At 41.5% G+C, this 72089-nt stretch overlaps 1 pseudogene; it reads left to right on the forward strand.

Annotated features, from left to right (window-relative positions):
* Positions 1-4066: 4066 nt before the first annotated feature.
* Positions 4067-37075, forward strand: LOC148030314 (uncharacterized; annotated as a pseudogene).
* Positions 37076-72089: the final 35014 nt, after the last annotated feature.

The following is a 72089-nucleotide window of genomic DNA, read 5'->3' on the forward strand; positions in this document are numbered from 1 at the left end:
CCAACTGCTAAGGAGTGAATCCTTCTTTCCGAATGCATCCAGCACTCGATTCGGAATCAATAGCAACTTGGCAAGATTCCCAAGGGTTTGTTTGTTAACCCTTATATCCTTGGGTTAGGGCCATACCCTATTAACCCAACTTAACCAATACCTGAAGTTCTATTAGCAGTAAATATGTTATTTCAATTTGCTTATTGGTCTTTTGCTTCCAAGCAATTATCTAATTCCCTTATCTTGGTCACTTTTTCAAAGAAATGTGCTATGTTAGGATGACTACTCATCCTCTTGCAAGGAAAAATTGCACAAGAATCTGCCAATCTCATTCCGAGTAATTTGGCCATTCCCTTGTGATCAATTCACAAGATCATGCGACTCTGCAACTTGTTGCATGAGTGTCGCATCTAATCCATGGGACTATTTTACCCATCAACGGCGTCTTCTGATCAAGGTATCATGATTAGATAGGAAACATGGTTAGGGTGTCTTCATAACAATCCGTTCTTGATTGCACTAGGCTAACATTGTCGGTCCTAAGGTTCCAAATTCAAATCGATTTTCATCCTTTTAGCGAGTGATCCTTAGGGTAGACACCCTAGATCATTTCTCACAAGTATGTTCTATTGTCCCTACATTCCATGAATGTGGACAAGTCTTTAGGTTTATAAGAGTTTCAACTTGACAATAAGCATGACTAGGTCACGTCCTCAATGTGCTAAACCCTAGTTAGCACTTTGGGATATGTTGCATCGATTTAACCCTTCCTAAGCAATTCCTTAGCAGTTTTAGGTGTTTAGGTTTAAACCAATTTATTTGTCTATTCTTGAAAATATTTACGATACCAATTTCATAACCACATGATTCATTGCGTACGTATGAGTAGATTTACAATCCCTAACTTTTTTGGTTAAGATCAAAGCATAAGTTAAGTTAAGGCATAATTCCTATTGATCCTTTTGTAACATGAAATCAAGATTTATGCTGCTAAACTTTAGGGTTTTATGTGAACCATGCAGCTTTTTCTAACTTCTTTTCTAAATGAGATATTCGTATGCTGAATGAGCATTACACAACCTCTCGTAACTATTTATGTAGTTGATTGAGATTTAAGCCAATTGACTAGGGTTTAATCTACTTCATGCAGCTCAAGAACCATTTCCATGCCTTGCAAATTCCTACAGATTATTAGCAACCTTCTTTTAATGAATCATTTCGAAGGAAGGATGCCTAATAATGCGACATGCAATTTATTCTTTCCATGCATGATCCAAGTGTACTACCATAATTTCGACTTGTAAATATGGCATTAGTTGATCTAAATTTGTTACTTTGCAATGCATAAAAACCACTTGCTATAGAGATCTTATGCTCCTTTTTTTACATTCGTTTATTTGAAAAAAATACAAATGATCGATTCTTTGATTGTAAGCTATTTCCTTTAATTTATCCAAAGTATTTCAATCGAAAAAATGCATCCTAATTTTCGTAAATGATCCATGCACAATTGTAATATTACAACGTAAATCAAAATTTAGGAAGAAAACCTGGACTTGTGGTGAAATATCCACATGGATGTTAGGAGATGATCCTCCTGCGGTTGCACCTTGTGCCTTCTTAGGAGCCATCAAGATTTCGACCTTCTTGCTTGGGCCACAAACTTATGTTCTTTGCCCGTCTCCTTTGCACATGAAACTTCCTTTGTGATTCGGCTTCCTTGACTGATTGCAATGGCTTTCGGAATCGGGATTTAGAAGGCTTTATAGGCTTCCCCCAAGAAAATGGTTTTAAAAAGGCTTGTGTGGGAATGGTTTTTTTTTTTTGAAGAAAAGAACTCGGGCTATGGTGAGATTTAAAAGGGGATGCAAGGGAAAAAAGAAGTGCTTAAAGTAATAAAACCCGCTTGATAAGGCCTATGAAAGCCCAAGGAAGGTAGTTTCAAATGGGCTTTGTGAAATACTAAAAGGGGGAAAAAGGGTTTAATTATCGGGATAAGTGGAACTTTAAGTGGACTTGGTTGGGAATTTCAAGAAGAAGGGACTAAGGTGGAAATCTCAAGGAGAAAGGGGACTTGGGTGGAAACCTCACGGAAAGGGGGCTAGGTGGAAATTGCAAGGGAATGGATGCTCAAATCCGAGCGGGGGGGGGGGGGGGGGGGGGGCGGCTTGGGCGGGGACGGGGGCGGGGGGCTTGTGGAAGCCCACAAGAAGGGGGACTTCCTAAGGGGGGATTTAGAAGCTTCCCAAGAAGCTTCTAAAGCTTTTAGGGTCGTGGAAAGCCCCACGTGGACAAAGACTGGAGGCAGCAGATGGCAGTCTATTGGCGGGTAGGGCCAAAATGATGGCGGCTGCGGTTCCTCAGTGGCAATCTTTCCTCCCTCACGATGCACTTAGAGCTTCAGGCGGCGGCTCACCTCTCTCCCTCTCACGGCCTGGCGGCATCGATTCTCCTCCCTTTCTCCTTCTCAGTTGCAACGTTACGCTCTCTCTTCCAGCTCCCTCTCTCCCTTCCCATGGCCATGGTTTTTATAGCAAGAGGGAGAGGTACCTCCCTCCCTCCACACGGCCTAAGTGCATGGGCATTAACCCCCCCATGGCTCCAGCTAGATGCTTAGTCATAGCGCCTCCGCTCCCTCTCCTCCAACACGACCGTCGGCTGGGGGAAGAAGGGGATAATTACAAAAAAATTTGCCATAAATCCAAAATTTATCCTCATGACCTCCTCCCAAGAGGAGGTTCATACGAGGGTAAGCGGGTTACTTTAAACCTTTGGTCATGTTTCTGCCAATGAAGATTAGGATACGTTGAGTAAAAGATCGCACCGTCCGTATCTTTAATGCCGAATCATCATTGCATGAGACTCATGCATGTACGTAATATTTTTCAGTAGAAATATTACACTCACTTCTTCCTGCTTGCTCAAGCTGTTGTCAATAAAGATAGGTTGCGGGGCATCTCCCCTTCCTTTTCTTTTACTTTGGCTGGTCCTTCTATAGGCTCACTCGCTTACCCTTGTCTTCTGGGGCCCCTAGCAAGCTCACTATCCTATCGCCTCTCTTAAACTTCATAAATCATTTTGATAGGTCTTGTGGCTTTTTCCATTCTCTAGCTTCCAACTCCCTAGGTTGTCTCTTCCTTCCCTCCTTCAACATTTTGCACTGCCTTAGGTTGACGGTAAGTCTCCCTTGGTGTATTTTGTAATAGGAGGCAAAGGTGTCTTAGGGTCGTTATTTGAGCTCACTTGCGATATAGAATAGAGCTCACTTGCGATATAGAATAGAGCTCTCTATTGTTACTAGAAGAGGGAGTCTCTCTTGGTGGTTGTGGCTCTGACCAGGGGATGACTTTTTTACTTGTCTTTCACGCTTGGACACTACATTTACTACAGAGCTAGAGGGCTACCAAATCATGACCAACCCTAATCAAAGAGGTGCCATCAAAACCTCAGAGTACAACCCAACTTATGTATCTCCAACCTCCTATAGGGTGTTGACCACCATTTGCAAATCGACTAGTCGAGGAGGGCACATCATGACCCACCCCTATTTGGATCACATGTTGATGAAGGAGGAGTTACACATTGCTAACCAAATAAACTCCATTGACTTGCTAATGGATGTCCTCACTTACTTCACCTACATAAGCATCCGACCCGTCAATGTAGACCATTATGCTCACATGGAATACAACCCAAACTTCTATGCTTGGCTCATGCGAAAGTAAAACACCGTGAGCATATGCTAAATTGCCTTAACCCTTCAACCTCTAATCCTAGGAAGGATTCTTCTCCTTTCCAAGGGAGGAGGGGATAAGGTGTGGAACATAAAAACAAACCCTAACCCTTAATCAACATGTCCAAAAGTAGAAAAGTATGGATAAAAACCAACTTATGATTGAGGAAAAGTGTCATAAACTTTTTGAGGAATGCATGGACTATTTAAAGGAAAAATTCATTTCTCTATTTAAGCATTTTAGTTTTCCATAAGTATTTTTCCATTTCCTACGTATCTTTTCATAGAAAATTTATCTAAAGAATAGTACTGGCAGCCGTGGCTTCATGGCAGGCACCTACAATGGCAGGACATGAGAAACCCAACAAGTTGCCATTCTCAGAGAATGAGCAAGTAAAGTATGGCCTCTCAATGGAAAGGAGGGCCTACAACCAATTCAAGTTCAGGCATGCCCTGAATTTGGAAGATGTAGTTATGGAAGAGCAGACCATAAAGCAAATTATGAATCAATGAAATTTGTAAAGTACGTGGAGAAAGTTGGGCAAGCCCATGACTATGAATAGTGCACAGAGTTCCTCCATACTTTCAACAGGAACCATGGCACTATGATTGTGCAGTAAGGAGAGACAACTCACTAAGTAGAAATTGAGCTAATCCCAGAGCTAGTGGAGAGAGCATTGGGCATGTCCCCAACAAAGTTGAAAGAAGGCCGAAAAGGGACATGTATAACATGTTGGGAATGAACAAAGTGCTAGTCCACACTAATGATGGCATCAACTTAGCTTATATCCTCGACCTAGAAGTCTAACTAGAAGCCAAAATGGTGCATGCCTTATTTTCCAGCCAAAGGTACAACACGTTGATGAGTAGGATCAATGTGGTAATGCTTGAAAACATTGCAGCCAAATCTTTTGATGTAGTGAACTTGAATGGCTTCATGCGGAAGACAATCGAGACTTCAACAAAGGCATTGGCTACAGGTGGAAGACCCGTAAGTGAGGAGCCCCCAACCTCCAAGGCAAGAAAGAAGCCTTCATCTAAGACCTCAACCATTGTATTTGGTGGGGTCTTGATGGCCATCATTAGGGAGGCATTGAGGGAGGTGCAAGAGGTGAAAAAGGAGTTGATGAGATATCAAATAGGTCACCTCCCTACCAAAAGTAGGAAAAATCTAGTGAGAGAACCGTGATTGACAAAGAAGGAGAGAAGGAAACACCATCTAGCCACGAAGGGGCCAAGGTCCAAGAAGAAAACCCCCCATAGGAAGGTGGAAGAAGAGATAAGGAAGAAAGAAAAAGTGGACTACCTCAAGGCCCAAAGGGAATCCAAGAGGGTGGATAAAGAGGGAAAGAGGAAGACATATGAAGAGGTTGAGGAGCTTAGAAGGAGAGAAGAAGAGAACATAGTCAGGGCCATCCGCATGTCAATGGAGCAACCCTCCAAAGAGAGGAGGATTTGGTTGCCACCCATGAGCTCGTTGTCGTGCTGCTGCGCATCCGAGCCGTAAACACCTCCATTTTTGTTGTGCATTTGTGTTATCTTTTCACGTGTGATTCATTCTGTGTGATTGATGCATTAAGATAATCCGTCCTTTCAGTACCCGCATCCAATGTACATATTCCACTTGTGTGTTTGTGTTTATGTGTGTTTCAATTTGTATGCATGTTGTATGTGTGATAGAAAAATATGAAAAACTGACGCCAAAGGACATTATCAAGCTGATAATTTCAATGATGATCTCCGAGAAAAGTGTAGGAAATCGTGGAATCAAAGGAGGCGGAGTAGAAGTTAACATTAATAAAGATTGATTCTTCCCTCCTGAATATGCTAGAATTTTCCATGCCAATGAAGTCAAGATTGCAAAGAAGGGAGGGGATACGGAGAATGCGGACATGAGGCGAATGGAGGAGATGAACCAGAGAGCTTTGTGACATCGAAGGTCATTGAAGCATTGAATCAGATCGTGCTATCGTGCTATTTTTCTGATGCTTGTGGTTCATGTCATCCATGGCTGAACTTATGGACCTTGCTTCGATTGGATCACAACAGAAATCCTTTGCTACATCTGATTTCAAAGGTTGGTTATAAATTGGTGCATTTGATACTATGGATTCATGGGAGAAATCATTGAGGTAGTAAAAGTGAAGGCTTTCTGTTTTGAAAGTTGGAGGGAAAGATAGAAAGCTTTGTACTTTCAGAATAGCCTTACGAATGCTATGTTGAGATTGGAGAGGGAAAAATCTAGGAAAAAGGGGGATATTTTTGAAAGGGCTATCAATGGCGGGCTCGCAGAAAAGTCTAAGAAGAAGGATGACGATGATCATGAGGGCGCGGCTATGACGGAGATGACTTCGATGACCAGGAAGATATAATGAAGATTGATGTCAGAGCTTTAAAACCAAAGACAGGTGAAAAGATGAAGTTGATGAAGAGGGAGGGCTCCATCGAATGACAGAAGAAGATCGTAGCCACAATAAAAGATCTGTTGAAATTAAACCTCGCACATTGCGGTTAAATTCGCTGAGATCCTGACCAAGATCAACTGATGGTCTGGCAAGGAGCTCGAGAAGGAGTCGAAGTTCCTGAAGAACGGCGATGCTAGGTTTGTGAAGATGATCCCCACCAAGCCCATGATTGTGGAGACCTTCTCTGAGTACCCGCCCCTCAAGCGCTTTGCTGTGCGTGACAGGAGGCAGAATCGATGAGGAACGAGGAGGCATAATCGATGAAAAACGAGGAGACGATGCCATAAGGTGACGACAAAGCTGCAGAAGACGAAGCCGAGAGGAAGAAGGCCAAATGCTTTGACTCGAAGCTGCGGAGGATGTGCAAAGAAAATAGACGAGTCAACATTGGATGTTGATAAGTTCGATGAAGCATGTTGAGGTGGACGACTCGAGGAGGGAACTCTCTGTCAGTGGAGTCAACATCATACCCGATCCATGCTCATCGCTTCGATCTATTCGAACATATATTCCAACACCGACAGACAGTAATCGCCAAAGAGGTAGAAATCCACGAAGGCTAATTACACGTGATTAAAAAATTTGGATTGTGAGCTCGATTGAGCCATAGACGATGATGGCTGGTTGAAGACTGGCTGAGACAGTTTCAAGGCAATTTGCTGACGATAAACAAAGATGCAGCACAAAGAGGCAGACTAGGGACAGCCTCAAGTATATGATGAACTTTGGCACAGAGAAGAACCTGCTTCTGTCAGCTCAGTTTCTACACAAGGAGCTGCCCGTCTGACTCGCCCACCGTGTCATTGAGCTTGAGAACCTGCCGCATGGCCTTTCCATCAAAGCTCCCATCCTCCAGGATGCTATACTTTTCAGTAGAGGTGAAGACTGCACTGTGAGAACATGGGATACAAGAACAACTGAACTTGCTCTGTAAATATCTGGTGTTCATTCCAATCGAATCTGGGGGTTGAGTGTATTGGATTCAAGTCATACAGAAGAAGTGTTTCCATTCTCTGCTGTCCACTGCTATTGTCTTCTCCTGTGGCAATCTCTTGCTAAAATTTGAATGTTGAGAATAGCCTTGAACTGGTGTTGAATGTTGGGTAGACTTATAGGTTGATTGCTCAATGATTAGATCGAGAAAAGGCTTAGAATTGCTGCCCAGCAAAACTCTTTCCAGCAGAACTCTTCAAGACTCTTCAAGCCTATGTGCCAATGGCATAACTGTCTTCAATCATTTGAATGCAAAACTAGTTATGAGATACTACAGATTTTTCTGAATATGGACCTCATGTAATTTACTTGACAAGGAATATAGTGAATTTTGGCATCAAAAATTCAATTTCTTCTTGTTAGCCTCTTTCCTTGTTGCAACTTGAACTCCGTGTTCAGCAGCCCTTACACGAAATCTACGACATTTCTGGTGAACCTGATGTGAAAGTGCTGCGTTAATTTTCAGCAAGATGGGAGACTCGCAAGAAGAGATGACAAATGACAATGTCATGAAGAACCTGTTTCAGTCATTTACAACCTATATGCTGCAGCAAGCTCACGTGGAACGTGAAAGTGATGCCATGGATGCCTTGAAAGCTGTCCAACAGGAGATGAAGCAGTTCAATGGCCAACAAGTGTCAACTTACCTGCATTTATATGAAGAAAAGATGAAGTTTTTTGGGGTTTCTCAAGATATTTGGAGCCGCTACTTCTTGCGGATTGTGTTGCGTGCTCTTGAAGTCTGAATTTCAGAAATTCAAGGAACACATGCTGGTTGGGCAGAGTTTAAGAAGGCATTAAAAGATGAATATTTCCTGGAGGATACAGGTCTTATGAACCGTAGGAATTTCTTAGCATGGGTTTCTATGCCTAATAAGGGACTTTCAATTACCGCCCTTCTGCGAGAGTTTGAGAGCCGCTATGATCAGTTGGATGGAACTGAGCAGCAAGCTTTGGAGATGCAAAAAGTGGAATTATTTTTACAAGCTGCTGATGCTGATTTACAGGAAAAGTTGGATGATCTTTTGGAAGATCAAGCTACCGATTCAGGTTTAAAGACCGAGTGGAGACATGTCATTGATGCTGTGAATGCTCTTGTTAAGAAGCAGCGCAGGAGAGTACGATTACATCGTAATACAGGATCAGCTTCTGAAAAATCCTTGGAGACCTCTTCTTCTACCCCTGCTGCAAGTTCTATGCCTAAGCCTACTCCTCCTATTGTGAATCCACTAGTTCCTACTGCTCGAGTGCCCTTATCTGTAGATGATGTTATTAAAGGCTTGGCAGATTTGACGATTGAAGTAGTCAAAGATGAAGTTGGAAAGTTAAAGGAGCAACTTATGTCAGTACCTGCTGTAGCACCTGCTCCAGCGACTGCTTTTCCAGCTGGCCAAAGAAAAGGGAGACGATGTATTTGGTGCAATAGTACAAAGCACCAACACTGCAGAGATTGTGATGCTTTTCAGGAAGCACGTAAGAAGAATGTAGTGTTCTGGGGACAAGATGGGAAGATATGGCTGACAGAGACTGGTGCTCCTCTTGACACGAACTTTGGTAAGGGAGGCATGAAGAAGCTCCTTGATGATATGGCTGCGCAATCAGCTTATGTGAGTGTTAGAGGAGATGCTTCAGCTTATGGAGTCTAGCTTGAGCAGAAATTAGATGGAGACTCTGCTTTATGGTCCTCTGCCTTGGAGATAGCGAGAAGAGGAAAGTTCAGGCATCCACTATGACTTGTGTGGGCTCCAGCATCCGAGGAGAAATGGGATGGGATTCTCCTGTTGACAGGTATTCTATTTTTGCTTATATGGCGAAAACACAGGGTTTAGATGCCATGGTTGAGGAAAAGAGAAGAAGAGATGAGGAGGGTCTCAGCACCTCCAAAAAGACTAGAGGGGGTGACTTTGTTTCACCACCTGTTATAGCTCCACCTATGACAAGTTCTCCAGCTCAATCAGGTCCTGAACAACCTATGGGAGACAAGCAGATGAAAGAGAAGAGGCAACCAAGAAAGGAGCGAGGATTCAAGCTCTTGTTAGACCTTGATATGCAGACGGATATGAGTAAGATTTTTCATGAAAGAATTTTGAATAGTGAAGTCACTTTTACTGTTGGAGAAGCTCTTGGGACTGCTAGAAGAGAAATATAGGATCAGATGCACGATCTTTTGCGGAGGAAACGACATGCGATGGAAGGACCTGCTTTACAGGGATTATGGCATGGAGTTCTTGGGGAAGAGCATGATGATGCAGTGATGGTTGAGAATGCTTCTGTCAATCCGCAATTGGAGAAAATAGTTCAGCCTATGCAGTATTAAGATGATGATACCCCTATCCTCATTCCTCGCAGCCATTTTTCACGTAGTCATTGGGCTAGAGCAACCACTGAGACGGTGGTAAGGATTGGAGAGAAACAGATTCCTTTGGTCGCTTTAGTCGATCGTGGTTTTGAGATTAATCTTATTGCTCGAGGTGTTTATGAGAGTGGCAAGTGGCCTATGGATGCAGAGCATGGTTGGCGCATAAGAGCCACCAATAATACTTCTGGTGATATGTATGCTGCTTGTCCGAGCATTAGAATTTCTATTGGTAATGTTGAAGAGGATTATCATTGCTTTGTTCAGGATTCTTGCTCTTATCCGATTATTCTTGGACAGCCTTTCATTACAGAAGCAAGAATGGAGATGAAAGTGATGGACGACGACTCAGCCTATGCACGGATACGTAGTAAGGATGGTATGCGAGCTGTTCAGTTTATGAATGTTGGGGTAAATCATCCGAGAAATAGGGACTCCTTGTGTGAGGCACCACTACCTGCGAAGGAGTTGGATTTTCATTAGGTACCGCTGTCTTGCGAGATGCCAGTGGTACAAAGTGGAGAAAAGAGGATATCTCGCCTCCTGGCAGCCACTCTTTCTCCACTAATTTTGTTGGTTTTTCTTCAGATAGTTCAGTGAGTTATCAGAAAATTTCAGATTTGTCTAGAGCTGCCAGGCAGTACATTGGTCGTAAGGAGAAAGAGTTGAAGATTGCAGGTATTTTGCAAGCAGAAGAGCATGTAGATGGGCTGTATGAAGGGATGTCTTATGCGGATACATTGTCTGAAATGGGTACAATGCTGAAAACTGATGTATGTAAGGGTTCAAAGATCATACCTGTGTAAACCTTGGATATGTTTCAGGAAATTTTTGATTTTATGCTGAAAACAGAGTTAGAGGGTGAGAAAACTCAGCAAACTAAATCTATGGCTGATCTTGATCAGCTTACAGAGTTGTAGAGGGTTGAAACCTTTCAGCCAACAGAGTTAAATGCTGGAAAAATTCAGCATATGGAGTATGAGGCTGCACCCATGCAGTCCATAGAGCCGAGGGCTAAATCCTTTCAGCCAACAGAGTTTAATGCTAAAAAATTTCAGCATACAGAGTTTCAGGCTGCACCCATGTAGTCCATAGAGCAAAGGGTTGAAAACTTTCAGCCAACAGAGTTGAGAGTTGCTGAAAATTTGCAGAAATTGCAGCAAAGAAAAGAGTGCTTGACTAATGCCAAGGTTGACACGAAGTATAAAACAGTTGATAAGAAGGTTAAGCCGGTTGCAGGGCCGCTTCCTCCTGATAGTGATGAGCAGATAGAAAAAGCTATGAAACAACCTATGTTGAGAGATCCTGCAAATATTGGACATAAATTTACAGCTGAAACTCTTGTAGAATTGAAGATTAGAAATGATGATTTCTTGCTTCCAGTGGAGAAAGAATGTTTTAGAGAGATGCTTGGACATCATGGTAAGGCATTTGCTTTCTTTCCTCATGAAATTGGCTGCATTAGTCCCGAATTGGTTGCGCCTATGGTCATCTTCACTGTCCCTCATGTGCCATGGAATATACGTCCTATACCTGTGCCTAAAGCACACTTGCCAAAGCTGATAGAGTTGCTGAATGAGAAGATTAAGATGGGGATTTTGGAACCCTCTTCTGCGCCCTATTCTAATAGGTGGTTTACTATACCAAAGAAGAATGGTACTTTGAGATTTATTCAGGATATGCAGCCCGTGAACAAAGTGACAATCAAGAATGTGGGAACAGGTCCAATTGTGGATGAGTTTGCTGAGGCTTTTGCAGGACGAGCCATCTATTCTCTAGGTGACTTGTATTCTAGTTATGATCAGTTTCAGCTTACCTTGGAAAGCAGGGATATTACTACTATGCGGACACCTATTGGTCTTGTGAGGATGTGTACCTTGCCTCAAGGTGCCACCAACTCAGTTGCTCATATGATGAATGCTATGCATAGAGTTCTACGAGACTATATTCCGCAATATACCATGCCTTTCCTAGATGATGTGCCTATTAAGGGTTGTGTAGAAGAAGAAAAGAATAAGAGTCTTGATTTGTGAGGATGTAGACAGTTTGTGGCTGAACACTTGGTTGCTTGTGAGCAAATATTGACACGATTAGAGGAGGTGAACTTGACTCTTTCAGGGCTGAAATCTGTCTTTGGTGTTAATGAAGTCATCATAGTTGGGCATATGGTTGGTTATTATGGCAGGAAGCCTTCACCTACAAAGGTGGATGCCATAAGCAGGATTGCAGAGTATTGCTCGACTACTTCAGAGGTGCACAGATTTGTGGGAGCTTGTGTATTTTATATGATTTGGATTCCTCATTTTGCTCACATAGCAGATGTTCTCTATCAGCTGCTTCGAAAGGGGCAGAAATTTCATTGGGATGAGAAGCATTCGAAAGCCATGCGTAAACTCAAGAAGCTGTTGCAGTCAGCTCCTGCTCTTCGCAAGGCGGATTATTAGTGTGGACGGCCAATCATGTTGACAGTTGATACTAGCCCTATTGGCATAGGCTAGGCAGTGGGACAGGATGATGCTGATGGAAATAGATATGCAATCCGCTTTGGAGCTAAAGTTCTTAATGAGCGACAGAGGAGATATCCACAAATTAAAAGAGAGTTGTGGGGAGTAGTCACTGCACTGAAGTGTGATAAAGGGTATTTTATTGGTGCTTCAGTTGTTGTGGAAACATATTGTTTGCCTTTGCTTGGCATGATTACTAGCTGCGATGCTTTGGTGGATTGCCTACATCAAATCATTGAATCCAGAATTTTGACATATAGCAGGAAAAGATAATCCAGTTTTGCTGACATGCTGTCTAGAGCGAGATATGAGGATGAGGAGTCAATGCTTGCAGAAGATGATGAGACAGAGTTTGCAGCTTCAGTCCTTGTTCATGATTGTCATGTATCTACTGTTGAAGCCTTTATTGAAGAACTCTATGTTGACGAGTGGCTGCAAATTGGACAGTATCTAAGTTCATTGACTCGAAGAGCTGATTGGACAGATGATGAATTCAAGAAAATCAGAAGAAAGGCTTATGGGTATTTTTTGAAAGATGGTTTTCTTTGGAAGCATCCAAAGAAGAGAGATGGCTTACCTTTGAGAGTAGTTTGTGAGGTAGCGATGCAAATACAGATTATGCAAGAGTTTCATGAGAGTTCTTGGGCTGGTCATAGAGGTGTGTGGGCTACCTATGAGAAAATCAAAGAAAGATACTGGTTGAAAGGGATGTAGAAAGTTGTTTCCCACTTTGTGGGGACTTGCAGGGATTGTCAGCTTTACTGTTTAGTGTGGCATCGTGATGAGTTGCATCCGACCTATCCACTATGTATTCATTATAAATGGGTGGTTGACTTGGTTACTTTGCTAGTGGGACTTTGGCAGATGAGATATCTTGTCTTGGCTAGGGAGGATCTTACAAACTATGTTGAAGGCAAATCTTTGCAGACGAAGACCACCACTACAGTATGTAAATTCTTATTGGAAGAAATATTTTGCGGGTATGGATGTATAGGCAAGATTAGAGCTGATCGTGGAGAGCTAGATGTAGACGAAGCTAGAGAATTTTTCTCATGGCTTGGGATTAAGTTGGCTCTTACTGCTGCCTATAATCCAGAGGGAAATGGCAAGAGCGAAATAGGACATCCGCCGATAGTTAAGGCATTGGCAAAAGCTTGTAGAGGTCAGATTGGAGATTTGGCCGAGATTATTGCCTTTTGCATTGTGGAAAGACCACTCTACACATAGCATGACTACTGGATATATGCCTGCAGAGTTGATGTATAGGCAAAAACCTGTCATGCCTATAGAAATCCGTGCTCTCATGTGGAGTGCTCTTCCATGGCAAGAGAATTTATCAAGGGAGGAGCTACTAGCTCTTCGGATTCATCAACTAGAGAGAAGGACAGAAGATGTGCAGCTAGCAGTTGATCTTTTGAAGGCAGCCCGACTCAGAAACAGGAACAGGTTTGATTTGAGGCATCGCTTGAGGCCTAGAACCATAAAAGAAGGAGATTGGGTTCTAGTCTATGACAGTAGTCTAGAGAATCAGCATAGTAGCATGAGAAAAATGGTTCAAAGATGGTTTGGACCGTATGAGGTGAAACAGGGTTTTGACAATGCTACCTATGAGTTGGCTGAATTGGATGGGACGATATTGAGGGTGCCCATTGCTGGAAAACGAGTCAAGATTTTCAAGAGAAGAGAAGATGAAGAGTATTCACTTGAAGCATTGGCAGAAGAAGAGCAGGTAGAAGAAAGTCTAGCAGAAGAAGCAGAGAATATGGATGATGAAGCTGATGGAGAAACATGTCTACTAGAAACTGATGAAGGACTGGACCTATTTGTGGACTTGGATGATCCTGGATAGTTGGCTCATCCGAAGGATGCGCAGGTTTAGAGGGGGTCGATGTCGTGCTGCTGCGCATCCGAGTCGTAAACACCTCCATTTTTGTTGTGCATTTGTGTTATCTTTTTGCGTGTGATTCATTGTGTGTGATTGATGCATTAAGATAATCCGTCCTTTCAGTACCCGCATCCAATGTACATATTCCACTTGTGTGTTTGTGTTTATGTGTGTTTCAGTTTGTATGCATGTTGTATGTGTGACAGAAAAATATGAAGATTTGATGCCAAAGGACATTATCAAGCTGATAATTTCAATGATGATCTCCAAGAAAAGTGCAGGAAATGGTGGAATCAAAGGAGGCGGAGTAGAAGTTAACATTAATAAAGATTGATTCTTCCCTCCTGAATATGCTAGAATTTGCCATGCCAATTAAGTCAAGACTGCAAAGAAAGGAGGGGATACGGAGAATGCGGACATGAGGCGAATGGAGGAGATGAACCAGAGAGCTTTGTGACATCGAAGGTCATTGAAGCATTGAATCAGATCGTGCTATCGTGCTATTTTTCTGATGCTTGTGGTTCATGTCATCCATGGCTGAACTTATGGACCTTGCTTCGATTGGATCACAACAGAAATCCTTTGCTACATCTGATTTCAAAGGTTGGTTAAAAATTGGTGTATTTGATACCATGGATTCATGGGAGAAATCATTGAGGTAGTAAAAGAGAAGGCTTTCTGTTTTGAAAGTTGGAGGGAAAGATAGAAAGCTTTGTACTTTCAGAATAGCCTTACGAATGCTATGTTGAGATTGGAGAGGGAAAAAGCTAGGAAAAAGGGGGATATTTTTGAAAGGGCTATCAATGGCGGGCTAGCAGAAAAGTCTGAGAAGAATGATGACGACGATCATGAGGGCGCGGCTATGATGGAGATGACTTCGATGAGCAGGAAGATATAATGAAGATTGATGTCAGAGCTCTAAAACCAAAGACAGGTGAAAAGACGAAGTTGATGAAAAGGGAGGGCTCCATCGAATGACAAAAGAAGATCGTAGCCACAATAAAAGATCTGTTAAAAGTAAACCTCGCACATTGCGGTCAAATTCGCTGAGATCCTGACCAAGATCGACCGACAGTCTGGCAAGGAGCTCGAGAAGGAGTCGAAGTTCCTGAAGAACGGCGATGCTGGGTTTGTGAAGATGATCCCCACCAAGCCCATGACTGTGGAGACCTTCTCTGAGTACCCGCCCCTCGGGTGCTTTGCTATGCATGATAGGAGGCAGAATCTATGAGGAACGAGGAGGCATAATCGATGAAAAATGAGGAGACGATGCTATAAGGTGACGACAAAGCTACAGAAGACGAAGCCGAGAGGAAGAAGGCCAAATGCTTTGACTCAAAGCTGCGGAGGATGTGCAAAGGAAATAGACGAGTCAACATTGGATGTTGATAAGTTCGATGAAGCCTGTTGAGGTGGATGACTAGAGGAGGGAACTCTCTGTCGGTGGAGTTGACAACATACCCGATCCACGCTCATCACTTCGGTCTATTCGAACATATATTCCAACATCGACAGAAAGTAATCGCCAAAGAGGTAGAAATCCACGAAGGCTAATTACACGTGATAAAAAAATTTGGATTGTGAGCTCGATTGAGCCATAGACGATGATGGCTGGTTGAAGACTGGCTGAGACGGTTTCAAGGCAATTTGCAGACGATAAACAGAGATGCAGCACGAAGAGGCAGACCAGGGACAGCCTCAAGTGTATGATGAACTTTGGCACAGAGAAGAACCTGCTTCTGTCAGCTCAGTTTCTACACAAGGAGCTGCCCGTCTGACTCGCCCACCGTGTCATTGAGCTTGAGAACCTGCCACATGGCCTTTCCATCAAAGCTCCCGTCCTCCAGGATGCTATACTTTTCAGTAGAGGTGAAGACTGCACTGTGAGAACATGGGATACAAGAACAACTGAACTTGATCTGTAAATATCTGGTGTTCATTCCAATCGAATCAGGGGGCTGAGTGTATTGGGTTCAAGTCATACAGAAGAAGTGTTTCCATTCTCTGCTGTCCACTGCTATTGTCTTCTCCTGTGGCAATCTCTTGCTGAAATTTGAATGCTGAGAACAGCCTTGAACTGGTGTTGAATGTTGGGTAGACTTATAGGTTGATTGCTCAATGATTAGATCGAGAAAAGGCTCAGAATTGCTACCCAGCAAAACTCTTTCTAGCAGAACTCTTCAAGACTCTTCAAGCCTATGTGCCAATGGCATAACTGTCTTCAATCATCTGAATGCAAAACTGGTTATGAGATACTACAGATTTTTCTGAATATGGACCTCATGTAATTTACTTGACAAGGAATATAGTGAATTTTGGCATCAAAAATTCGATTTCTTCTTGTTAGCCTCTTTCCTTGTTGCAACTTGAACTCCGTGTTCAGTAGCCCTTACACAAAATCTACGACACCGTATACAGAGAAGAAGGCTTGGGGACACGTTCCAAAGTGTCACAAATTATGGCACCGCTAGTAATAGAAGGCAAGGGTAAGGGTTTGATTGACCTTGCTCTACCTGTCCTAGTGCCTACCACCATAGTCTCTGCACCCACCAAGGCACTTCAACTATAGTAGATGCCACTAATCTTATGGCCTAGATGTAGTTTTAGTCAATAAAGAGATGGCTCAAGATGCAAGTGGAGGAACCCTCATGACACGAAAAAAAGAGACCAAAAACTGTGGATGTGAAGTTAAGACAAGATCCTAACAAACAGAAGGTAGAAGCATCCACAATGACTATCCCTACAGCACTACCATCGTCTACGAATTATGATGATTATGTCAAAGAACTCCTTTCCCATTTGGAAAGAGCAAAGGAGGAAACGAAGATGGATTTTGCTGAGTTAGAAGCAGAGAAAGACGCAGTAGGTGCCTTCTAGCTCAAGAATTAGTAGGAGCAAGAGGAAAGAGAAATAAGTGAGCTAAAGGTGGAGCTCATAACTAAGGAGGAGCAAGAGGAAAGTTGGCAAAAGAGGCTTGAAGATGAGAATTAGGAGTTGGTGGGACTTCAAAGAGAGTACAAGCTCCTAATTGTGCAACAAGAAGAGCTACAAGGACAGATAAAAAGGGTCGAGAATGCCAAGGAGGATTTCAAAGCTAGAGAAGAAGAGAGGGTCCAAAGATATGAGAACATGGAAACTTTGGAGAAGAGGGTGGTTATAGAACTATAAGAGCTGAAGAGACTAGAAAGTGAAATTAAGGAACAATAGCAAAGGATAAGAGCCTTAGCTCAAAGTCATAATGAAAGCTTGAAAGAGATGAACAGAAGAGTAGATGAATGGGTGGGCAGGAGTGAAGGAAGGGTAAGAGACTTAGCTAGTTGACTAGCCCTTGCAGCATGTGATAAGGTGTTAGCAAAAAGTAGGGCACAGGCCACGCAAATAAGCTTGGAATCCCAACAATGCACCTTCCTCAATACTCTCTTAGGTGCCATGACATATGATTTTTTATGTCGAGAAGTGCTTAAAAATAGCCAAAATTTACGAATATTGGGGGAAAAATAGACTTCGTCGAGGGCGGTGGTGGCAATTAGTACAATTTTAAGCAACAAGTCCCTAAAGTGCAAATGCTAATTTTCATGGGAAATCAAACGGTGGCAGATGGCCAAGCTAGAGTTTTCCTAGATGCAAAACGACGTCAAGAATCCAACGCAAGTGTCAAATCTCAATTCCGAGGTCGTTTGATCCCCCATTTAATCCTCGCAAGGTTCAAGGGTTTGAAGCAGCTACTAGATTTGAAAGCCGAGGACAGCATGACAAGGCCCAACTTTGTAGATTTTGATGCCACAGAACCACCCGTCCAGACGGATCTTGAATCTGATGTCGTTTGCCCCTCCAAAAGCGAAAAAACCATTTTCCAGAAGTGTGAAAGCAAAAGGCATGAACTAGATAAGTTGATTAAGAGTTCAAAAGCTCTTAACAAAGAGCTTAATGCTCACGAAATGAAACGTTGGTGGGGAGGGGGCGTCAGTTTTTTGCACCCCATTTTTTCCCCCATTCTTCATCATTTTCTGATCGGTGAAGGCAGGAGGAATCCTCCTCGCCCAAAGATGCTTCTATCCTTCGCCCTCCATTGCCACAAATGGATCAAGGGATGATGCACTAAGCAAAGAGATAAAAAACCACTCTTTCTCTCTCCTCTCTCTCTCTCCTGCATAGAGGCAATTCATGTGCAAGAAATCAAGAAGAAGAGGGGTTGAAGAATGCTTGTCCGGCTGTGATCGGATTGCTTCAAGACAAAGAGAAGGCTGAGGAAAGAGGTTCAACACTGAAGAATGGTTGCTGGTCGGTCTGTGGGCTGCCCTGAATAATTATTAAAAAACCCACAACACGCAAGACATGCGATATGCTCCAAGTTTACAAAGAAATTTGATTGTTTTTGTTGTTTCATGGTCCAAATGTTTTTCATATGCAATGAATTTTGGTTTGAATCTTGTTTACATAATGTTTGAGGGCTGTAACTACAAAAATGTAGAATCCATAATGATTTAGAGCCGTTACTAATTCTTTAAAACCCATAAAATGTCATTTTTAATGGAAATTAGTGGCTTTTTTCAATTTTGAGTTGGGAGAAAGTAGTGGAAATGGGATAAACTCAAAGAAAATGTTAAGTTTCAGTCAAACAATAATCCAATACAAATATATTAGAAAATACCTATTTTTCATGAATAATAAATAGCAAAAAATAAAGAAAAATGAGATTTTCGCACTCAAAAAATGTGGAAAATTAAGATTTATGTGTGTAAATGTTTGGCAAGGTTAAAGCATGAGTTCCATCCTTAGTTTGACCTTGTCCTTTATGTTATAGTATGTATTTATTGGTTTTTTCATACAAAAATGATACAAAACAACCATTTACACCTATGCACCGCAGCAACACCTAAACGGTGAGGGGGGGATGAAGTTTGTGCGACGATCTAATTGCTGAAAAGATAAAAATTCTTATTTCCCTCTTTGTGCATAGCATTTAGGGATCGTTCCATAATTAAATTAGGCGACTAGTAGCACGAAAATTCTGGTGCTAGTCTCTAAAGCAATGCAACCGTAACACTTAGTTAAAATTCATAAAAGGGTTGTTTTTGGCACCTCACATGGCTGGATTTTTTAATCATAAAATGGTTGTACACAATTGTCATACACCTTGCATCAAGCATGCCACGTGGTATCTCCTGGAATGAATTGCAATTGATTGATAAACTTTGACAAACGCCAAGAGGATAGGAAACCCAAGCTGTGGGTTAGACGGGTGCTTCCGTTGGGGAAAGTTTTGTGAGGCAAATCAAAATCTCCTGGAACACTGAATTATGAAAGAGTGGATTCTGTGCGAATGTTATATGTGTTAGGAATGCATCTTGGGTCAAATCCCCAAGGTTTAGGAGAGGCGCAGTGGAGTTGTGGCAATTAGCCGAGAGGTGCTTCCCTATGTTTGTATTACGAGGCATTATGCCTATATGTTATGGGATCTCCCTCTGAGGAGAAGGGAAGGTGAACATTAGACTACATATTGGATACAAGCACAAAATCGCCATGAGCATTTAGTGCAAAGTGAGTTTTAGATGCTCATGGCCCATGAGGCCGTGTGGTGGGATTGTCTGTCATATGCATGAGGTCCAGCTAGTGCCATAGCCAGTGCTGGCCCATTTTAGGTCCCATCAGTGGTGCATCTACCGAGAGCTGCTTATAAGTGGTGGTTTCTGAATCTTGGTCTTATAAGGGACGTCTTAGCTTTATTATATAGTTGATAACCACCTTGAAGCAATGGATGCTAAAATAGGTGAATTGAAGTTTTCGCCATGTACATGATGATGAAACCAAGGAATCCCCGTAACCCTAAAGATACCTTGTCCATTCTAAATGGTTTAGTGGGATCTTTGGCTAGAAATGTGATCGATTACTATACCCTTTCCCCTGAAAGTGACACCATGCTGGAGTTGGGGTCACTATGGGGAAATACCCATGGAGTAATCATGAGAGATAGTCCATGGGAGCTACAGGAAAGATTAGGGAGCAAAAGTGATGTTAGGATGGCAGAGTCGTTTATGATCCTCAAAAGCGATAAGTTTTTGAAGGAAAAGACCGTGATGCCACTAGTCAAAGTAATATATGCCTATGAGCAGGAGATACCTCCAATGCTAGGTCCTGATGCAATTGGATTCCAAAGCGCAATATTGCAGATCTATAAAGCATTGGATGATATCTACTATGTGGAAAACCCTTATCAGAAAGGAAGGTTCTATTAGGACCTACCTCCGATTCTAGGGAAACAGTAGCAAATGAGGATAGAATTACTAAAACACCAATATGAAGCGATGGAGTAGACTCCTTAGTGCATAGCACAGGACTCCCTAGACCACTCTGTGAGTTGGCAGAAAGGGATAGCAAGGATGATATTAACCTTCCTACACCAGTAAAGGTGGAAATGAAAGAGGTTGGAGACCCCAAGATACTAGAGTTAGGTCATGAATATGAGGATTTTAATGCCCTAGTGCTGATCTCGAAGGAAAGGACTAAATGCCCTCCTCCTTATAAGGATCTCCCAGTGTTTCATGGGCTAGTTAATGACATGGAGTACCTGCAAATGGAGTACGTGCATATCGAGTACCTATATGTGGAGTACCTGCATGTGGAGTCTGGGAAGTAGTGCTAGGCAAAGATGCCAGAGGCGTCCCAAACATGACACTGAACACCTCGTCCGCTGTGGGAGAGCGGCCAAGATATCTGGTCATCTCTCCCATCAAGTCTTCCCTACTAGGAAAACCTCTAAAAAATGCATTGACCCCCCGCCAAAGGAGGCCAATGTATCATTCATGCGATCCACATCTGGGTCATTGCTAGATGAACCAAGATACGACATCTGCATAAAAAACACAGGAAAAAGACAAATTTATTTGCATACAGAAAATCATATATTACCTACATTTTCAAATAGCTTTCTTTAGACATTGAGCATAACACTTAAGTGCTAATGCTTCTCTTAAACAAGAAAACTGATAAACACAAACATGGGATTGGTCACATTCATCATTGCAAAAATATATTGTTTACTATCAGAACTGGGAGACCTGGCGCGTGTATCCCCGCGTCTACATTGCAGGTTAGACGCGCTCTCAGACACGCTCCAGAGTGAACCTTATGTCCAACGCGTCTATGTACGCATCTAACATGCAGCACAAACGCGCTGCCAGAGGCACATCCCAGGTCAATGTGCGTGTATAATCGCGTGTAGAGTGCAGGTCAACCTTCTGTGCATCGCGTGTACACTGCAAAGCATACACGCCAGCACGCGCGCTCTAAGACGCGCCCTCAAACGCTTTGAGAGGAAAAAAATTTCGTGTCTATGTCTGTGTCTACACTGAGATGTAGACGCGCTATCAGACGTATCCGGTCGGCCGATTTTAAACCGACGACCGCCGCCATTGATGATTTACAAAATGCAATACATAATGGAATCACAAATCCTAAATAAACAGACACAGTAGAGAGAGGAAGAGAGAAACAAAGAGAGAGAGAGAGAGAGAGAGAGAGAGAGAGAGAGAGAGAGAGAGAGAGAGAGAGAGAGAGAGAGTCACCTTGGGCGTTTGGTGTGGTGGGTGGTGGCACTTCTTCCTTCTCCTTCTTCATCTCCTTGGTAAGTTACCCTCCCTTGATGCTTGTTTGCTTGCTTGTTGCTTCTTCTTGTTCTCCTCTTTCTTGTTCTCTCTTTCTTCCTCTCCTTGGCTTTCCTTTTTCCCTTCTTGTGTGTTTGAAATGAAAGAAGAGGTGAGTCATGAGGAGGTGAGGCATGAAGAGACTAGGTGAGGCATGAAGAGACTGCATGTTAGCTAAACTCAAGCTTCAGAACCGCAAAAAACGCATGAAAGGAAAGGCGCAGTTTGAAAAGAAATGATTCAAGTATGGTTTGAATTTTGATGTGTGCATCTATTTTCGCATGTATATGTGCATCTATTGTTCGGATAGATGCGAATATAGACGCGTAGTTAAACGCAGATATAGACGTGCATTTGGGATTTATCATAATTTTTTGTTTTTAAGATAAGTTTTGATAGTGAATTCTTATCATAAGTTTTAATGTATTTATGATGATTTTTGTGTATTTAAAATTAAGATCTTATATAAACATATGAATGACAAATATTTTGATGTTGTCATGAATTAGGTTTAATCTTGTCGACGTTGTCATTACCTAGTGCGGTGCAAGCTGGTGAGTCAATGAGCACATCCTCAAGTGAGGATGAAACATTTGCGTCTTCATAATCGAGATGCATGTCTACGACAAAAAATTAAATGCATGTGTGATCGTTGTCGAGGGTGTATTTTTCGAGCACGTTGAATTGCAATGTCACACCTCAGCTTGTATGGAGAATGGGACCGAGAAAAATCATCGGTATTCATTGTTTTTTTTACCACTAAGATTGCATGTCTATGTTACGGGAATTATATATCAACATACATGAAACTCCCTTTTGTGGTTAAGCAGGATGCGGTACCACATCCTCAGATGCTCCCTCCCGGGCGTCGAGAGGTTGCAAAACATCGACGCGAGGAGGCAGAGTCTTCAAGAAGAGTAGAGACTGACGACCATGATAGTAGCCCTCATGAAATGCCCCATCAAGTCGTAGAGGATGAGATTTTGGACAACATGGTACATTATTCAATGCACTTTGGTGTGAGGGTAAACATTTTTCGAACTCAACGTATAGATGAAAAGAGAAATACCAAAGATTGTGGTGTCCTTGCTCACTTTGAGGCTGCCAATGGTACCATGGAAGGTTATTGTGGCTTCATCTAAGATATTCTGAAGCTTGACTTAAGACGATTCTTTATATATGTACTGGATGTGAAGTGGTTTAAAGAAGTGGTAACAAATGGTGAGCATTGCACAATCAGACGTCATCCAAGTGGTTTTGTAATCATTGACTCTACAAAATTTCACCAAAACAAGAATGACACATTAGTACTACCTCAACAATGCGAGCATGTATATATGCAAAGGCTAATTTTTTTATATGTATACATGTGATACATATACAAAATATAATAAGTACTTAAATTTTTTGCTTTTTTTTTCAAATATAGGTTGTGTATCATCCAATGGTAAACAATAACCGATGGTGGCATGTCATCCCTATATCTAATCGTTCAAAACCAATATATTGTAATATTACCGACATGGAGATAACAGATGACAATCCAACAATTAGTGATGATGTGCATGATGACACCATAATGGATGATATGCATGATATAGTACAAGATGAACCTCGCGAAGATGTTCAAGGAAACGCAGAAGAAGACAATAATGTGATTGTCGATGATATTGATGAAGTTATTGAGCAATATAGCAACACATCTGATAGTGGGATAGACTTATTTGTTTCGTTACCTCTTGGTAACATAGACCTAGAAGTAGATAGTTTAGCAAGGGCTGATCTCATTGAAGATGAGATAGATCATTCACTGTAACATACTTAATTTGCTTATTGATTCAATGTGTATTCCTAATTCTATGCTTTTTATCATGTGCACACGTGCATACTCAAGAATCAATAGTTAATTTTAAAGCTAAATTGAATTTTCCATAATAAAAAGAAAGTATCTTTTATCATCTTCAAGTACGTAGAGAAATTACGAGATACATATTGCAATGCTTGCTACTAATTGTAAGGTTTTTGTCGCTTGCCGCTAATTACTTATATCAGGCTTGTCAACTGGAGAAACTGCCATTCATTAGAGAGCAATGAAAAAGTAATTATTAACTCTATTTTTTTAATTCAATGATTCAATGTGTATTCTTAATTCTATGCTTTTTATCATGCGCACATGTGCATGCTCAAGAATCAATTTCAGGTGGTTAAATAATTATTAACTTTGGTTTTTTAATTATGTGAATTGCTAATTTTAGGTGGTTAAATAATTGTGCGTCTGCTGGCGCGTCTATATTAGCGTCTATTTGCGTGGATATATAGATGCAAAATTCGCGTCTATTTACACGCACGTTTACACGCACTTATAGACGCTCTGATAGACGCGCTCGACTTTGCGCGTCTAACATGCGCGTCTATGCCTCGTTTCTGTTGTAGTGGAGAGAGATTGGAGCTGGTTTATCAAAATCAGAAAAGAGGAAAATCAGACAACAGGCTTTGAAGTTTTCTTTGATCACAGGAACACTATATCGACAAGGTGTTGATGATATCTACCGCCGATGTGTGATGCCTGCCGATGTTCCTTTCATCTTGGAAGAGTGCCATGAGTCTGCACATGGAGGGTACTTCACTGGACAGTTGACGGTACAAAATCCTTTAAGAGCTGGATATTGGTGGCCATCCATCTTCCAAGATTCCTTTGAGTATGTTAAGAGATGTGATACATGTCAAAGACATGACAACAGAGAGAATAGAAAATGCCGCTTACGCCTATCATGGCTATCCTTCGATTTGAGAAGTAGGGCATTGACTTTGTGGGTTCTATCACCCCGTCGTCTACTTCCCAGAAAAGGTACATTATAGTAGCAACTGATTATTTTACAAAATGGTCAGAAGTGCGTGCGACGAGGCAGGACAATGCAAAAGAGACTGCAAGTTTTCTTTTAGAGTAGATTATCTGCCATTTCGGTCCACCGAAGGAACTAGTGTCGGACCGTGGAATCCATTTTTTGAATAAAGTGATCAAAAGCTTGACTGGCAAATCAAGCACAATAAAATGATCCCCTATAATCCGCAAGCAAATGGGCAAGTTGAAAGTACTAATAAGCAGCTTGTGGCTATCTTGTCTAAAATAGTCTCAGAGAAGAAATGAGACTCGGACAGGAAGTTGTATGTGGCAGTATGGGCGTACAATACAATGTTCAAGTGAGCTACTAGCCATACTCCATTTAAATTAGTTTATGGAGAAGAGCGTGTGTTACCCCTTGAAATCGAGTTGCCAACCATACGGTTTGCAATTAACCACTCTTTGGGAGATGAGGATTCACTCTTTGAATGTTTCACGACCATAGCCCACCTGGATGAGTTGAAATTGCAGAGCTTATTACACCACGAGGTAGTTAAACGCCGGATGAAGCAGTTGCATGACCTTAAAGCAAAGAAGTATACCTTTAAAAAAGGGCAATTAGTTTTGTACTATGATGTGCGTAGGGAGCTATTTCCAGGGAACACTACAAGGGTACACACATATAGCGACGCTAATTAGCGATGTTTTTTTTTCAGTATTGCTATTTACGTCGCTAATCCTCAAAATATTTTAAGTCAAAAAATGTGTCGGTATTAGCGTCGCTATTTAGCGATGCAAATATCGACGTAAATAACGACGGTAATAGTGATGACTTACTCTAGTAACATTTTGCGAAAACCCGAATGTTCTTTCAAACGTGCGCGCGAAGGCGGAGAGAAAGAGAAAGCGAGGTGAACAAGAGAGGAAGGTGAGAAAGGGAAGTGATCAAGGAAGAAAGCCGTGAGTCGCACGCGAGGAGAGGAGCGTCCCCCGCACGAAGAGGTCATGGAAGAAGAAGAGAGCATGACGGTATGCCCTATTTTGGTTTCTTTACAATCTTTGTTTTGCTTTACAATGTAGGTTAGAAAGTGTTGGTTTCTCTTTGATCTTTGTGTTGCTTTGTGTTGCTTTGCAATGTAGGTTAGGAAGTGTTAAAAGAGAGAGAAATAGAAGCGAGTGTTTTCAAATTTCTTCTTGTGTTGGTTTTTATTCTTTGTAATGTAAGCTAGAAAGTGTTGGTTTTTCTTCAATCTTTGTGTTGCTTTAATTTGCAATATAGGTTAGGAAGTGCTGAAAGAGAGAAATGGAAGAGAGTGTTTTTATATTTTTTTCTTGTGTTGGTTCTCTTCAATCTTTGCAATGTATATAGGGTAGGAAGTGTTGAAAGAAAGAGAAATGGAAAGGAGTGTGAAGGGGGATGCTTGTTTTACTTGATTAAAATTTTAGAGAGAGAGTGAGAGAGATAGAGATGTAGAGAAAGAGAAATGAGATGCTTGTGTGTGAGCATAGTTTAGAGCCGACCTCAAAGATAGATAAGTTTAGAGCCGAACTCAAAGAGATAGGTACGAAAATTAAAAAAAAAGACCTGAAATATATATAGTGGAGTGGTCCCAATATACAATATAGAATCGTTATTAAATTATCATTCCATTACATCGCAGTCAAGATTTCTAGCACTCATGACCAACATGGTGGTGATCATGAGGCTTGGCTCAATCAACGTGTCCCCTGTCCATGCACGCAGTGCAAATTGGCCATTCGTCGGAAACCTCGTTTGTCCATAGAGCATGTGCAACGGTATGGAGAGTTTCGAGTTGAGATAATCGACCAAGCAGTCTTGAATTACAAGATTGTGGTAAGTTCTCTCTCATTACTATATGTCATGTAATTTATTTAAGTATAACAGTTTGGGGTTATCTTAGAAGTTAGCTCCTTAATGTCCTTTACAGGGTCAGGGCCATGTTGATACATTGCAGTTCGTAGATCTCTTGCATCCAGTAAGACGGGCTCGTCCGTGCTCTATACAAATGCCGTTTGAGATAACTAACTGTCTCATAGAAGGTGATAACTCTCAACCCCCTTCTATGGGTGAGAATACTGGAGACATGGACGATCCTCTTGCTTTTTTGGAGCCCGAGTTAGAGGACATGATCGAATCATTGCTTTTGATGGACTCGGAATCCCAAGATCCTTTAATTGTGGAGGCTTCGATTCCATTGTATGATGGGAGTCCGGTATCCCGTTTGAAGACACTTCTTGCATTGTTGAGCATACAAACAAATTATGGATGGAGCGATGCGAGTGTGACAGAGCTATTTAGGTATATTATGATGTGTATGATTCTTTATTGAAAGCCATTAAAATGTGCTATGTAGTACTCTAATAACTTGCTTCATTGCAATTTGTAGAACGTTGAAATCTTACATTTTGCCTATCCAAAACATGATGCTTGAGTCTCGTGATGATGCAAGACAAGTGCTGCGAAAGCTAGGCATGGATTATAATTGCATTCATGCTTGCCCAAATGATTAAGTTCTCATCCGAGGAGATTTTGAATTGTTGGCCACATGTGTCAAGATTATGGGAGAGAAGGAAGGAGTCTCACTTGTAGCTTTCTTGCTTGCACAATGGGGGAATACACAAAAGGGTGGAGGCTGAAAACAGTTTTCCTCTTCTTAGTTGTGTAAGCCAAAAGAACTCTCATACAAAGAAATAGAAGAACCCTATATATGGGTCTCAAACCAAACTCAACTAACTAAGGTGGCATACTAACTGAGCCACGAACTAGAGTAGATAAGGATAGCTATCATGTAGCTATTATTCATGGGCGGTGTACCAACCGCGTCTGCAAGTGACAAATCGGTGACATAAATACACAACGGTCACCCTGCCGTATCACGAGTGGAGCTCGATATCTCAACACTCCCCCTCGAGCTCAATCCCAATTCCTGCACACCAAGCAGGTCTCTGAACTTGCGCAGCTTCTCTGCGCCCAATGCCTTCGTAAATATGTCAGCTAACTGATCCTCTGTGCTTACATAAACTAGATCAATAAGACCTAGTAAAACCCTCTCCCGCACATAGTGATAATGCACCTCAATGTGCTTTGTTCTAGCATGATAGACTGGGTTATTTGCCAAGTGTATACTACTCATGTTGTCACAATAAATGACAACTGGCCCATCTGTAGACTGATGCATATCATAAAGTAGCTTATGCAACCAAGCTACCTCACATGCAGCCATTGCTGCACCCCTGTACTCAGTCTCTGTGCTTGACAAGGCAACTGTAGGCTGTTTCTTGCTGCTCCAAGTGACTACAGCATTCCCAAAAGAGAACACATATCCACTGGTAGATCGTCTATCAGAAATACTACCAGCCCAATCAGCATTAGTCTATCCATGCAGCTGTATCTGAACCCCAGTCTCATAAAATAGTCCATACTGCAATGTGGACTTCACATACCTAAGTATGCGTCTAACCGCATCCAAATGTGGTTTCCTTGGAGCCTGCATAAACTGACTTACCAATCCAATAGCATAGCTCAAATCTGGCCTGGTAATAGTCATATAAATCAAGCTTCCTACTATGCATCTGTACATAGTAGGGTCTTCTAGAAGCTCACTTGCATCTGCGCTCAGCTTCACATTCTGCTCCAAAGGAACTGAAATAGGCTTACAGCCTGTCATCCCATATTTGGACAGTATGTCAAATCCATACTGCCTCTGCAAGAGCTGTATCCCATTGGTGATCTAATCACCTCAATGCCCAAGAAATAACGCAGCTCTCCCAAATCCTTCATCTCAAACTTCTGCTTCAATAGCATTTTCACATGAAGGATATCTTCATCACTGTCACCTGTCATAATCAAATCATCAACATAAATGACAAGTAGCATAATACCTTTCTCTGTTTTTCTCACATAAAGTGAGAAATCTGCCTTGGAAATTTGAAAACCAATAGTGACAAGATATTGTCCTATCTTGTCAGACCATGCTCTAGGTGCTTGCTTCAAGCCATACAAGGCTTTCTTCAACCTGCAAACAAACTCAGGATGAACAGCATGCACATAACCTGGTGGCTGCTCCATATAGACCTCTTCTTGCAAATCACCATGCAAGAAGGCATTCTTTACATCCATCTGATGTAAAGACCATCCCTTTGATGCAGCCATAGCAATGACTGCTCTTACGGTTGCCATCCTTGCAACCGGACTGAATGTTTCTTCATAGTCAATGCCATATGTTTGTGTATACCCCTTGACTACTAATCTTGCCTTGTATCTGTTCACAGAACCATCTACATTATGCTTCACCTTATAAACCCACTTACAGCCAATTGCATTCTTACCTTTAGGCAAAGGTACCAATTCCCATGTAGCATTTGCTTCCAAGGCATCCATTTCTTCATCCATGGCTTTCTCCCATTTTTCTTTTCCCATGGCTTGCTCAAAAGAAGTGGGTTCTGGTTCCTGTATCACCTTGACCATATATGCATAGTGAATGGCTGTAAATCCATCATATTTCAGCCTATCCACAGGATACCTAACTCTGGTAGATCTACACAAAGTGGGTTCACTCCCTGGTGCTCTCAAAACATCCCTGGTCTTCCTTACTCTAGGTGTAACAATAGAAGGAATACCCAACTCATCATCAATGCTCTGTTCTGAGCCACTGGATTCACCATCCACATAAGAGTGATCTACATTCACATCAAACATGGGCTGATCAACCTTCTCTTTTCCTTTTCGTGATACCTGCATACCACTATCTGCATTGCTTTGAGAAGATTCTCCTGATCTCAATTTGCCTGTCCATGGCGAAGAATGTGAACCACTGCTAGAGGACGCTCCAGGTCCACTAATATTTTGTGACTGCTGCTGTGAATTCTGTGCAGCATTACCATTTTGTGCATCTACATCATCAATCACATTTACTGGTTTATACCAGCTACTCATCTCATCAAAAACAACATCTCTGCTCACTGTAAACTTACGAGTAGAAGGGTTATAGCATCTATACCCTTTTTGCTGCAGAGAGTAACCAATAAAGATGCACTTCTCAGCTTTTGGATCCAACTTGGATCTCAACTCATCTGGCACATGTACATAGGCAATGCAACCAAAAATTTTCAAATGAGAAATATCTGGTTTCCTACCAGTATACCTCTCCTCTGGAGTCATCCCATGTATTGCTGCAGTGGGAGTCCTGTTCATTATATAGACATCTGTAGCAACTGCTTCAGCCCAATAAAAATCTGGCAAATCTTTTTCATTGAGCATGGCACGAGATACCTCTCCAATATGCCTGTTTTTCCTTTCTGCAATTCCATTTTGTTGTGGGGTATGACTGCATGAATATTGCTGCTTTATGCCATGCTCCTGCAAGAACCTTGCAAACTCATTTGAGAGGTACTCTCCCCCTCCATCTCACCTTAGGCATTTTATTTGCAGCCCTGTTTCTTTTTCAACCATAGCTTTAAGAGTTTTGAAGTGCCCAAAAACTTCACTTTTCTTTTTCATAAAATACACCCAAACTTTTCTGCTATAGTCATCAATAAAAGTGACAAAATAATGACAGCCTCCAAGAGATGCAGCTTTAGTAGTCCACACATCAGAGTGGATTAATTCCAATGGCTTCTTGCTCTCTTGAACATGTCTAGGAAATGGTTTCCTTGCCTATTTTCCAAAGTGACAGGCTTCACATACCTTATGCATTTCTGCAACCTTGAATCTAGGTAATCCTGCAACAATATTTTGGGCCTGCATTGATTTAAGTCGCTGTGCATTAACATGACCAATGTGTTTATGCCAGATATCAATATCTGCAACTACATCGGTCCCATGTGCAAACATTGCTGCACTCAATTCAGACATGTCTGCATCCAATGTAAACATTCTGCCCTTCTTCTTTCCTTTTGCTATCAAGTGACCTTTATTTTTCATATCCTCAACAAAGCATCCATGAGGATTAAATCTGACCTGCAAGCCCTGTTCAACCATTTGACCAACAGAAACCAGATTCTTGGTGATATTCGAGACATGAAATACGTCGGACAGGTATTTCTTTTTCCCATCCTGCATAGACAAAGGAATTTTTCCAATCTGCACAATCGGATATACAGTATCATCACCAGTCTCCACAAATCCTGGTTTTTCCATTTTCCTTGTATCCTCCATCCATTTTGCATGACCTATCATGTGGTTTGATGCACCTAAGTCAACATACCACACATCGTTGCTTTCTTCTGCACTTGTCACAGAATTGTTCATGTGCTGCACCATAAACAAATGCTCATTTCTGTCATCACCCTGTCTACTAGAACATGCATAATTTCCTTGTTGCAGTTTTCCATTCATGATGTTATTCTGCTTTTTATAGCAGTCTTTAGCCATATGACCCATTTTACCACAATAGTAGCATTCAACATTACTGTTTGCATTTTGGCCTCTTTGCCATCCACCACGACCTCTTTGGCTCCCCCTGCCTCTAGAGTTACCACGTCCTCCTCCATAGGACTGGTTTTCTTGAGTTTGCTGCATATTCTGATTTCTACCACGGCCTCCAAATCGGCCTCCTCTACCTCTGCCTCCACCTCTTCCAGCATTTGAGTAGAAGACAGCTTCTTTTGAAGTTCCTCCTAAAGAAGATGCACCACCATTTCTCTGCTCCTCAGAAATTAGAAGAGCAATCAATTCCTCAAAATCAGAAAATCTTTCACGAACTAAAATGGATGTCCGAAACTGTGCATAATCCTTTCCTAGACCATTCAAGGTCACAGAAACTAAATCATCATCTTCCACGGGCGACCCAATGGAAGCAAGTGCATCTGCAATCTTCTTCACCTTCATGTGGTAGTCATTGATGCTCATACTTTCTCTTTGCACATTATGCAACTCTTGCTTGAGCTGCATTTTCCTGGCTTGCATATTTGTGCTATACATTTTTGACAAAGTATCCCATGCCTCCTTTGGCGTACTTGCATCCTGAATATGCACAATCATAGAGTCTGAAATACTGATAGACAGCCAATACATAACTTTCCTGGCTCTCTCATGCCATGCTTTGAATGCCTGCATTTGCTGTTGATTGGGAACATCAAGAAGAACTGGTTCTTCTTCATTTCCTGCAACAAATTCCCAATATCCTTTTCCTATAAGGAAATTCGTCATTCTAAACTTCCATGCCTGGAAGTTGTTCTTGTCAAGCTTTTCAGTGACAATCTGTGAAAGAGAATCAGACGCCATTACAGAATACCGCAAAAAATTCTGTCACTGCAAAAAAACACAGCTTCACCCTCACAAGGGCAAATCTGCAAAACTGGCGAAAGTGGTATTTGACCACATAGTCACTTCCTAGTAACGATTTTGCATAAACAGGAACCAAGGATGATTCTGAAACTCCCAATGTCTCTGCGCACAAGCATACGATGCAATTTCTACAGTAACTTTTCACCGACCTGTAGAACTGTGGCTGCACAGCATAAAACTGAGCCTTTTCCTGAGTGCGTGCAGAAAACTTCCGTCTGCAAAACAGGCCCCGAAATGGCCTCAAATAAAAAAAACAAGGTCGCGAAGGGCTAAAGCCCAATCCCGTAGCATATACTACCCTCTTGCTTCATCGCGAAGGGCGTCTCAACCTGAGACAATGCACTCTTGCAATTTCCAGTTGTGCTACCTGTAGAGATCTGCTCCCAAAATAGAAAATGAAAGCAATATTGCTCCTCTTACCAAAACACCGCCGGCTTGGCTTGCTTTCTTGAGCTCCTTACCACGAACAAGGCTCTGATACCATGTCAAGATTATGGGAGAGAAGGAAGGAGTCTCACTTGTAGCTTTCTTGCTTGCACAATGGGGGAATACACATAAGGGTGGAGGCTGAAAACAGTTTTCCTCTTCTTAGTTGTGTAAGCCAAAAGAACTCTCATACAAAGAAATAGAAGAACCCTATATATGGGTCTTAAACCAAACTCAACTAACTAAGGTGGCATACTAACTAAGCCACGAACTAGAGTAGATAAGGATAGCTATCATGTAGCTATTATTCATGGGCGGTGTACCAACCGCGTCTGCAACTGACAAGTCGGTGACATAAATACACAATGGTCACCCTGGCGTATCACGAGTGGAGCTCGATATCTCAACAACATGTCCCAAGTGCGGTGCGGACAGGTATCGAAATGACTTGCAAGGACAGACTGTTCCGTAGAAGGTTTTGAGGCACTTTTCACTAATATCATGTGTTCGTCACATTTTTCGGACCAAGAATTTTGCAAAGTTGACTACATGGCATGCAGAAAATCGATCCATTGATGGTATACAGCGTACACCAGCTGACTCAGAAGCATGGCATCACTTTGACGAGACTTTCCCTGACTTTGAAAAGGAGGCGAGGAATCTACGATTCGATCTTGCCATGGATGGGATAAATCCTTTTGGTTCACGTTCCACCTTCTATAGTGTATGGCCCGTGGTCCTTGTTAACTACAATATACCGCCATGGCTCTCCACCAAGAAAGGACACATTTTGCTTAGCTTGCTTATGCCTGGACGATACAAAGTCAAGAATATGGATGTCTATCTCTCTCCATTGATTGATGAGCTAAAGGAGTTGTGGGAGGGAATTGTAGTGGAGGACATGAGCAAAGATATTGTAGGCGATCCGCAACTATAAGGGCAATTCTTATGTGGACCATGCATGACTTTCCAGGTTATGGAGAATGCTCTGGTAAAGCGTGTTTTCTTATTTTGCTAGTTTTCTTTGAGCGATGTTGGTGTTATGACATGCCTCATTGTACATATGTGTTCCGCGGGGCTAGTCACGTCAGGTTACCATCCATGTCCTCTGTGTGGACCAAGGTTGGATTCTCGTATGTCAAAATCTATGAAGAAGATGGTATTTGACAAACATCGGGCTTTTTTTCCAGAGGGTCATATCATGAAAGAAGGATTTCTTGGTCGCCCTCCTATGAGAATGAACGCACTAAGTTGGTTTGATTCAGGATGGTGGACCAAGACTCGCTTCCCAGTGGAATGCGATGCTTCTCAATTTTCTATGAGCTGACTTATTGGAAAAAACTGAAAGTTAACCACCTTTTAGATCCCATGCACATTTTTAAGAATGTGGGTAGCTTGCTATGGGACCACCTCACTAGGCAGCGAGACACACTAGGAGCAAGGATGGATTTGAAAGCAGTGGGAAAGATGGAACCATATTGGCTTGTAAGTGGCATCGACGGTTGAGTGCAATTGCCGTGCGCTCCTTGGGTTTTGTTTGGCAATGAAGTGCGACGAGTAAAGGAAAACATCGAGTCCATGCCGACTGGCCTAATGCGTTCTCTCAAGACAACATTCACAAAGGATGACCAACTGATAGGACTCAAATCCCATGATTGGCATAAGATGTGTCAGGTATTCTGCATATTAGATTTCAGAATCTCCATTTGTTTATACACAATATTAATTACATGGTTTTCATAGTTCGTATTGCCGATCGTAATCACGGGGTCTCTGACATAGGAGGTACGGACAACCATTTACATATTGTCCAAATTGGTTCAGTTTGTCTCCCAAAAAGAGATTCACACATCATCGATTGAATCCGCGAAATGCATGGCAGTAGAGACTGCTTATCTTTTGGAGAAGTATCTTCCCACTAGCATGCTCACGATACAAACCCATCTTCTAGTGCATATTGTAGATGAATTGCGGGTTGTAGGTGCAGTCCATAGTCGATGGATGTTTTTCCTTGAACAGTTCATGAGGACCTTAAAGGGATTTGTGCAACAACGGGGACATCCTGAGGGTAGCATGGCTGAAGGTTGGTTAGTGTCGGAGGCCTTGGTGTAAATTTCTGAGTGGTTGTCCACTGTGGACCGGGACAAAGGCTTGATATGGTCATTTAAGGAGGATGATCGTCTGAATGGAGATGTTCTAATGGGAAACGGAATAGAGAAGAAGATGGATGTATCCATGGAGTCTAAGGTGAACCGATTTTGTATGCTGCATAGCGCTACGATGGAGAAGTGGCTGCAACGGTATGAGGATGCTCGAGCTGAGCGAGAGTTTGCAAGATCTGACTTTCGATGGCGGAGTACGCGGCAACGGCCCATTTGATATCCAAAGGGCTTAGAGGAGATGCCTCTACTCATGTCCACTAGATGGCTACATGAGGCCCTAACCAAAGCATCTCAAGATGGAGAAACAATTACTGAAGAAGAGTGGGACTTCTCACGTGGATGCAATCCCAAGGTATGGATGCAATCCCAATGTATGCAATCCCTAGAAATTACAATCTATACTGCAAATCGCAACTAATATACTTGTTCTTCTCCCAGTATAAGGTCCATAGTGCAGCATGGTCACGTGGACGACATTTGAGAGCAGAGCACATCGACAAGTTATGCTCGACAATGGACTGTGGAGTGATGGCAATGTTTGAGTAGGAAAGCCGACGACATGCCACAGATCCAAACCCGTATACTTGCAGAGATGGAGTATTTCAGATGTTTACAGAGTATCCTTGCAGTGGACTATCAAAATTTCTCCGTGACCATATTTGATGTGCAATGGTTCAAGGTTACTCTTGAAGGAGCAAGTGCAACTGTTCGGCGAGGGCCAAGTGGCTTTGTTGAGATTGACTCAACGAAGAAGTGGACCAATTTGATTGATACATTTGTTTTGCCGAATCATTGTGAGTAGGTAAGAGTCCCTAATACTTGATGCGCTTTAGCAATCTCCTAGATATCATTTTTATACTAATCGTAATATGGATCAGGTCGTCTTTTTCCCTAATCTACAACAACCTCAATGGTGGTATGTCATTCCCATGACATCTAGGAGTATCCCCGTGTTTGCCAGAACCCCCATACTGATCGTAGAAGAGACACCTTTAATAGCGGCAATGACAGAAGGCATAGAAGAAACTAGGGTGAACTGCCTAGAGGACCAAGACATCTCACCTATGGAGATAGAGGAGATAGAGGATGGGTTTTTTGAAAATGAAGCAGAGTCCTCATTTTGTGGAGAATTTTGTATAGATCTCCTGGTGTATACTGAGCTATGTCAAGATGAGATTATGGAACCCTAAACAGAAGTGACTCAATCAAAACGTTCCTCCCACTACAGCAATGCCACTTTTTGCAAATCGGTTAGGACAGTTTGTATGTTTTTGGAGTATGGTTTTTTGTATTATTTAAATTTTCTAATTATTTTAAAATGAAGTATTGCAAATTAAGTCTTAGTTTTATTATGTCTTGTAATTCATTATCTAATATTATTATTTTTCCTTATATGTGCAAGTTTAGGATTTAGGCATGGACGGCAAGATGAGTCACGATTTTACAGATGACGACATTGACGCGATGCTAGTGTGTTTCTCACCGGAGCAGCTAGCACGGGTCAGAGATAGAGCCGATGCACAACTTTCCCATTCCACCTCAGCACAATCAGCAGACTCTAGACGGTCCAATGCTTTAGTCTCTAGTAGACGCAGTCGCAGGTCTCGCTTTGCTTCAGAGTCACGTAGTCAAGGAGGAGGCACCTCCTGTTGTGGGGACAGATGCAGCCTCTCCCACTCGCACTGCCACCAAGGAGTCAACACTGTCTTTCACTAGCGGTGCGGGTAGACGTCTACTGCTCCCACTTCTTCATGCACCCCACCGATCACTCCTTCATGCACCCCACCGATCACTCTTAGGGCCAACAAGAAGTACACGAAACCCACTCCTCCAGGTATGTATTTTCGCATCCTTTTTCGCAATAGCACTTATCAATTCAAGTTGTGTTTGACGCATTTGTATTAATGTCATAAAAGTACATGTTTGCAAAATCTTGCAGGTTACTCGTATCTCATGAAAAAAGGTCACTAGCCATTTATACATGAATGATGATGGAAAAGCTGTCATCTCTAGGAAGCATGAGTTGTGCCAACAAGTATTTCAGCACAACATTACAGACAAGTGGAAGGAGATCCCAGATGCCAGCAAGGAGTACATAATCGATACATTATATCGAGAGGTCACTCAGCCCTCTCGCAATGATAGATTTTCGAGAGGGTGGATGATGACGCGTATCCGTGACTATTAGTCGCATAGGCGGTTTGATGCACGCGAAGCAGTCAAGCAGGGCAAATCAAAGCCAAAGTGGCTGGATAAAGAGGACTGGAGTAATCTCTAGGATGAGGTGACATCCACTCCAAAAAAGTGGAAGCAACAGAAGGACGTAGCAAAGGCGCGCTTGGACGCAAGATCGGTGCATCACCTTGGTAGCGGCGGCCACGCAACATTCTTGGCAGATCTCGTAAGTATTAATAGGGTAGAGTACTCTAATTTAATGACATCCATGTTGATGTATGTATTTCAAACATGAATCTCAAGTACGTTGTTTTTCAATGTTTGTGTGCCACAGCAAGGTTTTATGAATCACGACCCGACTGCACTAGAGGTGACATACGGGGAGAACCATGGCTTGAGTGCCCTGATCGAGAAGCTCTATGCTCACAGAGGACCGTTAAGTAGTAATAAATATCATTCCTAATTTGAGAAATCTGTCATTGTATGTCATTTTGTATTTGGTACTCACAATTATATATGTATTTGCTGTTGCAGACTCCCTTCGGTATGCCACTACATCAAAATGAGTTTTCTGATGCGGATGAGTCATAGAGAGCAGATTAGGCTACATAGGATTACTCCCCATCTTGTATTATGTAAGGCCTTATGGCCTCTATCCTCCATATGTAATAGCTAAGTGTATATGATTCGGACTTCTATGTTGTAGCATTACTCCATATACACATCTCCATGTTATTCACCACATATTGATGTGCAGGTGTATACATATTTGCTTTGTCGCAGTAGCACTTCTCAATTTAAGTTCTGTTATTTTCTTTATCAATGCAGTGCACATTTGTGTTAATTAATGTCATGAAAGTACTTATTTGCAAAGTCTTGTCATTATTTGGGATCGATTGTCTAACTTCTTTGACAGCAGGAATTGTCTCTTAGCCCTATGTGGCTCTAACTGTGGCAGGGTTGCATCTGCAGCTCTGCCACAAATTTTTTTTTTCTGCAACAGTCAGTATTAGCGTCGCAAAATAATTATGCAATCGTCGGTATTAGCATCCGAAATTCCTTTGTAACTGTCACTATTTTTGTCGCTAATTTCATCGGTAAATAGCAACGCTAATATCGACGAAAATAGCGACAAAAATAGCGAGGCAAATAGCGATGGTTTTGTAGTGACGCTAATAGCAACGACGGGGATATTTTTCATATATAAAGAAAACGTCGTTATAAGCATCATTATAGCATGTATATGTTGTAGTGGAAGCTAGAACCTAGATGGGATGGCCCCTACAAGATTGTCAGGATAGGAAAAAATAGGTCTATGACTCTACTAGCTGATCTGCAGGAAGTAGAATTTAAAAATAAGGTTAATCTTAATAATATTAAGCCTTATTATTTCTAAGTATGCTAATATAGAAAAATGCATTGCAGGTCCATGCTAGGGCTGATTTGAGACCTGCAAAAGAGCTTAAAGCTGGTTGATGGGGCGGTTAATTCCTTATTTGGAGCAGAGATACCATCAGGGGAAACTTATCTGGTGGAGCAAAGGATACAAAGTGATTGAGAAAGAAGACGGAACCTTTGTGTGGACGATCAAAGTGTTCTGCCATCACTGTTTACGAATGTTGACAAGTATCCATGTTAAGTTTAATAAAGAAGGTGGGATGGAGCCATCAGTTCATCCTCTAAACATGCTAAATTTTGACTATCATAATTACGAATAGAGGAGCTCGTGATGGCAGGCTATGTAAACCCATTATGGACGTATATCACACTATATTTTGACGGAGCCTCCAGTGGCCCTAATAAAAAAGGGAGTATTGGAGTAGTAATCCGAGATCCCTGACGTAGAGTTACGATGAAGTTAGATGCTTATCTCGGGGTAGGATTCACTAACAATATGGCATAGTGTAAAGCCTTGATTATGGGACTGCATATTGCCAAACAATGTGGTATTCGGCGGTTGTTAGTAAACCGGGATTCCCAGTTGATCTTGAATCAACTAGATGGGACATACACAGTGTGGAATCCCATCCTTTGTATGTATCATCGAAGTGCGATGACCCTACTTTAGGAGTTTGAAAGAGTGTCTTTTCAGCTGATTCCACGTTACTATAATCAGTTTGCGGATTCACTAGCAAATCTTGCTTATGAAGAAGACATTTTCTTCAACTGTGGTCCTAGTTTGTATATTGCTATCAATAATGAAACAGGACCCGGTCGCTTGTGGGGAATGTTATTAGAGCATGCAATATATGGCATGCGATGGTTGATATGGGTGATGCAAAGAGTAGCAGAGACCAATCTACCATTGTTATCTTGGACCCATAGGTTGCTTAGACAACATGTTATGCATACGCCTCTTGCTATATATGCAGGAGGGATGGGTTATAACCTTATACATTTAGCTTAGGGCTGCGAGTCCTATTCTTCCTCCTTGGAAAGGAGCATATTATTGTATATCTGTACTATTTCAAGGAGGGATGTATAGGTGCTATTTTGTTTTATTTCATTAGGCTAAGAGGGCCAGTTTTGCAAGGTTTTAAATGTTTTATTTCATTAGGCCAAGAGGGCCAGTTGCCTATTTAGTACAGGTGTGGTTAATGGTTTCTTGTTTTAGTCTTATGCTAGACAGGTTCGAAGAAGAGCTTGGAAGGAGCCTATGTTTCATGGATACTTCTCGTGGCCCTATCCAGGTGATATCTCTCCTTTACGAGTAACGTGTTTTTATGCTATATGTGTCTGTGTACTTGTAGAGGATTTTCTTTTCTTGTTGGGGATTGGTCTCCAAGGCATGAAGTTCCAGGTTTAGGTTAGGTATGTCTGAGGGAGGTCTGAGTAGTTGTTGCCTCCTGTAAAGACATTGCTAGGCATCGAAAGACCTGCTTTCAAAAGGCAGTTCTAATGACCCTATTCTGCTAGCCTGCCAAGTAGCCGTTCTAGGAGTTCTTGCTTAGTTGTGAGGCAATTACAGAAGCCTGCCGGAGGAAACAATGATTATGTGATAGAGAGAAAAAAAACCCTGAATATCCAGAAGAAAATAAATAAATATATTAAGGTGTGTAAAAAGGGGTTCTAACCCCTATAAAAATAGAAAAGAAAAGAAAGTAAAATTTATAAGTAGTTCATCATCACCTTGCGAAGGCCTGGTAGGTTCCTGGGGATGAGTCAGACCTGGGGCCGATGTCGTGCTGCTCTGCATCCGAGTCGTATACAGCTCCATTTCTTTTGTTGTGCATTTGTGTTATTTTCTGCGTGTGATTCATTGTGTGTGTGATGCATTATGATAATCCGCATCCAATGTATATATTCCATTAGTGCATGTATATGAATTTGTTTGGATGCATGATGTGTGTGTGTTAGAAAAATATGAAAAACTGATGCCAAAGGACATTATCAAGCTGATAATTTCAATGATGATCTCTAAGAAAAGTGCAGGGAATTATGGAATCAAAGGAAGGTTTTTGGAAGCGATCATCTAAGTTCAAAAGTTCCCATGACATAGAGTTGAAGGAAGTCTCTCAAAAGCTGCTTAAGCGAGCAAAGCGCTAGTGAAGCACCGAGGGAGTATTTTGCCATCCAATCTTCAAGGCCGAAGTCGAAGTTTATGCGCAGATTACTCATTGTAAAGCTGACTGACAAAGGGGCAATGCATGACTTCAAAGATAAACCTCAAAGTCTAAATCAATGCTGGTGCTTAAATCTTGTCCAGTATACGTTTGTAGAAGAGATGGTTATGGTGAAGCAATCGGAGCGAGTAATGGCTTCATAGGCACACGACTGGTTATGGCTACTATGGAACAGCTTAAAGTGTTGTAATTATTAGTCTCTGTTTCGGATTTCATGGTTTGGGTCTCATGTGTATATGCAGTCACACATTCAAGAGATGGATGCACTTCACTATTTGTGTTTTACTCATTCATAAGAGGGGGAAACTAATTTGGGGGTTTTGAACCGCTTTTGGAGGGAAAAAGCAAGAGAAAAGCAGGCTGTTTTGGGGAACAAGGAAGGACGGGATGACGGAAAAATCACAGGGGAATCAGTATTTTGGGCTTTGATATGTCATTGGCCTCAGGGATTCAGCGGAAAAACCTATCAGGCCTGCCGGCTAATTTATGGAGAAGAGGTCTAAATGTTAATGGAGGGAGAGAAGATTCATGGGAAGAGGAGTGAGGACGACACCGCCGGGGGAGAGAAATCCTTCGAAATAGCTACCTAATTCATCAGTTTCTGAAGCATTGGTCGAAAAGCTGTTGAGAGGCTTAAGGGGTTGTAGGAGATTGTTCGTGTATTGAGGCCAGGCGGCATCGCTGTCATTTGGGATCTAGTTCATGCTCCTGCAGCTGGCACTTCAAATCGACCATTTGTTGTGAAGATGCTTTGGAAGGCTTTTGCACGATGCCTATTGGCTCCTCCTTCGCCTTTGCCACAAAGAAAAGTCCCTCTCCCAGGCGAAGCTCATCTACCAACACCTCTGCGCCTATCAGAAGGACATAAGCACATTAATTCATGAGAATTACATCACCATATTGATCAGCTATGGTGACCTTCTGGCTGCTATACAGGCTTTTAACTTCTTGCCATGTAAAACCAAAACTGTCTTCTTGTGGACTGCTATCATTTCTGGATATGTCAATTGCGACCAGGTTTGACGGAAGGGTTGGTTAGTCTAAATCTTCAAGTGCAGGCGCCTCTCTGATGATTGCATCCCATTCAAGTTCGAGTTCATAATCCTCTTCAAGGCCCACAAAATTGACCCGTTTCTGCAGATTGGTCAGTGTGTGACACAGTGAATATCTCACATTCTGAAAACCGTGTGAATAAAACAGTTCCTGGAGTAGGAGGCTGCAATCAGGAGATTGCTCATTGCATAGGCAGCAAAATCTTTTCAGATATCAAAGCAATCCAGAGGTTGGGCTTTCCACTCGAGAATACAACACATGGACGTGAATGGACTTCAATGGTGCAGATCAGCAAAATAGTCTTAGTTTTTGCATATAGAGTTCACAAACAGTATATCTAACTTATCATCTCGCAAGTCCTCAATTTGGGTGTATTCAAACACTTGGTTTTGATCAGTGCCTACCTATCCTTTCTCAGAAATGGTATGACTTCTGTAATGAGCAACTAAAAGAGACAAGGATGCCTGGAGCTGAAAGGGTCTACTGTCCATTCCCAAATTGTTCAACTCTTATGAACAGGCAATATGTTTTATTGGTGGAACACTCTCACCTTTTGATGAAGACAAATTAATTCCCTGCTTTTGCTTTGGAGATACAACCAATTTGTTCCTCATTTGTACTTGACTGGGCACACATCAAATTGCAGAAATTTCTTGGAATTCAAGCCAAAAAATTTGGGGCTTTTGCATGAGTGGCAGACATTGGCACATGTACTAAAGATTTAGTCTAAAATTAACTGAAATTTTGCACATTGGATAGTTAAATTTCGGGGCTTTTGCATTTTTTGCATTGCTGAGCATTATTTGTGCATTGGACAGTATGCTATTTGCTGAAATCTATGGAAATTTCAGCAGATGGACAGTTGTGATAAAGTGTGACACAATTTTGGTAATTTCAACTTGGTGTATGCTGTAATTTCTAGAAATTTGTAGTTTCCAAGTTGTTCCAGCTTTCCTTTTTGCTCTTGTGCTTTTTGAAACAATTACATTGATCATGGCTACCTACAGAACTCCTCTGTTTTGACTTTGTATGGAATCCTGAAAATTTGTTCACAGACATTATTACCCAGCAGAATTTATCAAGTGACAATGGAAAAACCGAATTCAAGCAACTGTATGTAAAACTGAATATGTTCAGATTTTCCTGAACATGAGCTTCATGTAACTCAATGACAAGGAATATAGTGTACTTTGGCATCAACAATTCAATTTTCTTCTTGTTAGTCTCTTCCATTGCTGTATCTTGAACCCCGTGTTCTGCAACCTTTGCGTGAACTTTACGACATTTCTGGTGAACCCGACGTGAAAGTGCTGCGTCACTTTTCAGCAAGATGGAAGACTCGCAAGAAGAGATGACAGATGATAATGTCATGAAGAACGTGCTTCAGTCATTTACCATTTATATGCAGCAGCAAGCTCACGCGAAACGTGACAGTGATGCTATGGATGCCTTGAAAGCTGTCCAACAGGAGATGAAGCAGTTTAATGGCCAGCAAGTTTCAACTTACCTGCATTTGTATAAAGAAAAGATGATGTTTTTTGGGGTTTCTCAAGATGTTTGGAGCCGCTACTTCTTGCGGATCGTGGTGCGCGCTCTTGAAGTTCGAATTTCAGAAATTCAAGAAACACATGCGGGTTGGGCAAAGTTTAAGAAGGCATTAAAAGATGAATATTTCCTGGAGGATACAGGTCTTATGAATCGCAGGAATTTCTTAGCATGGGTTTCTATGCCTAATAAGGAACTTTCTGTTACCACTCTTCTGCGAGAGTTTGAGAGCCGCTATGATCAGTTGGATGGGACTGAGCAGCAAGCTTTGGAGATGCAGAAAGTGGAGTTATTTTTACAAGCTGATGATGCTCATTTACAAGAAAAGTTGGATGATCTTTTGGAAGATCAAGCTACTGATTCAGGTTTAAAGACCAAGTGGAGACATGTCATTGATGCTGTGAATGCTCTTGTTAAGAAGCAGCACAGGAGAGTATGATTGCATCGTAATATAGGATCAGTTCTTGAAAAATCCTTGGAGACTTCTTCTTCTACCCCTGCTGCAACTTCTTTGCCTAAGTCTACTCCTCCTGCTGTGAATCCACCAGTTCCTGCTGCTCCAGTGCCCTTATCTGTAGATGATGTTATTAAAGGCTTGGCAGATTTGACGATTGAAGCAGCCAAAGCTGAAGTTGGTAATTTAAAAGAGCAACTTATGTCAATACCTGCTACAGCACCTGCTCCAGCGACTGCTTTTCCAGCTGGTCAAAGAAAAGGGAGACGATGTATTTGGTGCGATAGTACATAGCACCAACACTACAGAGATTGTGATGCTTTTCAGGAAGCACGTAAGAAGAATGTAGTGTTCTAGGGACAAGATGGGAAGATATGGCTGACAAAGACTGGCGCTCCTCTTGACACGAACTTCGGTAAGGGAGGCATGAAGAAGCTTGTTGATGATATGGTTGCGCGATCAACTTATGTGAGTGTTAGAGGAGATGCTTCAGCTTATGGAGTCCAGCTTGAGCAGAAATCTGATGGAGACTCTACTTTATGGTCCTCTGCCTCGGAGATAGCGAGAAGAGGGAAAGTTCAGGCATCTACTATGACTTGTGTGGGCTCCTACATCCGAGGAGAAACGGGATGGGATTCTCTTGTTGACAGGTATTCTATTTTTGCTTATATGGCTAAAACACAGGGTTTAGATGCCATGGTTGAGGAAAAGAGAAGAAGAGATGAGGAGGGTCCCAGCACCTCCAAAAAGACTAGAGGGGGTGACTTTGTATCACCACCTGTTACAGCTCCACCTATGTCAAGTTCTCCAGCTCAATCAGGTCCTGAACAACTTATGGGAGACAAGCAGATGAAAGAAAAGAGGCAACCAAGAAAGGAGGTAGGATTCAAGCTCTTGTCAGACCTTGATATGCAGACGGATATGAGCAAGATTTTTCATGAAAGAATTTTGAATAGTGAAGTCACTTTTACTGTTGGAGAAGCTCTTGGGATTGCTAGAAGAGAAATACAGGATCAGATGCAGGATCTTTTGCGAAGAAAATGACATGCGATGGAGGGACCTGCTTTATAGGGATTGTGGCATGGAGCTCTTGGGGAAGAGCATGATGATGCAGTGATGGTTGAGAATGCTTCTGTTAATCCGCAATTGGAGAAAATAGTTCAGCCTCTGCAGTATGAAGATGATGATACCCCTATTCTCATTCCTCACAGCCATTTTTCACGAAGTCATTGGGCTAGAGCAACTACAGAGATGGTGGTAAGGATTGGAGAGAAACAAATTCCTTTGATTGCTTTAGTCGATCATGGTTCTGAGATTAATCTTATTGCTCGAGGTGTTTATGAGAGTGGCAAGTGGCCTATGGATGTAGAGCATGGCTGGCGCATGAGAGCCGCCAATAATACTTCTGGTGATATGTATGCTGCTTGTCCGAGTATCAGAATTTCTATTGGTAATGTTGAAGAGGATTATCATTGCTTTGTTCAGGATTCATGCTCTTATCCGATTATTCTTGGACAGCCTTTCATTACAAAAGCAAGAATGGAAACGAAAGTGATGGATGACGGGTCAGCTTATGCAGGGATACGCAGTAAAGATGGTATGCGAGCTGTTCAGTTTATGACTGTTGGGGTAAATCATCGGAGAAACAGGGTCTCCTTGCGTGAGGCACCACTACCTGCGAAGGAGTTGGATTTTCATTAGGTACTGTTGTCTTGCGAGACGCCAGTGGTACGGAGCGGAGAAAAGAGGAGATCTCACCTCCTGGCAGCCAGTCTTTCTCCAAAAATTTTGTTGGTTTTTCTTCAGATAGTTCAGTGAGTTATCAGAAAATTTCAGATTTGCCTAGAGCTGCCAGGCAGTACATTGGTCGTAAGGAGAAAGAATTGAAGAATGCAAGTATTTTGCAAGCAGAAGAGCATGTAGATGGATTGTATGAAGGGATGTCTTATGCAGATACATTGTTTGAGATGGGAGCAATGCTGAAAACTGATGTATGTAAGGGTTCAAAGATCATACCTGTGAAACCTTGGATATGTTTCAGGAAATTTCTGGTTGTATGCTGAAAACAGAGTTAGAGACTGAGAAAACTCAGCAAACTGAATTTATGGCTGATCTTGATCAGCTAACAGAGTTGCAGAGGGCTGAAATCATTAAGCCAACATAGTTAAATGCTGGAAAAATTCAGCATATGGAGTATGAGGCTGCACCCATGCAGTCCATAGAGCCGAGGGCTGAATCCATTCAGCCAACAGAGTTGAATGCTGAAAAATTTCAGCATACAGAGTTTCAGGCTGCACCCATGCAGTCCATAGAGCAAAGGGCTGAAATTTTTCAGCCAACAGAGTTGAGAGTTGCTGAAAATTTGTAGAAATTGTAGCAAAGAAAAGAGTGCTTGAATGATGCCAAGGTTGATACGAAGTATAAAACAGTTGATAAGAAGGTTAAGGGGGTTGCAGGGCCGCTTCCTCCTGATAGTGATGAGCAGATTGAAAAAGCTATGAAGCAGCCTATATTGAGAGATCCTGCAAATATTGGACATAAATTTACAGCTGAAACTCTTGAAAAATTGAAGATTGGAAATGATGATTTCTTACTTCCAGTGGAAAAAGAATGTTTTAGAGAGATGCTTGGACGTCATGGTAAGGCATTTGCTTTCTTTCCACATGAAATTGGCTGCATTAGTCCCGAATTGGTTGCACCTATGGTCATCTTCACTGTTCCTCATGTACCATGGAATATACGTCCTATACCTGTGCCTAAAGCACACTTGCCAAAGCTGATAGAGTTGTTGAATGAGAAGATTAAGATGGGAATTTTGGAACCCTCTTCTGCACCCTATTCTAACAGGTGGTTTACTGTACCAAAGAAGAATGGTACTTTGAGATTTATTCAGGATATGCAGCCCGTGAACAAAGTGACAATCAGGAATGTGGAAACAAATCTAGTTGTGGATGAATTTGCTGAGGCTTTTGCAGGACGAGCCATCTATTCTCTAGGTGACTTGTATTCAGGTTATGATCAGTTTCAGCTTGCCTTGGAAAGCAGGGATATTACTACTATGTGGACACCTATTGGTCTTGTGAGGATGTGTACCTTGCCTCAAGGTGCCACCAACTCAGTTGCTCATATGATGAATGCTATGCATAGAGTTCTACGAGACTATATTCCGCAATATACCATGCCTTTCCTAGATGATGTGCCTATTAAGGGTTGTGCAGAAGAAGAAAAGAATAAGAGTCTTGATTTGTGAGGATGTAGATAGTTTGTGGCTGAACACTTGGTTGCTTGTGAGCAAATATTGACACGATTAGAGGAGGTAAACTTGACTCTTTCAGGGTTGAAATCTGTCTTTGGTGTTAATGAAGTCATCATAGTTGGTCATATGGTTGGATATTATGGCAAGAAGCCTTCACTTGCAAAGGTGGATGCCATAAGCAGGATTGCAGAGTATTGTTCGACTACTTCAGAGGTGCGGAGATTTGTGGGAGCTTGTGTATTTTATATGATTTGGATTCCTCATTTTTCTCATATAGCAGATGTTCTCTATCAGCTGCTTCGAAAGGGGTAGAAATTTCATTGGGATGAGAAGCATTCGAAAGCCATGCGTAAACTCAAGAAGCTGTTACAGTCTGCTCCTACTCTTCGCAAGGCGGATTATCAGTGTGGACGGCCGATCATGTTGACAGTTGATACTAGCCCTATTGGCATAGGTTGGGCAGTGGGACATGATGATGCTGATGGAAATAGGTATGCAATCGGCTTTGGAGCTAAAGTTCTTAATGAACGACAGAGGAGATATCCGCAGATCAAAAGAGAGTTGTGGGGAGTAGTCACTGCACTGAAGTGTGACAAAGGGTATTTTATTGGAGCTTCAGTTGTTGTGGAAACAGATTGTTTGCCTTTGCTTGGTATGATTACTAGTTGCTCGACTCTAGATATAGCGATGCTTCGGTGGATTACCTATATCAAATCATTGAATCCAGAATCTCGACACATAGCAGGGAAAAATAATCCAGTTTTGCTGACATGCTATCTAGAGCGAGATATGAGGATGAGGAGTCAATGCTTGCAGAAGATGATGAGACAGAGTTTGCTGCTTCTGTCCTTGTTTATGATTGTCATGTATCTACTGTTGAAGCCTTTATTGAAGAACTTTATGTTGACGAGTGGCTGCAAATTGGACAGTATCTAAGTTCATTGACTCAAAGAGCTGATTGGACAGATGATGAATTCAAGAAAATCAGAAGGAAGGCTTATGGGTATTTCTTGAAAGATGGTTTTCTTTGGAAGCATCCAAAGAAGAGAGGAGGCTTGCCCTTGAGAGTAGTTTGTGATGTAGCGATGCAGATACAGATTATGCGAGAGTTTCATGAGAGCTCATGGGCTGGACATAGAGGTGTGTGGGTTACCTATGAGAAAATCAAAGAAAGATACTGGTGGAAAGGGATGTATAAATATGTTTCTCACTTTGTGGAGACTTGCAGGGACTGCCAGCTTTACTCTTTAGTGCGACATCGTGATGAGTTGCATCCGACTTATCCACTATATATGCATTATAAGTGGGTGGTAGACTTGGTTACTTTGCCAGTGGGACTTTGGCAGATGAGATATCTTGTCTTGGCTAGAGAGGATCTTACAAACTATGTTGAAGGCAGATCTTTGCGGACAAAGACCACAACTACAATATGTAAATTCTTGTTGGAAGAAATATTTTGCAGGTATGGATGTATAGGCAAGATTACAGCTGATCCTAGAGAGCTAGATGCAGATGAAGCTAGAGAATTTTTCTCACGGCTTGGGATTAAATTGGCTCTTACTACTGCCTATAATCCAGAGGGAAATGGCAAGAGTGAAAGAGGACATCCGCCAATAGTTAAAGCATTGGCAAAAGCTTGTAGAGGTCGGATTGGAGATTGGCCAAGATTACTGCCTTTTGCGTTGTGGGCTGATCGCTCTACACATAGTGTGACTACTGGATACATGCCTGCAGAGTTGATGTATGGGCAAAAACCTGTCATGCCTACAGAAATTTGTACTCTCACTTGGAGTGTTCTTCCGTGGCATGAGAATTTATCAAGGGAAGAGCTTCAAGCTCTTCGGATTCTTCAACTAGAGAGAAGGACAGAAGATGTGCAGCTGGCAGTTGACGTTTGAAGGCAGCCCGACTCAGAAACAAGGACAGGTTTGATTTAAGGCATCGCTTGAGGCCTAGAGCCATAAAAGAAGGAGATTGGGTTCTAGTCTACGACAGTAGTCTAGAGAATCAGCATAGTAGCGTGACAAAAATGGTTCAAAGATGGTTTGGACCGTATGAGGTGAAACAGGTTTTTGACAATGGTACCTATGAGTTGGCTAAATTAGATGGAACAGTATTTAGGGTGCCCATTGTTGGAAAACGAGTCAAGATTTTCAAGAGAAGAGAAGATGAAGAATATGCACTTGAAGCATTGACAGAAGAAGAGCAGGTAGAAGAAAGACAAGCAGAAGAAGTAGAGAATATAGATGATGAAGCTGATGGAGAAACAGGTCTACTAGAAACAGAAGATGGACTCGACGTGTTTGTGGATTTGAATGATCCTAGATAGTTGGCACATCCGGAGGATGTGCAGGTTTAGAGGGGGTGGATGTCGTGCTGCTGTGCATCCAAGTCGTATACACCTCCATTTCTTTTGTTGTGCATTTGTGTTATTTTCTGCGTGTGATTCATTGTGTGTGTGATGCATTATGATAATCCGCATCCAATGTATATATTCCGTTAGTGCATGTATATGATTTTATTTGGATGCATGATGTGTGTGTGTTAGAAAAATATGAAAAACTGATGCCAAAGGACATTATCAAGCTGATAATTTCAATGATGATCTCTAAGAAAAGTGCAGGGAATTATGGAATCAAAGGAAGGTTTTTGGAAGCGGTCATCTAAGTTCAAAAGTTCCAATGACATAGAGTTGAAGGAAGTCTCTCAAAAGCTGCTTAAGCGAGCAAAGCGCTAGTGAAGCACCGAGGGAGTATTTTGCCATCCAATCTTCAAGGCCGAAGTCGAAGTTTATGCGCAGATTACTCATTGTAAAGCTGACTGACAAAGGGGCAATGCATGACTTCAAAGATAAACCTCAAAGTCTAAATCAATGCTGGTGCTTAAATCTTGTCCAGTATACGTTTGTAGAAGGAATGGTTATGGTGAACCAATCGGAGCGAGTAATGGCTTCATAGGCACAGGACTGGTTATGGCTACTGTGGAACAGCTTAAAGTGTTGTAATTATTGGTCTCTGTTTCGGATTTCATGGTTTGGGTCTCATATGTATATGCAATCACACATTCGAGAGATGGATGCACTTCACTATTTGTGTTTTACTCATTCATAAGAGGGGGAAACTAATTTGGGAGTTTTGAACCGCTTTTGGAGGGAAAAAGCAAGAGAAAAGCAGGCTGTTTTGGGGAACAAGGAAGGACGAGATGACGGAAAAATCACAGGGGAATCAGTATTTTGGGCTTTGATATGTCATTGGCCTCAGGGATTCAGCGGAAAAACCTATCAGGCCTGCCGGCTAATTTATGGAGAAGAGGTCTAAATGTTAATGGAGGGAGAGAAGATTCATGGGAAGAGGAGTGAAGACGACACCACCGGGGGAGAGAAATCCTTTGAAACAGCTACCTAATTCATCAGTTTCTGAAGCATTGGTCAAAAAGCTGTTGAGAGGCTTAAGGGGTTGCAGGAGATTGTTTGTGTATTGAGGCCAGGCGGCATCGCTGTCATTTGGGATCTAGTTCATGCTCCTGAAGCTGGCACTTCAAATCGACCTTTTGTTGTGAAGATGCTTTGGAAGGCTTTTGCACGATGCCTACTAGCTCCTCCTTCGCCTTTGCCACAAAGAAAAGTCCCTCTCCGAGGCGAAGCTCATCTACCAACACCTCTGTGCCTATCAGAAGGACATAAGCACATTAATTCATGAGAATTACATCACCATATTGATCAGCTGTGGTGACCTTCTGGCTACTGTACAGGCTTTTAACTTCTTGCCATGTAAAACCAAAACTGTCTTCTTGTGGACTGCTGTCATTTCTGGATATGTCAATTGTGACCAGGTTTGATGGAAGGGTTGGTCAGTCTAAATCTTCAAGTGCATTCGCCTCTCTGATGATTGCATCCCGTTCAATTTCGAGTTCATAATCCTCTTCAAGGCCCACAAAAATTGACCCGTTTCTGCAGATTGGTTAGTGTGTGACACAGTGAATATCTCACATTCTGAAAACCGTGTGAATAAAATAGTTCCTGGAGTAGGAGGCTGCAATCAGGAGATTGCTCATTGCATAGGCAGCAAAATCTTTTCAGATATCAAAGCAATCCAGAGGTTGGGCTTTCCACTCGAGAATACAACACATGGACGTGAATGGACTTCAATGGTGCAGATCAGCAAAATAGTCTCAGTTTTTGCATATAGAGTTCACAAACAGTATATCTGACTTATCATCTCGCAAGTCCTCAATTTGGGTGTATTCAAACACTTGGTTTTGATCAGTGCCTGCCTATCCTTTCTCAGAAATGGTATGACTTCTGTAATGAGCAACTAAAAGAGACAAGGATGCCTGGAGCTGAAAGGGTCTACTGTCCATTCCCAAATTGTTCAACTCTTATGAACATGCAATATCTTTTATTGGTGGAACACTCTCACCTTTTGATGAAGACAAATTAATTCCCTGCTTTTGCTTTGGAGATACAACCAGTTTGTTCCTCATTTGTACTTGACTGGGCACACATCTTTTGCTACCTACAGAACTCCTTTGTTTTGACTTTGTATGGAATCCTGAAAATTTGTTCACAGACATTATTACCCAGCAGAATTTATCAAGTGACAATGGAAAAACCGAATTCAAGCATCTGTATGTAAAATTGAATATGTTCAGATTTTTCTGAACATGAGCTTCATGTAACTCACTTGACAAGGAATATAGTGTACTTTGGCATCAACAATTCAATTTTCTTCTTGTTAGTCTCTTCCATTGCTGTATCTTGAACCCCATGTTCTGCAGCCTTTGCGTGAACTTTACGACACCGATGCCTTGTCTTCCTAAGGATGGCATCTCGCTGGAAAAAGAACAAAGTAAGGAAGGTTGGAGCGAAAATAAAAGTGAGCGTTAGAAAAGGATTAACTGTCGCCTTGCGAGGGCTTGGTAGGTTCTTGGGTACCGAGACAGGACCTGAGGCCAAAGCCCTATTCTCCTTGGGTCACTACGCTCAACTCCCTCCTTTTTACATGCCCAAGTATGGGAAAATAAAAACCTAAAAGAAGAAATGTGCTAAAAGACAATACTTCTTGATCCGGCTATAGGAGTCCTCGCCTAGTAGGAGCTCCTGGTTGTGTTGTCCTTAGTTAGGTAGGTAGTTCAGACTACCACTTAGGGCGACTTCTTTGATCGTTCTTTTTAGTTTGGCCGTGTTGGAGCAGTCGGTTAGTGACTAGCTTCAGACCTTTTATGAGATTATGCTAGGCCTACTCCTTGTGGATTTCATGCCTTGGTTTTGTCAAGGGGTAAGGTAAGCATTGTGATGTGTTTTAGTATGTATCTATTTTGTATTAGCTTGATGCTTCCTTTGGTTGTTTTGTGCAGATCTGTTGTGGGATTTGACGGGCTGAGTCGCCCTATCCCATGGTCGCCAATGAGAGCGGAGTTTTGAGCCCGGGATGTGCCTAAAATTTGCCAAATAATTCAGAATTTAGGGAAAAAATATTTAACGTCGAAGGCGGCGGCTGCAGCTAGGACAATTTTAAGCACCAAGTGAAAGATGGCTTTTAAAAGGTGCCCGAGCGACACTTGTGGATTTTTGATAATTTTTTTGACTGCCGTGTGGGATGCCAGGAGCTTTCAATGAGTACGGGATGTCAAGCCGGACGCGCAAGATTTTTCAGAGCTTGAAAAGGAGTCCGGATGAGGAAGTGGCCACAAATTGGTCAAGATACGAAAGGGTGGACAAGTTTAAGGCCAAAGGGGGGGTGCCCTTTGGGGAATTTTAACCCCCCCCCCTCAAATTTCATGCAACAAATCGTGGAGAGAGAACGTGGATATGGCGTGATGCAGGGCGGCACATTTTTCACCCTCATCCTCCCACATAGTGATTGGAGGCTGAATGTACCCCATGGAACACAGATTGGGGGGCAACTTCTCCCTCTTGGCTGAGCATATCGCTGGTCTTTGCACAAGGAATGGCTGTGTGGATGAAGAGAACAGAATTTAGTATTTCTCTCTCCTCCCTCTCTCTCTTCTCTATGGGTTGTTCATGTGTACCATCTTGAAGGAGGAATCCGGGAAGGAGAATGAAGGAAATGGTGATGTAGATTGATGGAGATGCTGAAGATTGAAGTATAGTATTGGATTGAGAGCAATGGAGGCTCCGTCTACTGGTTATGCAGTCATTCAAGGCGTCTCGCATTACGTAAAAACATGGTATGACCATTTTTATGGAGAAAATGAAGGATTTTTTATAGTTTATAATGATAATTATGTTCTTATTTGATGAAAATTTGTTGGTGTGCTATTTGCAACATGAGTAATTGCTATTCATAAAAAAATCTTGGTTTTGCAATGATTTACATGCTTTATTTAATTCCCGTAAACTCGAAATGTGGTCTTTAAGTGGCAAAATGGTATTTTTTCCGTTTCGGGTGGGCAAAAGGTGTTCCCATGGGGAAAAAATGGAAGATAAATTGAATATTAGTATGCTGAAGTGATTGGAGTAAGAAAAATAAAAAATAGCCTATTTTATTACCAAATCAATCAAGAAAATTGAAAAAATAAGGAAAAAAATAGAAATACGTCTTGGAAAAATAAGAAAAATATAATGATTATTTGTGGATGTGTGGTAGGGGCAAAGCATGAGGTTTGGCCTCAGTTTGCCCTATCTCTTTGTCAAAGTTTGTGATTTATTGCTTTCTATACATCAAAACATGACAAAATGAATCTCTACACCTATGCAATGAAAGCAATATCTAAACATAGGGGGTTGGGAGGTTTTAAATGGTGTGATTTGCATGCTGATTGTTGCTGATTTTATGATGCATACCATGACATAGAGTCTGTGTTACTTTAATTAAGAGGATAGTAGCACGAGTGTTATCTCGGTGCTATCCTTTCATCGTCGCAATGGGTTAGGGAATAAGCATTGAAAGCCTAGTTGTGTACACCACGTGACTGATTTGAAAATGATGTTTGAGCACTTTAGGATCATTCACTTTGCATGTGCATGAAACCATGGTATCGGAATAAAAAAACTGGATGGATAGCACCTATTTTCAATGATAATGACCCACGTTTGAGTGTGGAAAGGCATTCTAGGCTGTAGGATAGACGTTCGATTCTTCGGGGTTTATTTGGTGAGGAAACATGGTATCTCCTGGAGTACTTTCGAAATGAAGAGTGGAGTTTGTCTGTTTATTTTATATGTTGAGCAAGCACATCAAGGGGCCAATCCCTGCGATGTAGGAGAGCTGCAGTGGGCCATGGTGTTTCTACCAAGAGGTTGCCTCCCATGTATGTGATTATGGTGGTATTTATTGCCAAAGTGTATGGGTTCTCCCTCTGAGGAGTTTATAGAAAGGGAAACGTTGGACTACAAAACTACAAAACTATAAACGCATAGATTAGGCTTTAGGGTAGTTTGTCCTTTAGCAGTAGAAAGACGCTCTAGGTCCGCGAGGCCGTGAGGGTGTGTTTGTCTATCTCATGAGCATGAGGTCTAGCTAGTGGTATAGCCAGTGCCAGTCCATTTCAGGTCCCATCAATTGGAGAGCACTAGTTCAATTCATTTTGTCATGGAATGTAAAGGGCACGGTAGGTTCTACTTCAGAAGAAGGCAATGGATTTATCTCTATGGTTAGTAGCTCAAAACATATTTCAATATAGCTTCATCAAAGTGGATCTAATTGGATGGAGAAATAATAGATAATCGTAAATAATTGAATTAGCTTTTCAAAGTGGGTATCATTAAGAAGTGGTATGAAACAAAAGAATATGCTTTAAAAACGTTGAACATTGATAAGTGGTTTTATTCTTGCATGTGCACTTAGTTAGCCTTCACCATAAAAGTCTTCAACGTATCAAGGATGATGTAGAGAATCATGGATCTTCAAAAAAATGTAACTCCTCTCCTCCTTAGCCTTAGAACTACTCTTTCTCAAAAGCCTGGATAGATGCAAGCACCATAGCCAAGTCTCTTAACTCCCTTGAAAGTCTTCCTCCCTTGATAGCGTAGCCACCTATCCCCATTTTATTGGAAGGATGATAAGTAAATTCCACTTCCATCTGACCTCTTGCCAAACAACTCCTCAATATAGCATTCAACTACATTCTACATATGCAAACATGGCAGGCCATGTTCCATGCATAACTTATGTGACCAAAGCTAAGCATCTTCCCTTCTATATACACTATGACCCTCCTCCTCTCATAGTAACTATTGTACAAGTACCTCCATTGATAGTTCTCCAAACTTCAATGATCACAACTTCTCCTTCCTCTATTTGTTTTGCAAGGTATCAAACTATAGGATGGCAAGTGATCTTTCGTTCATATGATCAAAGCTCTTGATGTTGGAGTAGACCAGAATCATAAGAATCATTATCCTGATCACTCTTGGTATATTTTCTATTTTGAGCTTCTTGAGTCTCCATGAAACCTACATGCTACTCGTAGTCCATGGCTTTCCTCCTCCCCTGTTTTGCAAATGCTATGTCTTATCCCCTATTGATGGTGACATGTAGGATGATTACTGCCCACTGAATTGAGATTGCTAACTGCATGTTGATTCTTTGTTCAAGCTGATAGATGTGTACTTCAACAAAGTACTACTCCTATCTCCTTTCATCATATGATATCAATCCCTCTTCTCTCCCTCTAGCTTGATCTTTGTTGACCCAATAATCCTACCTTCACTCTCCTTTGGTGACATCACAACCATCCTATTCCTCATCTGACCTTTGGCTTGATCTTTGCCTAAGCCCCAGTAAAGCTGCCTTCTCTCTCCTTTTGTGAGATCACAACCTTCCTATTCCTACTCGAACTTTAGCTTTTCTTTATGATATCTATCCCTCTTCTCTCCCTCAAGCTTGATCTTTGCTCACCTAGTAAAGTTGCCTTCACTCTCCTTTTGTGAGATTGACCTTCCTATTCCTAGTCGACCCTTAGCTTTTTTATCTTCTCCATGCAAATTTTCCCTATGCAAAAGGCATCTCTCCACCTTCTTTCTCCTAACATGCTGCTTTCCACTAGCTTTTTGTCTCTTAGAGCATAATCAACCTTCCCTTTCATGCAACGCATGAACTCAATATGCTTTTCCACCCTTCATCCAATGTAAGATCCAAAGCAATCAACTACTACCTCCATTTACATCAAGGCCTCATTAGTTTCCCTAGCCTTATAATGGCTAATACAAGTGTGCAAGTATACCTTTGAGTCCTAGGATTTTTGCCAAATTCTTGAAGCTTCTTAATACACAATCATTTTGAGATTGTCTTGTGACTCACATTCCAAAAGATTGTTGGCCATCTTCACCTCTTCTAGCTCACCAACATCATCCAGTACATGCTTCATCCCATCATTAAGACACCCCTCTCTACCCACCATACTTCTCCTCTTATTCAATTATTTGGAAAGAAAAATCAAGTAGCAAGGTACTAACAAAACACATAAGAATTAGGTCATCTTATTCCAAGTATGCAATCAACAAACCCATGTTCCCCTAGGTTTTTTCGGTTTGAATGCATGGTGTCATGACATCATAGATGCACCCCTAAGTTTTTCATAGTTCAAAAAATGTATCAATATGGGTGTCTATAGGCCTAATCCCTTCAAGTGTCTCCCTCTCTCTAGCTCTGTGTTTCTTGTAATCTTCTCTCTGTCTCCCTTTGTCTCTTTCTCTCTTAATTTGTGTCTTCTTGCCCTTTTCTCTCTCTCCCTTTGTCTATCTCTCTCTTTCTCTCTTCCCCCTCTCTTTCTAGCTCTACTTCTCCCAAGTATCTCCATATATCTCTCTCAATTTCTCCCTTTTTGTCTCTTCCTTCAGTATTCTCCTTCTCTTTGTCTAGCTTTATCTTGCTCCTTTTATCTCTCTCTTCCTTCTCTTCCATTCTTAATCTCTCTCTTTAGCTTGGTCTATCCCTTTCTCCCTCCCTCTCTCTTTTTCTCTTCGATCTTTTAACTCTTAATCTCTTATTTTTCCTCTTTCTCTCCCTATCTCTAGCCCTCTCATTCTCTTGATCTCTCATCTCTCCATCTCTCTTTTCCACTGTTAATGTCTCTCTTCTTCTCAAGCCCTCTCTTTTCTTCTTTCTCTCTTAATTTGTCTCTCCCTTTACCTCTCTCTATTTGGCTCCCTCTTCCTTCCCTCATTCTCCCTTAACCTCTCTCTTTCTCTTATTCTATCTCTCTTAACCTCTCTCTTTCTATTTGTCTGTCTCTTTCTTTGGGGCTCTCTCTCCCTTTCTTTCTTCTCTCTATCTTCCTTTACCCAATTTGCTCTCTTAATTACTTTCTTTCTTTCAATTTTTTTCTCAATTTTGATTTCTCTATTTTCCTCTCTCTAGCTTCATCTTTCTCTCTTTTCCCCTCTCCCTCTACCTTGCTCCCCCTCCCCCTCCCCCTCCCCCTGCCCTTGCCCCTCCCCCTCTCCCCCCACCCCCTCTCACTAAGTCTCTCTATATAACTATAGCCAAGAGAGTTAAAAAACCACAAACCATAAGCCACAATAGGCTCCATAAGCATAGGCTAGCTCCATGATGTATAGCAAGGATGGATTAGGCAAAGGCTAGACTAAGGCTTATTTTAGGCTTGGACATGAGGCCTAGCATAATTCTAATATCTCTTGTGCCTCTATTTAGCCCAACATAGCTTGGATACTCGTGTTGCCTAGCCTATCTTGTGCCTTAATTGAGCTCAAATTTGCTTACGTGTATTGTAGCCTAGCATAGTCTATGCTTGGCCTACTATAAGCTTGCACTATAACCTAACTATATATGGTTGGATTGAGGCTCATTTAGTCTAATTGTAGGCTAGTCTCGGGCTACACATGCCATAGGCTTAGGTAAGACATAGCTAGATATGCTTGGCCTTCAAAACCCTAGCCTAGCTTTACATGGTTAGGTGGAGGCTCGCTTGGGCTAGCATTATAGGCTAGTCGTAGGCTAGACATAGCTTAGCCCTAGGCAAGACATACGCTAGGGATAGTCTAGGCTAGGCTAGGTGTTTGTAGGGGAATGGGCAAGGTAGGCTAGGCTAGACTTATGCATAGGCAAAGCATAGTCTAGAACATAGGATTAGGCTTGGCTACATTTATGTATAAAATAGAGCTTATGCTTGGGTCAGCAGGCCAGTAGATTGATTAAGCTACCATAGACTCGGTTAGGCTAGGCTACGAGTAGGTTTATACATTGGGTAGGTATATGATAGAGATTGATAGAGCTAGTTCGCAGCCAAGGCTAAAAAGGGGAGGGGAACTTCGCTCCCTCTATCAGTCCTCGGCCGCACCCAAGATCAGTAGTGCTATTGGGAGTTGCTTCCCCCACCAACACCAGTTCAACACACACCGTAAAAAATTCATCTTTTAACGCGAGCTTACAATCCTAATGAATGGGTCATCTTCTTTTCTGACTACGAACAGCTCATGTTCTTTTCCAGCTACGCAGACAAGCAGTCATGCAGCATCCACAACTCTCTCTCTCTCTCTCTCTCTCTCTCTCTCATTTTGTTGCTGCCGTGGGATTCCACTTCCCTGACCCCTCGCGCGATCCCCAACGAGCGATCCGAAATATTGTGGAAATCCTCACATTAACTGTAGAACCTCTCGCGCGGTGCTCTTCATAGGACTAGATCATCAGGAAAGTATCGTTGGAATTACAAAAAAACGCCGTGTGAGATAAAAGGTCAGCATTTTTAGACAAAACAACGACACGAATGTTATGGCGGAAACAATAGTAACTGTATTAATAGGATGATCGATCGGGAGAGATGATACGTAGTGGATGCGATGATTGTAATAAGTAAGAATGATGGTTACGAAAGGGAGATGGGATATTGGCTGCAAATTGGAAAGTCGTTAGAATATCCCGCCACGTTGCGATCAGGATATGGCATGCCATGCCGGCTGAAGATAAATATCAGTATGGGCCCCAGATTTTCGCGGACGTGTCGGTTCTTTCCCGGTGACTTGCCGGTAGCTTAAATTTTTATATTTATTTGAATAATATATTTGGATAATGCAAGCTTGACATCGTCTTCTCACGCGGGCGCATGGTTCTGAGGGTGTGCCTCTGACAGACACGGAACAAGGTTCGAAACCCGGGCAGTCAGTCGAGGAGAGACCAAACCTCATTTTAGGGGCCTTTTTAATCCGTGGGACCCATAATTACCTGGTACGGGCTGAACCCGTCGAAATCTGTGGGCCCCGTGCTGAGATATATCCACAGCCTGCCATGCCCGTATCGAAACAAGAATGTCCTGCAACAAGGAAAGAAAATCAGTACTGATAAAGACGTCCCCCCGCATTGTGTGCATGCAAATAATTCAAAAATCAAATTAGCACGTATAAGCTGCTATCATGGTGTGGAATGCCATCCTCATCATCAGTGTATCAAATTAAGCAGCGGCGGGTGGACAGCTAACCTTGGACGTGCGGAATGATCGTTGTACTAGAATGGTCGTATGATATAGTGATGACGAGTAGCAGCAGGAGGAGTACTATATTATTTCTCTTGGAGCTCGACTTCATCAGTCCTATCGCCCTGATTGATGTAGTTAATTTTGTTGGAGCCTCGTCTCCTCCTCCTCGTCCTTCTCCTTCTCCTCCTTCTCCTCGTCCTCCTCCTTCTCCTCCTTCTCCTCCTCCTTCTCCTTCTCCTCCTTCTCCTTCTTCCTCCTCCTTACTCAGTAGTTATATATATATATATATATATATATATATATCACTCGGGTGTCTTCCTCGTAGTTTACGGCGATAGCGTGTCCCAACTGTGGCCTGCGCATTAAATTCCTCGCCAGAGTTAAAACAATTTTGCTAGCTGTTCCAGGGAGCTTGTGTTGATCCGCCCGCATTTTGTTGAGATAGATCATTCCCTGACGGCATGAAAACAAAGTTTAATGCGATATACCATCTCCTGCCCATTCCCGGACGACATGAAAACAAAGTGATGTAAGACAACCTTCGCATGATCTCCAAGGCTCAAGCCTCCAATTTCCGTTGTGTACGCTACAAATATTCGCGCAATTTCCATAGAATTTTCTAGCACCTGGTACATGCATCGAGACGTCATCTTTTCACAGCATATTCGGAGATTCATAGAGGTCCAAACAACTCACCCTTTGGAAGATTTTATCGAGGCTCTCCACAGCCATTTACCAGTCGTGCAGGTTTGTGATTTTCTATAGTTTGGAGACATTCCAAGCAAAATACGATCTTCGGTGGATGTTACCAATATAGTAGTAGTTGATCAAACAAACATGTATCATCGTAACATAATCGAAGGTCTAGATGTAATTGAAGGTCCACATATAACACTCAATGGGGATTCCTATTGGTTTGATTAAATGTTTGTAAACACCATTCAAGAGATTGTTTGGTTTGTTGGGCCAGTTCTTTTGCCATTTCGTAGATTATGCAAGAATGATAGTTCTTGCTTGAATCACTAGGAGGTATGGCTTATTCTCATTGATCCTGAAGGGAGACACATCTAAATAAGTTGGAAACACCCCCAAATGAGGTGAAGGTAGCATATATAGCTTTGCCAAAATAATTTGCTATAGCTCCTCTATATAGTCATGTAGTATGGAGGGAGAGTGGACAATGTTTCCCCATCACACAGTTCATAGTATAAAGAATAGTGTGACAAACATTGAAAAGATGATGTCAATTAAAACACAATAAAACATTTAAGGTGCTAAATGCTTATGTCCTAAGAAAAAAAGAGATAAAAAAGAGGAAAGGTGAGGATAGTGGATGGTGGGAAGTGTAGGAGAAAAGCTCAACATATTAGAAGTTTCATAATCGTAAACCTTATGATGTGTGGTCAATCTGCATGTTAAAAATACAAGAAAATATCTCATACATGATTGATGGCTTGAAGGTGGGTGAGGGCTTGCCAAGAAAAGAGAAAGTTGTGAGAATAACATGAAGGGTGGAGGAGATACTTTTGAGGTGATTGGTAATTATGTCAATATGAGTTTGATAGTAAACAAGACCATGACAAATAAAATGAGGAAGAGGTGGCTTCTCTTTAGCATGAATCATGAGGCTGAGGAATTTCATTGGGGTGACATTACTAAGGCATAGCTAGGCGGATCAACGAGATGATTATTCAAGAGGATACAACTCTCTGGGAACTCCAAGCTTTGGGATGTATGAATTATTGCAATGTTCCTTATCACTGAACCCATGTGTCCATTATGTAGAGTGTGTGGGCTTGCAATTATAGCAATAGAGTTCACTACTAGGCTTCATGAAACATTACAAGTCTATTGTAGATAAGGTGCCAATCAATGAAATTATCATTGACCTGCATGTTTCAAAGAGGAGTGAAATCTTATGATTGGAGCAAGTGGGTGCAAAGATAAAGGAGAGAAGCGTGAAGGGTTTCATTTTTGAGCCTTTCAGATAGATACATTGCCTCTTCTTTCTTTGTTTTTTTTCTCTCTTTATTTTTGTTTATGGAGAGGTGTGTTGAGAGAGATGGAGAGAGGGAGAGAGGGAGGGAGGGAGAGAAATTAAGAGAAGAAGTTAGGGAGAGAAAGAGAGAAAGAGGGAGAGAGAGAGAGGGGACTTCATGAAAAATAGAGAAAGGGAAGGAGAGAAAGAGAAAGAGGAGGAGGGAAACAAAGAGGGAGAGAGGGGATGGAAAGAAACAAAGAGAGAGAGAGAGAGAGAGAGAGAGAGAGGGGGGGGAAAGTGAAATAGAGAGATCGAGGGAGGCAAAGAGGAGGGTGAGGTAGAGAAAGGGAGGAGAGAGTAACAATGAGAGAGAACGAGAGAGAAAGGGAGAGAAATAAAGAGAGGGAGAGTTGGGAGGAGGGGGAAAAGAAGAGAGAGGGGTGGGAAGAGAAATAGAGAGGGAGGAGAGATGAAAATAGGGAGGGGGAGAGAGAAGGAAGAGAGAGAGAGAAATAGGAACATGAAAAGAGAGAAAAAAAGAGAGAGGGAGGGAGAGAGAGAAATAGATCGAGAGAGGAGAGAAAAGTATAGGGAGAAAGGGAGAGAATAATAGAAAGGGAGAAGATGGAAACATATAGAGGGAGAGGGGAATAGAGGAGGGTGAGAGAGATGCATTGAGAGAGGGAGACATTGCCTCCCATTTCTTTGCTTTTCTATTTTATTCTTTTCTCTTCTTCTTTTTTTGTGGAGAGATACATTGAGGTAGAGAGAGAGAGAGAGAGAGAGGAGAGAGAAATTATAGAGAAAAGAGTGGAGGGATAGAAAGACAGAAAGATGGAAACAAAGAAAAGGGAGAGAGAAATAGAGAGAGGAGAGAGAAATATCACTATGAATGAGAGAGAGAAATAGAGAAATAAAGAGAGAGAGAGAGAGGGGGTAGAAATAGGAGGAGAGAGAAGAATAGAGGGAGGGAGGGAGGGAGGGAGGGAGGGAGAGAGAGAGATAGAGAAACAAAGTGAGAGAGGAGGAGAGAAAAAAAAAGACGATGCCTGAGTCTCATGAAGATGTGCGACTAGTGTTACAAAAGCTTAGCATAGACTACAATTACAGCATTCACATATGTATCAATGATTGTGTACTATTTCAAGGAGACTACAAGACTATCGAGAAATGCTTGAAGTGTGATGCTCATAGGTATTGAAGAGACCTACCAAGATAAATCATTTCTCAAAATATTCTCACATACTTTTTATTTATATTGCACATATGTCATATTATTGCCCATGGATGCCAGGTCATCTGATCCGTTGAGAGAGGAGGCCTCTATACAATTATACAATGGGTGATGGGTATGTCGTTTAAAGATGCTACTTATGCTCCTAAGTGTACAAGCAAAGTTTAGATGGAGCAATGTGGGTGTGACCAAGTTTTTCAAGTACATACTATGCTCGTTTGTCTTTGAATCCATTATAATAATAGTTTTAACTTTTTTCAAAGGTGTTCGACTATTTTTCTAGGCTACTAAAATATAACATAGTGTCACCTAAAGACATGATGCCCAATTTAAAATATGGTCCTTGAGGAGTCACTTCCAAGCAAAATGTGATGGTTCTCAATCTTATATGAGTTGCCATATTGGATGCACTTACAAATCAACCATTTGTTGGATCCCCTATACATTTTCAAGAATGTGGGCAACTTATTATGGACCATATCAAAGGAAAGAGAGACATTATAGGGGGATGTATGGTTTTGAATGAGGTAGACAAGATGGAGGCATTACGGTCACACTTGAGCTTTGATGATCGTATGAAGCTACCTCTTGCTTCTTGGTCCTTGTCTAGTAAAAAAGAGTGCACGGTCAACCAAATTATTAGGTTTATCCGCAAGTATGATACATACTCTCAAGGATACTTTTTCTAAAGATGACCAATTAACCGGACTAAAATCCTATGATTGGCATAAGATATGTCGAGTTTGTCTTGGCCTTGATATTAGTGAGAACAATCAATATTTCACTATTTTGTGTTGACTCCATATTTGTAATGCTTTAAATTTTTGGCAGTTCATAGTAACAATCGCAATTTCGAGATGTCTCACTCTAGAGATATGTTTGACAATTTATAAGTTGTTGAATGAACAGATCTCACAGAAGGAGATTAAGACATTCTCTATTGAATTCACACTGTGAGGAGCAATGGAGAGAGTATATCTATTTGAGAAGTACCTATCCATGAGCATACTCATGATACAAACTCACCTTCTAGTATATCTCCTGGAGTTGATGCTCTAGACTTGCCATGGAGGGAGGCTGAGAGATGCCTCACTCAACTGGCGGAGAGAGTGGCTATGATGGATGTCTAGGAGAACAACAAACTTCCTCTCCTCATCATTCTAGGATGATTCTAGGGGGTGTTCCACATATATATAGATGTTGTGACTCCACAACCAATTGCTACTTCTTGCTATCATACTGGTATAGAAAAGGTAGCTTAGATGGTTCTTTGGAGATATCAATGCAATGTTTCCATCTCCTCAATTGAGTGGATCCTTATCATCTCGAGAGTTTGCTATAATGTCTACTCTCTTGACTCTAGGTTTCACTCAACCATTTGCAAGTCACATCCCAATGGGCGCTACTCAGAGATGCCGCCCCCACTATTGGTATACTAGATGGAAAGGGGTCGCTTGGCTATGCCCAAAAGTGTAGTCATAGGTGGGAGAGGGCACATCTTAGACATATCTCACTAGTGTATGGATACCTAATGGATGAGAAAATAGGTGCCATGCTCAAGAATGATGAGGAGAGGAGGGTGATGGTATGCATGAGAGAGTTGTGTTATCTCGTCTTTAGGCACAAAGTTCTAGACCACTAGAAAAATATACTAGAAGGAAGAAAGGACTATATGGTAGTATCCTTGTACAAGGAGTTTCGGTATATATAGGTAGACTGGTTTTCTATAAGATGGATGATGGACTGTATGTATACATACATGCCACATATATTATTAAATGTGCATAAGGCAATCAAGGATGGTGCTCCAAAGCCTAAGTGATTGGACATAGAGGATTGGTAGAGAGTCAAGGAGGAGGTGACAGACTCTCTAGGACGATGGCAGAAACAACAAGAGGCAGTGAGGGCACCATGATTGGAGGTAGGGATTGTGCATCATCTGGGGAGTGGCAGACATAGAACTTATTTTGAGAATTTTGTAACATTTATTTTGGTTTTATTCACTTTCTTATTTGGTATACTACTTGTAATAATAACCTTGTTTCTAACAATGCTACTTTGTTTTCCTTACAACACTCTATCACAATCCATGATCCTACAATTTTGGACGCTCAGTATGTAGAGAAAGATGGTTTCACTGTGCTAATTGATTGATTATATGTGCACTGTTGTCCAGTAAATCATGCATATTTCTTGTTTTTAGTTTTCTATTTGTGATACATTATGTATTGTGAATTAGTATTCGATTGTTTATATTATAGAGTCTATTTAATGCTCCATTGCGTCAAAAGGAGCTCTTGGATGGTGAGGAGCTATAGTAGCTGCTTGGATTCGTGGAGCACACATCCTTTTCTTTTTTGGCCCTATTATCCATGAATGCTCTTTCTATATAGCTTTTCTTGGATATATTTCTCAACCTTTTTATGGATTCACATTTTTTGATATTTAAAGATACATTTCTCTATTGTTTTTGGACTCTCCTCTCTATCATTTCATGTAGTTCTATGAGATATCATCATCAATATTGTAGTTATTTGAATATTGAATCAATGAGTCTTTCTTCCCAACATCTCATGATGCATGTGTTTTGATGAAAATTGTGTACTCAATTTATAAATGTTTTATGAACACATATTCAAGATCTAAACCTTATACCAACCTCATACTCTAGATCATAAAAACATTATATTTGCTAACTTATTGCTACTCCTTCAAAACTCTTCTCTAGCAAAGTCCATAGCAATTAACTTTGCCACCCTTGTCAATGATCTTGATACCTTAGCTCACAACTACAAATAGTAGTCAGCCAACCCATTAATATAGCCACGATCCTCGAGATATCAATATCACCCTCCCATAGGAGGTAGTCAACTTCACTAAAAATTTGTAAGAAAGAAAAGGGGATAGTATATCTTATTTGTATAAGTCTAAATGGCATGTTCTGTATGTGAGTCACTTGAGTTAGTTACTCATGAATATATGTGTGCATCATGTGGGTTCAAAATAAAGTATTTTTAAAATAACATTTTTATACATTTTTTACATACGAAATGGTGCAATGTAAAGGGGTTATTTATTGATTGAATAGAAAAGGGTCATCTTTTCTTGAGGAAAAATTCACAGATAAGGATGTTTGTAATAGGCCTTGAATGTAAATGATGTAGAGGATAAACATATAGTAACTTCTCTGATGTGAGTCACTAAGAATTAGTATGAGAGATATCTATTATGCTTCAAGTTTAGAGCTAAGACTTGATCAATAGAGCAATAAAGATTGTAAGGTTTGTAATCTTTCTTGTAGAAGCATTAGAATAGTAATAGAGTAAGGTAAACAAAGAACAAACTAGGGTCCATCCTATAAACCTAAAAATGCATTGCTTGGGAGCAAAAAGAGCAAGTATATAGCCCACCAAGGTGTCACCCATCCATGAGAGGGGATAGAGCATGATAATACAAGGTTTTGACTATAAATGCAAGTATATTAGGTCTAAAACCATGTTATTATGCCTTCTACAATTGCATCCCAACACCATTAATTAGTCCTCCAAAATTCCTCCAATATTCAACAATGGTCAGTAGTAGCAAGAGTTCTTTCTCCTATCATCCCCCCTTTCCCATGGACCTATGACCTTCAACATCCAACTTTCCAAGCTTCATAGGGGGCATAAACATTGCCATGGTTTCTCTACAAAAATATAATATAACATTAGGAACACAATTTAACCCATAAAACTATCTCATTTGGGACAATAGATGAAGGTTTTCTCTAGTGCACTTCTTTGTAAGTCTCCTATGTAGGAGCTCATTTATTTCTTTTATATAGGACATCAAACTCCTAAATTAGTGAATGTGGCTCTACATTGGTGAGCTTAACTTCACACTTTCAAACTTCTATGAATTCTTGCTTTAAGAAGTCTCATCCATGTCCTCTATAGCCAGTCCTCAATACGTGTCATTCATACCTAAAATAAAAAACCTCAATTCATACATATGTGCAGTTGCATCTTTAAGGCAAAACAATTAATATTAGTGGCCTATCCCTATAATTCTAACACTTTCCAACTTGAAAACTAGTTTACTTTACAACCTTTTTTATGGGCCAAATCTTCTAAACAAAGAGAAATGTGAGTTGTAAAGATGTGTAAAATATGATCAAAGCCTCCAACTTTGGCCTGTATTAGCTTGGTTAGTAAGCCAAGTTCTCGCTAGTAAGCCAGCTAGATTTGAAGCTGGAAGCTTACCAAACACTTCTTGTGCTTTTGCAAGTAAACCAATTCAAGTGAACATATTTAATAATAAAATACTACAACTACTATATCATGTGTATTTATTACTATTTGTGTGTTGCTTCTATTCATCCCCATGCCTTCAAGATGTATGCAAAAGTGATTGAATCGGCCCCAACTTCTATACCTTTTCTCTACTACAAGATTTGATAATGTAAGTAGAGGTGATCATATTTGTAGACACTCACCTCTAAAATATGCCTAAAACATCTCAAAGCTTCAGTACCATGTCCATGCTTTTCCTATCCAATGATCAAGGCACTCTAAGAGACTATGTTTGGTACTAGAAGCTTGTCAAGCACTTCTTTTCCTTTTGGGAGTACACCACACTTGGCATACATATAGAGTTGGGTAGTACCAACATAGATGCCGTTTTTAAGAAACCTTACGTTTGATGATATCTATATGCATCGTGCTACCTCAATGGAGGTCCTTTTGTCTACCAAAAAATTAAGAGTGTATGAAGGCTGTGTAGTTTGAACCCCTCCATCTTTCACTTTCAGTAGTTATCTTCTTCTCTACTCCTCTTGGCCCTAAGGAGATTTGAGGTTGCCTTTTTTACTTTTTCTTGAAGTGGGAGACATTCCATTCCTCTGTAGTATTAATGCTAAAACTAAATTATAAAGCTTAAATTTTGTGAGGATCTTAGGTATTACCTTATGGATGCAATGTCCAGGACATGGAAACATTACTAAAGGCCATGCTCACACTCTTGCTCCCACTAACCTTGTGTAAATGTTCACCAATGTGGTACCAATGTGCAAGTCCTTTTCCTAGCCTTCTTTAATCATCTTAGAATGTAGACATTGGTCTATTGCAAGTGCCCTTACAATACCACAAGCTTTGAAGCCATAATTCAAACAACACATAATCAAGATATAACTTCTTGTTGCATCTACTTGAAGGGTAGCTCTTCACCTGTTTCTTAAGAGCATATAATAGCACATGCTTTGAAGTAGGAAAGAAATGTAATAGAAATAGGCAACAAGTCTTTCAGCTGCATTTGCTATAAGTACTCCAATGCTCTCCCTCCAAAACCATGGTCCAAATTGATTACTATACAGGTTCATGGAGACAATAATTCATGTACTAAACATTAATGTGATCTCAATCGAGATTATGAATGCACCAACATTTTAAAGGGATCTACATTAATGCAACATTTTGTAGTTGGTTGGTACAAGTGGGGAAGGCATCAGAGCAAGCTCCCATAGCAATCTAGTCATGAGCTTTTATAGATTTCCAAGACTCCAACAAGGTATCGAGGGATAGTGGATTGAGCTAACATTACTGTATGTTATATTCTTAATCTATAATATCTAAATGTCGAGACCTATCTAAATGGAGAGGGATGTCCATCACAATGGTGAAGGAACATGATTTAGGGATGCTATAAGTAGTGTTGCAAGGAGGAGACCATTGATCTACCGACCACTGCAAGCTAATCGTGATGTAGTACTCCTAACCATCCCATTGTATTTCTATTATTTGATCATCATTGATTGATTCATGTGGAGTTGAGCTATAGCTAGAAGGAACCAAATAAAATGGATCGTCAACCTACGTTGTCTTAGCATATCCAACGCAATCAGTGTAGTGCAAGAGACAATGCCCTTCACATAGGAAGGTGGTCAAACACACACATTAATCTTCTACTTGCAAATTTTTTAACCCGCATGCGAGATGGCAAAAATAAAATTCAAAAACATGGAATAATGTGCCAGAAAAAGGCAGCCCAGAAAACGAATAAGAGAGAAAAGGAAAAAAGTGCAAAATGTCAAGTCAAAGCTAAAGGCACATTTTAAAATGCAAAGACGTCACCAAAATTTGGTAAAAGAGCACCAAGCTCCCTCCTATGCAAATTGTAGAATCTAGATGAGCATAGGTGAAGGGATAAGGACACTAGAAGGGAATAGGGAAAGAGAACCTTGGCAAGATGCTCGATCATGTAAAAAAGGGGATGGGTGCCTACGGGATTTAGGGTTTGTATATAAACTCAAAAAGTGAATGAGGAGCTCATTCTTTGGTGTGTGGCTAAAGTGTCTCCTTCTTTCTCCCTTCTTCTCTTCTTCTTGCTTGTGTGTGCTTGTGCTTGAGAGATCGATTGTGAGAGTGTGAGTTTGTGAGTGTGTGAGGGTGAGGGACTATGGTGGAGAAGCTCTCCATCTTCTCCTCTCTTCTTTTCTTTTCTTCTCTTCTCTTCTCTTATCCCATGCATGACTATGGAGGATGGAGCTAAAATGAGGAGGCTTGAGGGTGCTTGAGCTTACAACTAGGATCTTGGAGCTATCAAAGTGCTTGCGGGAGGAGGCTACTCATTCGGGCATCAAGGTAAGCTCACTACAGACTTGCGATCGGAGGTGTGTCTGCTAGGTGAGAGATAGCCATTAGAGGTTGCTTAAAACGCTTGAACAATAAGCAGTCCATGAGTCTTGGTGGTTGAGCATGAACTCTCACAACATTTTAGTTCTGTTGTCGGGGGACCAACAAATTCAAGCTTGAGCACTTGCACGCTTCAAATCGAATGTCGAAGTAGCGCTTCATCTCCAAATTGGTGCTTGATGTAGGTAGGAGATTTCGGAGTTTAATCTTCAATGTAAGTAATTCTTTTAGATTTTTATGACTATGCAAGTATGATAAAGCATTTCACTACTTGAGTTGTGATTTTTGTTGTAGATAGAGTAGGATAGGATTGAGAGATCAAAGTGAATGAGCACTAATAACAGGGCAATAATTGGGTGTTGGAATGAAGGTTTAAGACCCAAGAAAGGGGTGGTGAAAGCTCATTTTTAGCTTCAATAGTGAGAGAGAGAGAGAGAGAGAGAGAGAGAGAGAGCATGAGAGATACCTAGGGCCTTTGATGGATCAATAAGCTTTTGTGCGATTTTTTTGACCGTTTCATGTATATATGAACGTTGCCCCTTGTGCATGTGTATGTGACTTTATGTGCATTAAATTGGTAGCACGAATTGAAATTGTATCATCGTGGTTGTTGCACCATCGAAATCCGACCAAGTCATCAGAGTCTGCTGATCCCTAGAATAATCAGACTCAGATATCCGATTATTGTGGATTATCAAACAGTCTGATTTTGACAACTGAATGCTTGGAAACTACTCAAACCATCCGATCGGATGAAAATCAAGAATTGGATTCTGGCCCTCATGACCCATCCGATTGGACACATATAGTAGAAGAAAGAGGGGGCATTAGAGACATGGCAAAAAATGACGGGTGTCGCTTAACCGAAGCCAAAGCATCGCTTATGCAAAGCCCATTTTTTAAAATTTAAAATTTTTTGCGTGTTGCTTAAGCGACGTTCGAAGTGTCATATAAGTGACATGATTTTATGGCGCAAATGAAGTCGCTTAAGTGATGCATAATTGCGGTGTGTTAAGAATCATTTGCAATATGGATGCTGTTGATTAAGTGACGGCGTCGCTTAAGCGATGCTCTATAAATTTAAATTTCTTCGCGGGCGGCCGATGTCATTTCCCAGCCCATGAGAGAGAGAGGGAGAGATAGTGAACGTGTATTGAGAGAGACAGACAAATAGACAGAAAGCTCTCGCCCTACCCTCTTCCCCCTCCCCCACACACACAGCCTCACACACATACCCACCCACATACTCTTTCCCGTGCCTCCCCCCTCCACCCCCCACACATAGACACATACATTGAGAGAGAGAGAGAGGGGTACTCTCCCCTCCCCTTCCCCCCCCCCACACACACATTGAGAGAGAGAGAGAGAGAGAGACATCTTCTTGCTACGGCCACACCCTGTGTCAGACGAGCATCACCTCGAATACATCAGGCGGTCGCCTGATGTATTCGAGGTCGCCTCACGAGCACCCTAGAGACATTCCAAGTAAGTGTCTTCTCACAAGAACATTGCAACATACTATGGTCGAATACCCTAGGACCCGTCACCACATACCAATTAAAGAGAAAGAGAGAGACAGAGACAAAGATAGAGACAGAGACAGAGAGAGAGAAGAGATGAGATGAATTAAGATAAGATCTATTAACATCTCTAAAAGGCTAGAATGGCCTATGAGACCATAACCAATACAACTGCTATCATAATCTCTCATCGGAGAGTAAGAGATGGAGATAAATGTGTAGGTCTACATGGTGGATTGGGATGAGAGGTATCAGAAGTATGGAGAACTGAAAAAGCTGAAAAAAAGTTGAAAAAACTAGGTTTACAAAAATTAAAAGAGTAAAGTATCTCCTCCTCCATCTATGGAAGCCACCAAGACTCTGCAAGAAGCTACCTCTGACTGTGTCAACACGCCAATCTACATATGTGACGAGCAATCGTGATGTGAATGTGATGCATATGGGTATGCCTATACCACTGAGTAGGTACTCTAGGGTGTTATGCTCTATGTAATATTGTAGCTCTGTCAACTCTGATGCCGCCTGATGATGTCCCTCGATGACGCCTATCAGTAGGAGATGTAGTGTTTGTGGTGGCAGCAGATAGGGGGTGAGCTACACTGAAAAAGTCTGTAATTGCTCTTTGGGGGGTGGATGAGGATGGGGTCACCTCCTATCCCGTAACAATACTACTCCCCACCGTTTGAGCTCCAATAAGAAAAGACCGGTCCTCATAGTCCATCACCCATCTTAGTGGGCCAAAACCCTCCTAAAAGAGGCAATGATAGCAGCCTTATATCATAGTATACAGTACATCTACAGATGTAGTGGTCCTCCATTTTTGACTCCCATCCACAAAGTTGGCTCATCCTCTCATTGGTTGTTGCAATATGGCTCCATTGACTTGTCTCAATCGGAAGCTAATGCGATGAGGTGTAGATCTAACCAATAGCAACTTGAAGTCCATGGGAGACTTGAGTATCCATGTATCTTGGCCTCGCTATGAAACCATCATGAGAGAGTTGCAAGAAGTGGCATTCGTATTGTGCCCTTTTTGTGCCTAATGGAAAAGGGGGCTTGGACCAAGTCCTTCCAGTCTCCACTTTAGTGATATTTGCTCTAATCACATTATTCAGCTCTGCATAACTGAGGCTCAAAGTAGGGCAATCAAGGCTGTAATCGAATGATGGAAATCTATATGTACTCATGCCATGTAAGTTCAGCCACGTGCTCGTATGTGCATACCAACACTCTCTATCTCCCTCTGTTGCAAGATGTCTTGAAGAATATAGGGCTAGTCTAAGGTATCGATCTTTAGGGAGCTACCATATCCTCTAGAGGAAAGTAATTTCTTGGAATGATGCCTCAACTACCATGGGTGTGGCACCCAATTCTGCACGGATGATCTCTTGTGGTACCGAGGATTTTTTCCTTATCATACGTGGAGCATACGTGCTATCATCATGACCAAGAGTCTTTCCATACGTTCCCAACCATCATAATGTTGTGCTTCCGGTCCATCACAATCCATAAGTGGCAACTCTCTAGTATGATAAAGGCTTGAGCCCTTAATGGCTGCCCCATAGAGTAGTGTGGGTAAAACTAAAGTGTCAAAAAGCCATAATTTGGTACAAGGCTCTTGAAATTGTATGTGTGCATATTGTCGCTCTAGGATAACCAAACGTGCATACGCCCATGAAAGCCTAGCCTCTAAAGTTTTCTTCCATGAAAATTGTGGCCCTTTGAAAGTGACCTCAAGGTATACATATTGTCTAACCATTTCCATAGGCTGACCATCATACATAAAGCGATGCTCTGAATGTGTCACCCAAGGTGCTGAGGTGTTAAAGACCATAATTTTAGTCTTTCAAATATTAACCTTGAAACCTTTATATTCAT

This window comes from Lygodium microphyllum, chromosome 10, assembly GCF_053477565.2.
Source record: "Lygodium microphyllum isolate KBCC chromosome 10, Lygodium_microphyllum_v1.1.10, whole genome shotgun sequence".
NCBI classification, from domain to species: Eukaryota; Viridiplantae; Streptophyta; class Polypodiopsida; order Schizaeales; family Lygodiaceae; genus Lygodium; species Lygodium microphyllum.